The 72,089-nt window shown below is 45.9% G+C and overlaps 1 long non-coding RNA gene across 1 annotated transcript; it reads left to right on the top strand.

Annotated features, from left to right (window-relative positions):
- Positions 1-42,364: 42,364 nt before the first annotated feature.
- LOC123051907 (uncharacterized) lies at positions 42,365-45,480 on the top strand. Its single transcript, XR_006424359.1, has 4 exons — positions 42,365-42,954; positions 44,128-44,204; positions 44,910-44,994; positions 45,131-45,480. It is a non-coding gene; the product is annotated as an uncharacterized lncRNA (long non-coding RNA).
- Positions 45,481-72,089: the final 26,609 nt, after the last annotated feature.

Raw genomic sequence — 72,089 nt, 5'->3', positions numbered from 1 at the left:
TAGGCGTAGGGGGCGGGGCACCATACATAATGTGATAAACACATTATACATATGAGACATGGTTTAGATTATGAAGATCTAGCTAGAGCTAGAAATGTAATGTGATTTGAAATCAAAATAAAGTGGATTCAAAAAATCTAGTTCGAGTTCATATAGTACACATAGTTCATATGTAACTCGAGACTAATCATGTGGTGTGCTGTGAAGATAATACACAAACGATGGTTTAACTTGACAATAATGATGATTGTAGATCTTATTAAAACAGAGAAACGAATTCAAATGCTTTGACTTCACAACAATCATTACTGTAGATCTTATTCAAATAGAGAAACGAATTCAAATTTAGTTCATGTTGAAGCGGTAGTATATATGTTTGGAATGCACTAAAACGTTCATTTGAGTAGTAGGTTGCATGCATTATACACGTAGCGAAATATTTTAATTAAACATAACATGAATTCAAAGTTTTGAATGAAATTTGTAGTGCGCATTGATTTGGTACAGTACACGTTAGGCTTGTCCGGAAATTTCAACCCGCGCCTTGTTAGCCCGAAATATTTAAGATATATCTTTATCTCGTTGTGCTCCGACAACTCCCTCCATCTCAACCCACGCCTTGCTATTCCGAAATTACAAAGCACGCAAAAACTCCCACCTCCTGTGAAATTCCGACATTACAACCCCACATTTCGGACAAGCGCGTCTCTAAGCCATGGTTCCCCACTACCATCTCATCCACCCACCCATTCGTACACTGAGGCCGCGAAAACCCGCGACGAAACCCCACACCCTGCTCCGTCCGCCAACCAGCCGGAGCCTCTTCCCCGACGACGTCGTCCACAGCAACACCTCGACGTCCCTCATCCACCGTACCGGATGAGGATCCGTCGTCGATCTCATCTTCCCGCCGGTTCAGCCACCCCGTCCTCCACCTCCAAGGAGCTGCCCCGACGTTCCCCTCGTCTTTCCCGCCACCTCCATTCCCACACCGCCATCTTCACCTGCACCACCGGAAGAGCATCATCGTCACCGTTTCCTTGGATGAAGCTGCGGCCTAATCGGCGCCACCAAAGAGGTTGTACACTAATCGCCGCATTTTCTTCTTGATTCGATCTCATGGTGCTGCCGGCGCTCGGTCCCGAGCCGACACGGCGCGGCTCCATCCACGGCGGCATCGCCGGCCACTTCCTCCATGGCGTCGCTCCCTCGGCGGCGACGTCCACATCAGTAGGAGCTGCTGCTGCTTTACTGCTCTGCTCTTGCTCTCGGTCCCCTGCCTGGTCTGCTCTTGCTATTGCTCTTGCTCGCGCTGCTGCTCTCGCTCTTGCTCTTGCTTGCGATGCTGCTCCGATTTAGCTACACTTCAGTCGACTGAATCGACTTTTGGGTCAGTCGATTTTCAGGGGGTGGGGGGGCTCGCCGGGGTGAAGGAAGAACCAGCCGCAGCGGGGAGGGGGCCTCGCCGGAGAGGTACCCCACTATCTATCTTAGGGTTTAGGATGGGGGCGGCGGTCGCCGGCCATGGCGGGGCGTTGGCGGGGCGATGGCGTGGGGATCGCCGGAGAAAAAGCTCGGTACGGGGGGGCCTAGAGGGATGGCCGGGGCGGCGGCGGACCGGCGGTGGGGACTGTTTTCGGGGCGGCCGGGGCGGCGCACAGCCGGCCGCGGGCGGTGGGGGCTGCTGTTTGGCCGGTGGTGGCTGGCGGCTCAGGGGGGTGGAGGTTGAAGATGAACCGCGGGCCCTTGATTTCGTATCCAACGGCTGCAAAATCGACTGACCAGAGATGAAAAAGTCAGTCGACCGACGTGTAGCCTCACCTTGCTAGTGCGTTCAGTTTCGACAGCAAAATTCAGTTTCGACAGCAAAATTTAGTTTCGACAGTTAAGTTCAGTTTCGACAGTTAAGTTCAGAGATGAGCGGCTGATGTATTCTACATCTAGCACTTTGTGGTTATGTATTTTACGTCATGTATTGGAGATGCTATTAGAATTCCACTCAGGTTAACGTTGTTCGTTGTCTCTCTTATCCTGCTTCAGCCTGGGCGTTGTACAACTCACCGGAGCTGCTCCAACGATGAAACCCTCCAGCACAGCGGAGCAGTACCTCGGGCTCCATCTCCAGACGCCTAAGATCTTCTTCCCCTCCTCCGACAGCAAAGTCAGCCGGAGCATCCTCACCGGCCAACCCAATCACGCTGAGATCGACATGGCTTTGCCAAAGAGGTTGTACACTTGTTGCATCTCTTTTTTACTCTACATGTTATATATATTGTCCACTGAGCACACGGATTTGTTCCTTTAGTGTCTCCTTGAAAGAAAAAATGTAGGAATTTTAATTTTCACTTGTCCTCCTTTTCAAATTCCTATTCATGAAGCACAAGACTAAGAGATAGTAGCATAATAGCATTATAACCGTACATTTTCTTGTGGTTTGACTTAATCTCACCATGCTTCTTTGCATCCTGTGATCTTCCAATTGTTGTGAATCAAACACCCGATTGGCAGAAATCCTGTGTTTTTAAATTCTCGGTCTTGCACGTGCATTCCTATCCTATTCCTGTCTATTTCCTATCCCTGCATTGTTGGAATCCTCCAATTCAAATGAGCCCTTACAGAATTACTTCTCTTACAGATAGTTGTCAAAGAAAACCTTGCGTGGTTTGTCCCGCTCCTGCTGCGCCGTCGTCCACCCCAGCTCAGCTGCTCCGATGACAGAAGGGTCCAGCACAGCAGGGATCCGGCCTCCAGACTGTCTTTCGCCGCCTCAGATCTTCTTCCCCGCCGCTGGCAGCCATGAAAACTGCATTACCATCATCAACCGAGCAGATGACCTCGAGGACTACATGGGTCCGCAAGTGAGGTCGCACTCTTTCGTGTCTGCTTACATTATGCATCGCTTAATATTACATGCTACTTTATCATCCTGTTCACCGATTAGACTCTGAGTCAGCTCCAAACTAATGGTCAAACTTGAGTTTTTAAATGGTTGTGGGGTACATATTGGGGCCGCTATCAATAGTATCTATCTACTATCTGGTTAATCTCCGGTGTCTACTATGATTTTCATGTTGGGTGGGAAACAAACAGTAAAGAAGCCATTATCTGTATTTTTTAACTGAAGCCATTATCTGCATGCTATTATTGGTTTTGGGTCTATCCACAGGTTGCTACCATCACTCTGGATTTTTGCATGCACTCCTTACATAATCTCACTATGTTTTATTCCTATGCATGACAGTTATTGTAAACAATGGAACTGAACATGTAGAGCAAAAGAAACGAGCCTTGCGTGGCAATAAAATTTCATGCAGACGTCGCTCCATGGTAGGCGCAAAGGCAGCCCCCCCCCTCCACGCATATCGGATTGTAATCGAGAGGAAGATATCTGTTCTGAGGGGGATTCAGAAGGAGAAGACAACTCCTATTTACCCCTTGAGGTCTTTGCTCTAACTTGGCATGCTGATGTTGGTTATATCATGCATATGGTGTCTTGCATTGCTTACCTTATACATCAAATATGTCATCTGCTTAGTTTAGACATCCTTTGTGCGAATGCCATCTGTTTAGTTTATTCATTGTTTATGTGAATTATGCAACGCCATCTTGTTTAGCCAGGCATCATATATGTGAATTTTGCAATGCCATCCTTCTTAGCCAGTTATCTTATATGTAAATTATATCAGGCCATCCTTTTTTTCGTTACATATTACATTTGTCAACAATGTTAGTACATTCAACTGCTCTTCGTGTGCATCAGCCATCTGACACGGTGATGGCAAATTCTGGAGTGAAAACAAGGTCTTCAGAGCAGACTATGCTATTTGACGAAGCGCATATCTCGCTGGTTACGGATAGCTCCTCAGAGGAGGATTCAAAGACAGATGACCAATCCTATTCCCCCCCCCCCGAGGTGTATGCTCTAACTTGGCAGGGTTATGTTGCTCATATCGTGCGTATGGTGTCTCGCGTTGCTATGTCATTTGATTAGTTTAGACATGCTTTGTGTAAATGCCACATGTTCAGTGTCTAATTACCATATATGTGAATTATGCATTGCCATCTTGTTGCAAGACATTATATATGTGAATTATACAATGCTATCTTGTTGCAAAGGCATTATATATGTGAATTATGCAATGCCATGCTGTTTAGCCAATCATCGTGTATGTGAATTATATCATGCTATCATTTTTTGTATTACGTGTTCGATTTGTCGACAATGTTTGTATATTCAACTACTCTTCCTGTGCATCAGTCATTTGAAGCGATGATGGAAGTATCTGGAGTGAAAACAAGGTATTCAGAGCAGACAATGCTACCTGCTGAAGCAGACATCTTGCTGGTTACAGAGAGCTCCTCAGAGGAGGATTCAGAGACTGATGACCAGTCCTATTTCCCCCCTGAGGTCTATGCTCAAACTTGGCAGGGTTATATTACCCATGTCATGCATGTTGTCTTGCATTGCTTAGTTTTTACATCATATATGGATTGACATCTGCTTACTTGCTTACTATATAAACCATATATTTGAATTATATCATGCCATCATGTTTACATAGTACATACACATCATCTATCTGAATTATGGCATGGCAACCCATTTAATAAAGACATCATATAGTTATATCATCTCATCCTGTTTAGTGTTTACAGTCATCATATTTTGAATTATGGCATTCTATCCGTGAATGTATGTGAATTATGGCATGCCAACCTATTTAATAAACACATTATATAGTTATGTCATGTCATCCTGTTTACATAGTCTCATATTTTGAACTATGTCTTTCCATCTTTTTTAGTTAGCCATCATAATGTGAAATTGTGTCATGCTATCCTGTTTAGTTAGCCATCATATATGTGAAATTGTGTCATGCTATCCTGTTTGGTTAGACAACATAAATATGAATTATTTCATGCCCTCTTTTATTCCCCACTATCCATTGCACCTGTCTATCATACAATGTCTATACTTTCAATTACTTTTCTTGTTTATCAGCCATTTCATATGGAGAGCGTGATGGCAGTATCTAAGGGAGTAACAACACGGTCTTCAGAAAAGATAGTGCTACCAATCGATGCAGATAGAACCACGGTTGTACTTGCCCAAGGACCAGATCCACCACACATAACCCAAACTCTCGCAGATTGTACTCCTACCCAGTTGGACAGAGAACCAGCTACACCCCTTCTAACCCCAATCCTGACAGATAGTAACCCAGTTCCAGTTGACACAGCACTGTCTCCACCACAGAGCACCCAAACATGAGCAGTTAGTAAGGGAACTGCAGTGCCCAAAGCACGAGGACCACCACTCCGAATCCCAACTCAACGCTTAAAGGAGAAGAAGATTTGTTCTCAGGTCAGGTTCTGTAGCTATGGTTCATACTCCTTTGCTCTTGCATTACTGTATTTACTCATACCAACTATTTTCAAATTTGAAGGATGGAATTGAAACTCCAATGGCGCAACGGGTATGTTTTAAACCTGTTTCTTTAACTGGTTTGCTGTTGTAACCTGCTCTATGTTGATTTCAGTTTCAATTGAATAAACAGTTATGTTCTCATGTCATGCACATTACAAGTGTTGTTATTGCTCTATAGTTACCCACACTTATATTCTGTCTATTCTGCTTTGTCTTGAACAAATATTATTTGAACTGTGTCTCTATCTTGATTTGGCAACAAAAACTCGAATGATATAGACCATAAAGTGACCATGGTACATAGATATATGTTTGTTTCATGCTGTTATCCTGTCCACTTTACTACTGAACTCATTTACCAAAATGAGTTTCATATACAACATGGTAAACATATGATGTGTCTGCTTGTTTCTCTTTTAGAATGCGGACAAAATATTGGAGAACAGTACCGCGTTATCCAATGGTAAAGGAAGTAATGCAGATAAGGTTCAAGATAGTGAGACATCCCTGTTGGTCTCCAAGAAAGCTGATAAAAACTATCTTGACGACAGTGAGGGAACCCAAATGTCCTGTCTTGATGTAGTGTTCGAGTTACTGGCCACTACTGCTGGCACAAGCTCTTCGAACTCGCTGCCTGAATCAGTTCGTCTTCTTGAGTCTCAACTTCAAGTTGAAAGACATCGATCAGATGTGCTGCGACAGGAAGCTGAAGGACTGAGGAAGTCCCTGCAGAATTCAGATGCATATTTTCTGGTGCAACAGCAAGCGCTGGAGGATTTAAGCGCCAAACAAGAGAAAGTTAATAAGCTTGCTAAGCATCTTGCCAGCATTATGGGTACCCAGGATATTGTTTCTTGAGATCTTCTGAAGTGGTTTTAGTTCTGGATTTGTTTTGCTGCGGCGTTTATTTGCGCTGGTCGCCAACTTTGACAACCAGTGTATATGATATGCTACTTTGTTCCCTATATTTGCACTGGTGGCGAACTTTGATGCCCAGTGGATGTAATATGTGTAATAGCCGTGATAGCCTAGCGTTAGTTGCTTGCTTATTTATTTCCTTGTTGTCTTGTTTATTTGTTTGCTTGTAGTAATTGCAGTTCTTATTCCGCGGTTAGCTAGTGGCTCCATTAACTTATTTTTTAAAACTAGGCCACAATAACCATGGGCTAATATTTACTGTAGTGACACTGGGCCTCCTACTGGCCGTAGAAACAGTGGGCCTTCTACGGGCCGTAGAAACAATGGGCCTTCTACGGGCCGTAGAAACAATGGGCCTTCTGCGGGCCGTATCATCAATGGGCCTTATACGGGCCGTATGATCGATTGGCCAAACATGGGCCAAACAAACCGCATTATGGCCGTAAACGGGCTAGAGTTGGAATCGTTCATTCATGGGCCGACTATAACGGGCCATCAATAATAGGCCATATTTGATGACGCTATGAAAACGGCCCAACGTATTAACGGACCACAAACGGGTCGACTGTAACCACGGGCTGAATTTGGCCCACAAGCAGAAAATGACATTAACGGGCCGTAAGTAAACGAATGCTGAAAATGAGCCCAAGAATAAATGGGCTCTGAGAGGGCCGAAAGATAACATGGGCTGGAAACGGCCCAACGGAATAACGGGCCATTAATGGGTATAAAGTGATACACTGTTCATTACGGGCCAGTTTCACCACGGGCCGTTAATGGGTGTAAAGTGGTACTGTTCATTACGGGCCAGTTTCACCACGGGCCATTAATAGGCCAAGAGTTACATAGGGCCTCATATGGGCCGAAAGACGTCATGGGCCATACATGGGCTAGAAGTGAAAACGGGTTGGAATCATATTGGATGGCCCAGTAGTTCGGATAGGGCTTAACGGGCCTTGGGTTAGCGGGCTGTAAATGGGCTATATGCGAACATGCCGTTAACAGGCTTTCCATGGGCCGGCCCGCCACCTTTTGACCAAGTCAAACGGGCCGGCCTTTTCACAAGAATGGGCCTCTGTTGGGCCGTGCCACGTGTCGACGTATCATAGGCGCCTTCTGTCCAATGAGTGGATGACATCTGTCCCAACGATGAGCCGACACGTGTTTCCTCCAGCCAATGATGATTTTACGCGTGGAAAATCCCCATTGGTCGGGGCTGTTAACGGGTTATCGGATCCAAAACCCGACCCGATAGCTTAATGGCGTTCCGTTACGGTGGATGCCACGTGTCGGTCACCCTTGACGAAAGCACTTCTCTGACGCGCGATTTATCGTCATGGAAGTGGACACTTCCGTGATGATAATTTTGCTAATGTCATGGAACACTTCTACGACAGCACAGGTATGACTATCTTGATTCTGTCATAAATTTGTCATGGATGTACATGCATGACAAAAAACGCGACCTACTGTGACAAACACGTATCATCACGGAAGTGTATTTTTTTGTAGTGGCTACTGGCGCCCGAACTGGACATCGGCCGGGATTAAAGGGATGGCTTGGGGGCGCTGCCAAGCACGGTGGTGGTGTGAGGTCGAGGGGAGGACGGGGCGGCGGAGGCAGGCGTCTAGGCCGGTGGTCGCTGGCGGTTCGAGAAAGATCGTCAACAGTGACTGGCGGGAGGTAGACGAAGGCTATGTGCCCATTCCTTATAGATCAGACGGTTCATTAAAAAAATCGACTGACCTATTTATTTTCAGTCGACTGTTATCTTGATATGACCACATGTGGTGGTGTGCTAAGGAGTACCTGCATTTCCTGTGCTCATACGGAGTAGAATCTAATTTTGTTTGCCATGCAATGTTGTAGAGCTATCATATGTCTCCTGTCATTTATTTTTCAGCCACCTGCTATCTGCTACTTTTACACTGCACTAGTTCTGCACACACTTCACCCATACTCTCACTATTGTGTTTTTATGCAAGGGTATTTCAGAGTCTGCCTCGAGAGAATCAGAAAAGAAAAGAGAGAAGTTGCTCCAGCTTTCTACGCGGGTAAGCACGACACGTTACAGCGCTATATAGGGTGCAGTGTCAGCAGATGGAGACGGTAAATGTAGCTCTGGAGTTGATGACCTCGCTCGCAATGAACCACCATCCCAGGTGATTGCTTTAACTTCGCGGTGTCATATGTTGTTGCATGTTCCATATGGTGTCTAGCTTGTATTCGAAAGGCCGAAGTCGATCTTTATTAAGATAAGGAAAGATATTTTTTTACATGAACCACCATCCCGTGAGCACCAGAAGACAAATAGCTAGTCAGGGCACCGGCCGAGCCAGTGACAAGCCCAGCAAAGACAGGCATTACCTGGAAGCCAACTAAAAAGCCGTGATGGTGGCGAAGCAGCCCGCCTCCCACCAGGCTCTCAGGTCCTAGATGATCATGCCCACCACTCCAGCCGGATGTCTAGCTTGTATTGCTTCCAATTTGGTTAAATTGCATCTGCTTAGCTTACACATTATACCTTTGAATATGACATGCCTTTCTATTTTTGATACATACTAGTACATCTGTGTATTAACCATGTTCTTACATCAAACTAATGTTCTTGTGTATCCCTCATCAATCACTTATGATGAGGCAGTCAGGCAAGTGGACTACTCCTCATTTAAAGAATGCAGCGTCAGCCTCCCGACATGATTCTAAAGAAACAGCAAGGCTAGATGAAGATAGTGAACGTAGCTCTGTAGTTTATTACCGCATTTCCCCTACACTAGCATCGTAGGTGCTTGCTCTAACTTGGCAGCGTGATATGTGGTTGCATGTTGCATATGGTGTCTAGATTGTAATTCTTCCTATCTGGTTAAACTGCATGTGTTATTCTGCTTAGCTTATACATTATACCTGTTAATGTGACATGCCTTCCTGTATTTAGTACATAGTACATCTATCTATTAAGCATGTCCTTACATAAAACTATTATTTTTTTGTATCCCGCATCAACCAATATGACGAGACACCTTTAGTATATGCAGTGCGATATTAGTTGCATCTTTCATATGATTTATAGCATGCGCTGCTTCTAATTTGTTGAAATTCCATTTATGATGGGATGCTTTTAACTTGGCAGAGTCATTTTGGTTGCATCTTTCATGTGGTGTCTAGCTTGCATTGCTTCTTATTTGTTGGAATGGTTTCTGCTTAGTTTACACAAACAGTTGTGAACATGCCATGTCGTCCTGTTTTTCGTACATATTCCATCCTGGTATCATGTGTTTGCCTTACATCAAAGTAGTGATTGTCAGTATCATGCATGAATGAGTTCTGAAGAGAGAATTTTATTACTTTATCTTGTCGGTTTTACTTGACAATTCAAAATCAATAAAGCGGAAGGAAGTTAGCAAGGCAGCGGATAAAGGTGCTCCTTCCAAGCGGAGGGCCTCTATAGTTTCTACTCCTCCATCCCCCCAAGATGATTTCCAAGACAACACATGCATAGACACTGAACGTAGCTGTGTTTATGATGAGCACGTCTCCCCTAGTGCACCATCACCGGTGCTCCCTCTAACTTGGCACTGTTATATGTGGTTGCATGTTATGTGTGATGTCTAGCTTGTATTGCTTCTAATTTTGTTGAATTCCATCTGCTTACTTTACACATTATACTTGAATAAGACACGTTTTCCTGTTTCTAGAACATACAATATCTGTCTATCACACCATGTTCTTACATCAAATTACTACTGTTGTCTAACCTGCAACAATCACTTATCATAAGACACGTTTGACTTCGGAGTGTGATATAGGTTACATCTCGCATTCTTTTCTAGCTTGTACTACTAATTTGTTGAAATGGCACTTATGACAAGACACTTTTAACTTGGTAGAGTGATATTCGTTGCATCTTTCATATGGTGTCTAGCTTTCATTGCTTCTAATTTGTTGAAATGCCTTCTCCTTAGTTTACACATCATAAGCTGTGAATATGCGATGGCACTAATGACGAGAGACCTCTAACTTGGTAGTGTGATGTTGTTTGCATCTTGCATATGATTTATTTCTTGTACTGCTTCACATTTGTTTAAACGCCATTTATGATGAGACACTGTTAACTTGGCAGAGCGATATTTGTAGCATCTTTCATATGGTGTCTACCTTCCATTGCATTGCTTCTAATTTAGTGAAATGTCTTCTGCTTAGTTTACACATCATAGTTCTGGTTATCTCTTTCGTCCTGTTTTTTGTACATATTACATCCTCCTATCATGTGGTTGTCTAACATCAAAGTTCAGTTCGTCTGTATCATGCATCAATTTGTTCTGAAGAACTAAATTGTTATTCATTTTCTTGTCGGCTTGACTTAACATGGCACAGAGAAAGAGGAAGAAACACAGAATGGCAGGGAATGGGAACCGGAAGAATCCTGCAGATTCTGCTGGTACTGATGGTGCAATAGAAAGTCAAAGTCCAGCAGAAAATTCTACAAACAGGGTATCCCATGCTACACGAGCTGCAGAAAAAGCCAAACAGAAACAAATAGCTGCCACCAAACAAGCAGAGACAACCCTAGTTCTTTCAACACCTTCCACAGTACTACCAGCTACACGAGTTACTCGTGCGTCAACTGAGCTAGCAGCACGTTCCCAAGCTCCCTTGCCACCTGACACTACTTCCCAAGCACTCTTGACACAAGACGAGTTGGCAAGATCAGATGAACCTTGTGAGCTTCAACAGCAAGAAGGTAGTTGTTGGAGTCAAGTTACAGTTGCATGCTTCTTTATATGTAGTCTCACAGTGTGATGTACACTAACACTTCCTATGTTCGTTGTTGGACTAGCACCTAGGCGCAAGAGGAAACAAACATCAGGGATAATGCTCGATAGGTTAACTAAATCTAGAGGAGGAAGAATGGAGATCCGTTTTGAGGCAGGTTTAAAAAGGCCGCGTGATGCTACAGAGTCAGCCAAGTTAGTATCAGAGGCAGTGGTTGCCGTTAGGTGTCATGTACGTATCCTCCCAACATGGATTCAGTACAGGAATAACAAAGACGAAACCTAGTTCAACACCTTCCTCGACCATTTATCTGTAAGTATGGTTATGTATGGAAACTAGTAATATCGTCTTGCTCTGTCCCATACTTTCTAGGTTGCTGATAATGAGACTCCCATAATTTTCAACAAATGAGGTTCAAGTTGGATAGCCAAGATGATGCAACCAGACAAGCTTGCACCCATGTTTTCAAGTCTGCTCTGCGACAGTATCGGTATAACTTGAGGAAAACTCACTTTGAAGGCAAGGCTAACAATGAACTAACCCAAACATCTCCAGTGGAAAATATATCAGATGAAGACTGGAGGGGCCTCGTTAAACACTGGTCTGATCCGAAGTATCAGGTACATTATATATATATGTGATCAGATCACATGTTGAAGTCCTATTTATGCATGTGCCACACAAATCTATCTTCTTGTAGGTGAACTGTTCAAAGAACAAGGCCAACCGTACGAAAGTGAAATTCCAACAGACGACAGGATCTCGTAACTATATTGCACACTGCTAGGCTCTTGTAATTAGCTGTTGTTTCACTCTTTTCGTTGTACCATATTATGAAATCTATATTGACTTGTTCCAAATGCAGAGGAAAGCCCGCAAGGACCAAAAAGTACCTGAACCAAATGCTGTGGAAATCTTCAAGGACTGTCACACTAGCAAGAAGAAGGGCATGACTACACCAGTCAAAGCCACTGTTGTATGTCCTTAATCCTCATGCCTTTTAACTACTACTTAATCTGACTTGAGCCTTGAACTGCATGGTTTGCAGCCAATGTCTATTACTCTTTTCAATTTTATACACAATTGTCTTAGCGTATGATTGCACCTTACAAGGTTTAAAAGAGAGGAGTGATGTTCCTTTGATCTTGACCTATAATCTAGTTCCGTGCTGGACTTGCCCACACAACGTTACAATTGCCTGTTTGTCTGTTCTCAGTTGTTTTATGATATGAATGATGTCATACTATGCTTAACGTATTATAAACTTCGTCTCTTTATCCTTAGCCCTCAATACAATGTGAAGAAATAGACAATACATTAGTGATGGTACATGGTCATATGTTTGGAACCTGGTTTTATTATGTACTTTGCAATAAAATACAACTAATATTTTACATGGGTTCACCAGAATAAGTTCTGTATATAGACCAAAGCTATTTTATTTGGTTTTGCTGCCTCCTTAATATCTTCTGTTCTGGTACTACTAATGTAAAACCTCAACTTTTCAGCGAGCTATGGAAAAAATGGTGGAACCGCCACCTTATGAAGGTGGCGAGGCAACTATAACCGCAATGTCAGCTCTTGCTGCAGTGGGTTAGTACTTGTCCACTAACAGTGCCAAAAGCACGTTCCTGCGTAATACTTGGTTCGTTGTAAGGCAATCTCGTCCAAACTGCCTCATGATCAAAGATATGCAAGCTCAAAACAATGTTGTATCTGCGCTCCAGACATAAGTCCATTCCCTAACAGAGACCCTTTGTGAAACAAGGAGAGACATTGTTCGATGTTGTCAAGAAATGCATGGTTTTGAAACCAGACTATCAGACATTTGCTATGTTGTTCAGGAGCCTAGGAGAACTGAAGGCGAAGGTTATGGTGCTCCATCAGACAATACAACATGAAAACGTAACAGTCGGGTCAAATGAACTAAGCTTCTGAACTTCCGGTGGTGCATTTATCTGCTAGACTATTAACTTTTATGCCAACCTTCGTTTTGTTTTATAGTTGTAATTTGTTTTGGTGCGATACAAAATTTGTTCTTAACGTGCAGCCACCGGCTAAAGAAAACAGCAAGCCATTTTCGTATAGTGTAGGGTGTTCCCTATATTTGCACCGGTGGCGAACTTTCATGCCCAGTGGATGTAATATGTGTAATAGCCGTGATAGCCTAGCGTAAGTTGCTTTCTTATTTATTTCCTTATTGTCTTGTTTATTTATTTTCTTGTAGTCAGTGCAATTCTTTTTCAGCGGTTTGCTAGTGGCCGCAACAACATATTTTTTAAAACTAGGCCACAATAACCATGGGCTACATATTTACTATAGTTAACATGGCCCTCCTACGGGCCGTGGAAACAATGGGCCTTCCAAGGGCCGTAGAAACAATGGGCCTTCTACGGGGCGTAGAAACAATGGGCCTTATACAGGCCGTAGACACAATCGGCCTTCTATGGGCCGTATCATCAATGGGCCTTCTACGGGCCGTATGATCGGTTGGCCAAACATGGGCCAATAACAGACCACATTATGTCCGTAAATGGGCTAGAGTTGAAATCGTCCGTTCATGGGCCGACCATAACGGACCGTCGTTAATCAGCCGTATTTGATGACGCTATGAAAACGACCCAACGTATTAACGGGCCACAAACGGGCCGACTGTAACCATGAGCTGAATTTGGCCCACAAGCAGAAAATGACAGTAACGGGCCATAAGTAAACGAATGTTGGAAATGAGCCCAAGAATAAATGAGCCCTGAGAAGGCCGAAAGATAACATGGGCTAGAAACGGCCCAACGGAATAATGGGCCGTTAATGGGTATAAAGTGATACACTGTTCATTACGGGCCAGTTTCACCACATGCCGTTAATGGGTATAAAGTGATACACTATTCATTACGGGCCAATTTTACCACGTGCCGTTAATGGGCCGAGAGTTACTAAGGGCCTCATATGGGCCGAAAGACGTCATGGGCCATACATGGGCCGGAAGTTAAAACGGGCTGGAATTATATTGGACGGCCCAGATGACGCTACTGGGCCTAATTCGGATAGGCCGTAAACGGGCCCTAGGTTAGCGGGCTGTAAATGGGCTATATGCGAACATGCCGTTAACATGCTTGCCATGGACCGGCCCGCCAGCGTTTGACCAAGTCAAATGGGCCGGCCTTTTCAGAGGAATGGGCCTCTGTTGGGTCGTGCCACGTGTCGACGTATCATAGGCGCTTTGGGTTCAATGAGTGGATGACATCTGTCCCAACGGTGAGCCGACACGTGATTCCTCCAGCCAATGATGATTTTACATGTGGAAAATCCCCATTGGTCGGGGCTGTTAACGGGTTATCGGATCCAAAACCGGACCCGATAGCTTAACGACGTTCCATTACGGTGGATGTCACGTGTCGGTCACCCTTGACGAAAGCATTTCTGTGACACGCGATTTATCATCATGGGAGTGGACACTTCCATGATGATAATTTTGGTAATGTCATGGAACACTTCTACGACAGCACAGGTATGACTATCTTGATTCTGTCATAAAATTGTCATGGATGTACATGCATGACAAAAAACGCGACCTACTGTGACAAACACGTATCATCACGGAAGTGTATTTTTTTGTAGTGAGAGGCAATAATAAAGTTGTTATTTATTTCCTTATATCATGATAAATGTTTAGTATTCATGCTATAATTGTATTAACCAAAAACTTAGTACATGTGTGAATACATAGACAAACAGAGTGTCCCTAGTATGCCTCTACTAGACTAGCTCGTCAATCAAAGATGGTTAAGTTTCCTAGCCATAGACATGTGGTGTCACTTGATGAACGGGATCACATCATTAGAGAATGATTTGATGGACAAGACCCATCCGTTAGCTTAGCACTATGATCGTTTAGTTTATTGCTATTGCTTTCCTCATGACTTATACATGTTCCTATGACTATGAGATTATGCAACTCCCGAATACCGGAGGAACACTTAGTGTGCTATCAAGCGTCACAACGTAACTGGGTGATTATAAAGATACTCTACAGGTGTCTCTGAAGGTGTTTGTTGGGTTGGCATAGATCGAGATTAGGATTTGTCACTCCGTGTATCGGAGAGGTATCTACGAGCCCTCTCGGTAATGATCATCAATATAAGCCTTGCAAGCAATGTGACTAATGAGTTAGTTACGGGATGATGCATTACGGAACAAGTAAAGAGACTTGCCGGTAACGAGATTGAACTAGGTATGTTGATACCGACGATCGAATCTCGGGCAAGTAACATACCGATGACAAAGGGAACAACGTATGTTGTTATGCGGTTTGACCGATAAAGATCTTCGTAGAATATGTAGGAGCCAATATGAGCATCCCGGTTCCGCTATTGGTTATTGACCGGAGATGTGTCTCGATCATGTCTACATAGTTCTCGAACCCGTAGAGTCCGCACGCTTAATGTTCGATGACGATTTGTATTATGAGTTTATGTGATTTGATGACCGAAGTTTGTTCGGAGTCCCGGATGAGATCACAGACATGACGAAGAGTCTCAAAATGATCGAGGCGTCATGATCGATATATTGGAAGGCTATATTTGGACATCGGAAAGGTTCGAGTGATTCGGGTATTTTTCGGAGTACCGGAGAGTTATGGGAATTCGCCGGGGGAAGTAGTGGGCCTTGATGGGCCATACGAGAAAGGAGAGAAGGGCCTCAAGGGGTTGCCGCCCCCCCCCATGGGCTGCTCAAAATTGGACTAGGAAGGGGCGGCGCCCCCCTCCTTCCTTCTCCCCTCTTCCTCCTTCCGTCCTTCTCCTACTAGGAATAGGAAAGAGGAGGGGAATCCTACTTGGACTGGGGAGTCCTAGTAGGATTCCCCACACCTAGCGCGCCCCCCTTGGGCCGGCCACCTCTTCCCTCCCCTCCTTTATATACGTGGCTAGGGGGTGTCGGTTCAATATCCGGCGTATCTCGTAGTAGGGGTCCTAAGCTAGGCGTCTGGGAGCGATGGTAACATGGACACGGGGTTTTACCCAGCTTCAGGCTCTCTTGATGAGATAATACCCTACATGCTGCTTTTGATTGTATTCATATGGGTATAGTACAGAGTATATGTATCTACCACGAGATTGTAGTAATGAATATGAGATTGTCTATTGACTAGCCTGGCCTCGGTTTATATATGCACCGTAGGCCTAGGGTTTAGAGGGGTCCTTGTCTTGGGCGCCAAGTCTTGTAGAATCCTCCTTGTATGCGGCATGGGCTGTCCGAACTGGCCCAATAGTGAACCGCCATGGGGTCCTTGCCCCGATCCAGCTGGTCGGGAGACGACGTGGGGAGTACCCCCTAGTCCAGGACACCGTCAGTAGCCCCCTGAACCGGTCTTCAAGTTGGGGACGCTCCTCGATTCTTCCGAACTGTTCTTCATCTTCGGTCGTTGGTCTTGAAAACTGGTTCAACAAATCTTCCCATCTTCGATCTTGAAGATCGCCGAAGTGCATCCGAAGAGTTTACACGTCAGGTATCCGAGGAGTCCCTTTAAGTTTCCGGCCTTTATCAATGCCCTGCTATTTTTACGCCACACCATGGGTTTGAAGTTGTTCCCGGGCGGCAGTGTCCTCTTGCATCCGAGCTCCAACGCCGGACTGCATTCGAGGTATCTTTTGCAGCCGAGCACCAACGCCGGACCGCTTCCGAGCTCCAACGCTGGAATGTATCCGAGCTCCAACGCCGGACTATGTCCAAGCTTGTGGCACCCCGGCTCAGAGAAACCGGAACGCCCCGTATTCCAGCCCAGAGATCAAGGAGAAGTCTCTGGAATATGGCACTGCTTGACATAGAACAAATCAGCTCTTATTACAAGAATAATAATTACACGGGCCTGATGTTACAATGATCACATCAGCATGGCGACACTACGCCTGCGATACTACACTTGCTCTATGCTAGCAGCGGAAAACTTCTAGCAGCGGAACAACGACGAAGGTGGTGAACTCCACTCCGCAGGGACTCTGGCTGGGACACGATCTAGCTCGCACGCACAGCAACCTTGACAAGCGATAAAGCAATCATGGCATCACCTACAATCTGGCATGACACGCCAGGTCAGTACATTGAATGTACTTGCAAGCTCACAACAACCATAAACATCAAGGCAAGATAATAACATAGCATTAGCAGGTTAATTAATTAACAACTACCCTGATGAAGCAACTACTAACCATGGTATGAAACTAATACAATACTGATAAACCAACATCTCATATCTCCATAACCATATCTCTCTTGGCTAACCGGCTAAACCATATACCATCTCGATCACCTCGTGATCAAAACCAAACGGTGATCATTCCGGCGATCACAACCATGACCAACACTTGGTCTCCAACCTCATCATCAACACCCTGCCAATCTGTACTGCTCAACATATCAACATATAAATCATCTATAAGTCATTCCGTCATGTGAGTGTTGATCGAACGGTGGGACCTAGTACGAACCCATGCCCATGACCGAGGACGCGGCTATCGATAGATTAAACACACACACTCTGCAGAGGTAGCGCACTTTACCCACACCACGGAACCTATGGCCTCGCACTCCCATTCGGGTGGACCAACGGCGTTCCGACAAAACCGATCTAGTGCCATGACACTCTCCCGGCCACTCCGACCCACTCCCAACTGGGCTAGTCCTGGGTGGCCCCATGTCTACCAAAGACACAACGACCACCGTCGTGGCCAAAACGTCCCTCACGGGGACCGGATCCATAACAACAACAACAACAACAACAACAACAACGGGCACACAAGGTTATGTCTGCTTACCGGGCTAGGGTAAGCATGCCCATAACCTTCCCTAGTTGGAGGCACCGATGAGAGGCACGACAATAGACAGCATTAGGGCCTTCCCATAAAAGGCAAATGTGGTTGCACTCGAATAAGCCCGGTTCGGTGGCACCTGACCAACTTAATGACGGAATTTAACCCCAAAATATAGTAGTAATGACTGATACTCCGATATCCTCTATCAACCTATAATCCAAGTCATAACAATATCCAACAAATAATCCAAACATAATCTCATCATCTCAAAATACTCCAAGGGTAGCACAACACTACTGTCATGATGAATCCGAAAACAATAATCCTACTACTCCAATAACAAGAATAAAACTATTCGGCTAAGATCCACATGTAAACATCATCTCCGAAAATAATACTCCAAGCAACAGAACATCAACTAGCATCATGAAAATAATCATACTAACCACTAATAGTCCAAAGGCAGCATGATATCCAAAGTAATACTCCAAAATATAATAACAGATACCATCATGGAAATAATCATAATACCAACCACTAATACTCCAAAATATAATAACAGATACCATCATGAAAAATAAACATAATAGCCACTAAGAATCCAAAGGCACATGTCATCCACATAATCACCAAAATATTAATCCTAGAACTCCAAGCAATATCATGGCAATATCAAGATCAAACAATACTCTGAGAAGTGCCATGAACAAAGCATACATAGCTAACACAATATTTTAAACAAGTTTTAATAAAGAAACCATGTCACTGCATTGCAATCATGCAAATGGAGGGTGTGGCTTGCCTGGGGTGGAAGAAATCACCGGGAGAAAATGCGAGAAGCTCGCGGAACGAATCACCGAAAAACGTTCATTCTCGGAGGAGGCTGATTAAGTGCAAGGGAAAAATGGTCATTTTCAGAATTTCAAAACATGGTGAAAATGATTCCATCAGAACGGGCTCGACGAAACGAAGAAGTGGGATTTGGAATCACCTCATTTGGAGTTGTGGGCAAAACGATATGAAGGTTTTTCTGCCAGGGGCCTATATGTAATGAAAATATTTTCAAACAAGGCCTGGACAGAAAAACAGAAAGCACAATTAGAGAAATACGCTTTCTCTAAACTGAAAACATAATCTGGGCTGAAGAAGAAACAGAATGCGCTTTCGGTGGAGGAAAACGTATTCGACAGAATACGCCTTCACTTATCCACCTCAGCAGTTCGGGTCAACGCGGGGACTTACAGGCGGGGCCCGCCACTTATCCACGTGGATAGGGCGGGGTCAGCGCCGGAGTGGCTGCCAGGTGGGGTCGGGGAAAGGAGGGGGCTGCCTGGCCTCCCGCTCGCCCGCGAAGGCAGAGGACGACCGCGGCTGCCGGCGCCCGTTCCGGCGACCTGGGACGTCTCCGGCGAGGCCCAGCACACCGGCGAGATCGGGAAGACGAGCTGCTCTCGCCTGGAGCAGAATCAGGCGCCGGGGAGGGGTGTGGCCATGGCACCGCGTGGTGGCAGAGAACCCATGGCGGGGGCCTGACTAGGGAACTCGCGGCTACGAGCACTCCGGCGCCGAACTGAGGGGTGGGGGAGGGGCGCCGGACTACGGGTAATCCTCTGGTGGTGGTAGAGTGGAGGGAGAAGGTCGGGCTTGAGCTAATTTAGGCTGAACCCGAGGCAGACATGGCGGCCATGGAGGAGGAATGAGGGACTCTGGAGCTCGGTTGACTGGTCGGGGAGGTAGCTAGGAGGGAGTAGAGGAGGCTGGTGAGCTCGGGGGGTCTCGGGGTGGCCTTATATAGCCGTGGGGCGAGGAGGCCGAGCTGGCGTCGCCGCGGACGCGTGTGCACGCGCATGAGCTCGTGGTTAGGCGACGAGGAGGAGCAGTGGAGGCTCTCACGGGGCAGAGGAGGCCAAGGGGGCGCAGGGAGGACGAAGACGGCGACGAACCGAGCCAAAACGCCACTGTGCTCTCGTGGGCGGTCGGCGGCGAGCGTCGGTGAGGGGTCTTAATGAGATGGAGAGAGGTCCAGGAGGACGGCGACGACGCGGTAAATCTATTAGACATGCTCGCGCTCACTGAGACGTCGAGCAGAGGAGGGGCCCGAGCAAGAAGCCATTCAGCTCGCGTCCATGGTATGCCAGAGAGGTGGTGACCGCGTGAGATGGAGAGGAGAAGGTGCCAATGACTGGAAGATGTTGTCTAGGCGTAGTCCATCCAGGGGAGGTTTCAACTACGGTGGTAGCTTGGTTAAAAGTGATCTGGTTAAACGGTAAGCACCCTCTGAAGTTTACTGCAGTAAACTTGGGTGAGCACTAGTGATCAACAGGAAGGGTTTTGGATCCAATGGAGTTGTCTGCGAGGTTGGGGTAAAGAAGGACTTTCATCCTGGTAACTTTGAGAAATTTTGGACCAAGATAAATCATAGTTGCTTTGCAACTGACCAAAATGGTCCAGAAACTTGATCAGGAAGGTGCACTCACAGGGAGTTTCAAATTGAGCTCAAATTGGGCAATGCAGAGTCATTTGATCCTATGAATATGCTCAAAAAGTCTCATACCAACTGGCCAAGCCAAACTGGTACTTGCTTCACAAACATCTCCTCTGGACAGAAACTTGCAAAAATTCTAGAGGAATAATGGCTTGTGAACCATGCCCAAAATGGGTGGAGGTAGGTTATATGGATAATAGAAGGCCTAGAAAAATTGGCAGCCATAATGGAGCAAGATAAAATATACTTGCTTCACAAACTGAAATTTTGGACAGAATCAAAGAATTGAAGATGAGCTCTCATGGAGGCATGAAATGAGCTCTACTTTGGTGGAGGGCTATGATATGATGATATGAGGGATCATGCAAAATGGCAACTCATTTGGATATGCCTAGCTTGCACCTCCTTCACAAAGCTTCTTTTGGATAGAAACTTTGGAAAATCATAATTAAATAATTACTAGGAAAATGAGGTTGCATTTTGGCATGTGGCAATGATATGGACAGGAAAAGGTGTCCAAGGAGTTTGAGGTCAATTGGGAAAAGGAAAATAGCACTTGCTTCACAATGTGCCATTTAAGGCGGAATAGGGAATGAATTATTTGAGCAAGATGATAAACATGACAAATGAAATATTTTGCCATATTTGAGAAATATATGACCCAAACAATTTATGACAATTATTTGGGAATTTTAGGAGTGATGGAAATAAAGGTTGCTTCACAACCTAGGGCAGACAGGGTTATTCCTTTAAATAGAAAAAGGAATATTCCCTAAAAAAGAAATTAGGGTTTGTTCAAGTAGTGGAGTGACATGATCTTGGCAAGGTTTTGAGAATGATGAGCCACTTGGGAGGGGAAATGAGGATGATTTCCCAGGTGACAAGGCCACAGAACCACTCCAAAAAGAAAAACATAGCAAAAACCAATAAATCAAAAAGTAAAAGAAAAGGGCCAAAATCCAGGCTGTTACAAAGTTCCAACACCGGACTACGTCCGGGGTGTCATAGATCACCTTGGTTCAAAAAAGTGTTAGCTGAGCTTAATGCTGGAAATGCCCTCTAAGGAGCCAGCCACTTGCATCTAAGCTATATGCCGAACTGCTTCCGAGGTGGCTCAGCACCTCGGTCATGGGCTGATTGTTTGCGGATTTTATTTCTGATGTGTATAAATTTATTTGCTGATGAGATGTATTGCCAGTAGCCCTCAAGGTGTCTGTCGGCCTAAAATCTGAGATGCACCTGAAGGAAAATATGAAACCGTTCATCCTAGTATAGCTTCTGAGACTCAGGTCGTGAAATCGGCCTGAGGATCAACTCCTAGCTCGACAACATACATAGGAATAGAAATGCAGTGTAATATATGAGAGGTAATAGTGATCGGCGGACGGGCCCCTGAGAGAGGGTCGTGAGAAGTCGCCGTGATATATCAGCTTGATGCCGGATAAGTCCCATATGGTACTTATTGTCGTCCGAAGACGCGCTTGTCCATAGTTCGGTTATGCCGAACACTGAGCACTTTGAATTTTTTGCATTGAATAGGTAATGCAGTAGCCCCTGAGACACTGGTTGGGTGGCAACACCAGATTAGGGGATCAATGTGCCCCTTTAATATTTGTAAATAATGAGCGCAAAGCCCAGTAGCCCCCGAGCCTTAATGTGGGCACGGGTGGCCGAATTAAGGATCGATATCCGTTTGACAGAAAATTTTGTTGTGTTTAACACAAACTTCTCGGAAAGAGAATGAAGATCTCTTAAAAGAGCTTAGAGCTTGTCGAAATCTGAGCTCGCCAAGGTAGGCCCCAAGGGGTTTAAAAGATGGATTGCAATAAATGGATTTTACTCGCAATTTTTATGTGTACTGACTCTATGTATCCAAGTACTTTTCATCATTAATGCTCAAATCCGCATTGTGCAAAACTTTGTTGACCGACCATTGGCTTCAACCTCCTCGGCGAGTAGCTGGGGAGTGTTTTTCCTACTTTATAAAGCTGTTATAAGGGCAAAGTTTTACGGCAAACAAGGCAATCCGGTCATACGGTTTTATAAACAAAGGTACACGGAGATATATGTTATATTATGTTTTAACGTAAGAAACATCTTCCAAAGAAAATAGTCCCGCTATCGGTTCCTTTCTTTGGGTCGTCATGCTTATCATGATCATGAAAACTCACCTCCGATCAATGTGGGAGGAAAATATTGAGGATTTAGTTCGGCGAAAGTTTCCGAACTCTATGGTATTAATGAAACAAAAAAAATTACTTCCGTCGTTGCCGACCAATGTGATCCTTTAAGATTGCTAGCTTTCGGCTTCACCCAGTCTGAGGTACTAACTCGGATGACCCGGTAGTAACAATCACAGAGGTGCTCCCTTTACCGCCTAGCCGAACAATCGGGAACGTAGGGGTAAGCATAGGAGCCAGGCAACCCAGCTTGGCCAAAATCTTAAGTCAAATTGATGCATATGTATGGCTTTATAACGATGATTACGGAAGGCAGCCTTTGTATATTAAATACAAACGCCGACGATATGTTTATTTTGACTCCGTTGCGACCGTTTATCAGTTGAAAGTGGCCCATCGTCGGCTTCCGCCCCAATGTAGATGCTACGCAGGGTGTTTTCGCAATAACAAAACAACCCTTTGCCGACGTCTCGGTGCCCGAAGGCGGCTGTGTTAGCGGAAACGAGGCAATCAGATATGCGGGCTTTATAACTTTCACTTAGTCATAGGAGCTTTAAAATGGGGAAGCTAGCTACGAACCCCGGTTAGTGTTCGGCGACAGCCGAGGTCAAGCCGTAAACACTTCGGCCAATGTTATGAATGGCCCGTCATTTAACATAGTCATCGGATCGCTGACCAGTTTACGCTTATTGTGACAGTCAGTTTTCGGCTTTCTCCACTGAGGTGCTTAACCATGCGAGCTGAAAGCACAGTCGCAGTGGTTCTCCCTTTGCACACCTAGCCGAACAATGCGGAACATAGGAGGCAAGCACAGGAGCCGGGCAACCCAACTATTGACCGAAGACACAATTCGAAACCGATGCATATATAGCAATATCCGAGAATGTTTTCGCCGAATCTCTAAAGGTGTCCGGCGTTGCACTGCGAGACTTATTGGGGAAACACACAAATAGTTTAAAAGTGCCATAGGCTTGGAAACCCAACAATTTAGTAAAAACTTGACGTCCGAATTAGATCAAGTGTTCGGTGCCAATCCAAAAATTGGTCAAAAAAGGGGTGCTTCTGTCATGCATTAATATGACACATCCGATCTCAAGACCTCAAGCGGGTCAGCCCACGGCTGTAACCTCCTATCACGGAGGCGGATTACTGCTCGTTAGGCCAGTTTAGCGAACTAAACTCGAACGGCTTTGAGAGAGAGACTAGGCTCCCCGGCTATTGACCACACACTCGCGTCGAAAAAAGGAGTGACATAAAAAGATTTTGCAATCACCAAGAAGAAAACATTTATTATAAAACGGCTCATACTAATTTAAGATCCCTCGAGTGACTTGGGCAAAAGAATTTTATGCATAATGATTGTATGTACGGAAGTACTTATATCATATCTGTGTTCACCCGAACTTTAAACGCGTCCTAACCGACCGTCGGCTTCTCCCTCTTCGGTCAAGGACCGAAAAGTGTTATGTACTCCACCTGTCGAGAATATCGACGATGTTTCCGATAACCAGGCAATCAGGCCATAAGGCTGTAACAGGCAAAGCACGCTCAGGGAACTTATGCTATATTACTGACGAAGTGTAAGAAGCATCTTCGAAGAAAATAGTACCTCCACCGATACCTTTCTTCGGTTGCTCATTGTTACTATGAGACTTGTGCAATAGATTTTTTGTACGCATGAGTTCCGTTGTGTGCCGACCATAATTGAAAACGATAAGATCGCTAGCTTTCGGCTTCACCCAGTCTGAGGTCCGAGCTCGGATTACCCGATCGTGACAATTGCAGAGGTGCTCCCTTTACTCCCTAGTCGAACAATCGGGAACGTAGGGGTAAACATAGGAGCAAGGCAACCCAGCTTGCGGAACACTTAAGTCAACATGATGCATATTGTGGCGTAATACACGAACAAGGAACGAAGCCATACAAGTATAATCATATGCAAGAGGAAAGGCTTCATAAAGGAAGCCCCCAAGCAAACGGGGTATTTGAATTTGTGTGTCACAAACAAAGTTTTGACAAGGAAGTTTTCACAAACAACTTTTTGCCCAAAAAAAAGTATAATGCTTGGTCAAACCGAACAAAATTTAAAATTGAAAATTCTGAGCATAAAAGCGACTTAGCTGGTTAATGTGCTCGGTGTCGATGCACGGCCCGAGCATACGGTAGGACAAGGTCCCAGCCCCCAAGCCGGTCCCGAGGTGGCGGAGCGAAGAGCTCGGCACTCCGAAGTGGTGACATAGCACGGCCAATGCAGGCCTGCAGTGTGACGCCAAAGTCCCCGGCGTGGGTTAATGAAGTGATGATGAAGCCCTCGGTCAAGCCGAGGTGACGTGGTCCGTCAGTATGCAGAGGTGACAGCGCTACCTTGATCCGGAACCTTTATCTGTGCACAGAAAATAGTGCAAGCCGGAGATAATACGAATAATAATAAATTTAAAAAATGTTGCATAATTAATAATTTATGCAAAGTGAGTAATAAAAGACATATGGCCTGTGTGCCGAACACTTGATGAGGTAGAGATCTCTCAACGATGCCGAAGTCCCCGAGGCAACCGAACACGTCGGTATGGCAACACGACCAACAAGGTGATCACGCGAGCCGATTTACGCCGATTGGGACGACGGCGTCGGCTTGCCGAAGAGACCACGTGATGTAGTCGAAGTCCATTACCGAACCACCATGTGACCGTCGTTAATGCGACCATCATTTGATAGACCTGCATACCGATGATGGAACAAACCAGAGTAATAATTCCTTGGGAAAAATAAACCCAAACAAGCAAAAATTACTAGGATACATAGCACCTGGTTTATTTGTTGTAGCAATCCGAAGAAAGGTGACTCCCAAAATTGGGACTCAATCCGCACACCCATTGCCTAATGGGCGATAAAGCGACGGCATGGAGATGCTGGCAAAGGTTGGCTTGCCGAGACAAAGCCTTCGGTCCAGCTAACGTGACGAAGCTGGTCGGCTGGTGACACCGAAGTCACCGGAGTATGTTGATGAAGAAATAGCCAAGTCCCCATTCCAGCCGAGGTGACGGAGCAGGTCGGTGAGGAGACGTTGCCGCTGCCATGTCAGCCGAGGTGTTGAAGCAGGTCGGCGTGATGGACATCGGCTTGAAGAAGCAACAGTGCGGCAATGCTGACGCAGGTCGTGACTTGTGACGCGGTCAATGCCGGCTTGATGACCATGCGGCGATGCCGGTGTGCCCGCTCCGTGTAATCCGTGGGGCAGCGATGTTGGTGATGATTTATCCTTCACAATGTCGTACTCTTGTTCGGCTTGCCGAGATGATGATCGAAGAAGTTGAGCTCGGCTCAACAAAGCGGCGACATGTCTAGCGCAGGTCGGCAGCCGTGGAGCAATATTGCCGGACTGGTTTGACACCAGCGTGATGGTGAAGATTACCTCGAAGGAGGCTTAAAATTTTATGGCTACGTGTTTAAAAACAACTCACAATACCCTAGAAAAAATTCCTTCAAAAGGGTTGTCCAATATTCCGTTCATGAAGAAAAATGAACTCGGTCCGGATTCGTATTCGGGCACAAAACAGATCCAAAAATTGGTCCACTCATCGGAAGGTTCCCGTAGTTTGAACCGTCGGATCGAGCTGAAATTTGGAGGGGTGGTAGATATGGGAATTCCGCAGTAGATGAACGGTTGGATCTTCCGAAGGACCTCCGAGCTGGGCTCTGGAGACCATGCCCTAAACTCGTCCAGATTCCCGTCCAGATTTGATAGGGCTCCAGTATATCATAGATTGCCAGAGATTCCTCCATCGGAACTCGATGAAATTTGGCATGGTTGTTGTACACTTAATTCCGCACAATTCCACCGCAGGAATCGTCAAAGCAATACTCGAGGAGGCGGTGGCAGCGGATACAAGTTTGTTGTTCGGAAAAAACAGCATGGTCACCCGAGGGCAATGTTGACATTGAGCCCCCGAGCTCCATGGATGATTCTTCCATGATCATTGATAGAGATCGGAGTTGATGTTGACGAAGGCCCTCGTCCGAACATGATGATTGGAGGTAGGGCACAGTCCTTGGTTAAGCCAAGGTGACCAGTCGAGCCAGCGACAAAAGATGCCGACATCGACCATAAAGCTCGGCTCCGATGCGTAGATCGCACCGGAGACGATCTGAATTCCCATCGCCCTGTGGCGACCGCCAGAAGGCTCTCAATGAAAGCACCAATGTCGGTTCAATATCTGGCGTATCTCGTATTAGGGTTCCTAAGCTAGGCGTCTGGGAGCGATGGTAACATGGACACGGGGTTTTACCCAGCTTCGGGCTCTCTTGATGAGATAATACCCTACATGCTGCTTTTGATTATATTCATATGGGTGTAGTACAGAGTATATGTATCTACCACGAGATTGTAGTAATGAATATGAGATTGTCTATTGACTAGCCTGGCCTCGGTTTATATATGCACCGTAGGCCTAGGGTTTAGAGGAGTCCTTGACTTGGGTGCCAAGTCTTGTAGAATCCTCCTTGTATGCGGCATGGGCTGCCCGAACTGGCCCAATAGTGAACCGCCATGGGGGTCCTCGGCCCGATCCAGCTGGTCGGGAGACGACATGGAGAGTACCCCCTAGTCCAGGACACCGTCAGGGGGCACCCCAATAGCACTCCAAGATTTGTCTTAGCCATGTGCGGTGCCCCCCTCCACAGTTACACACCTCGGTCATATCGTCGTAGTGCTTAGGTGAAGCCCTGCGCCAGTAACTTCATCATCACCGTCACAACGCCGTCGTGCCGACGGAACTCTCCCTCGGCCTCAACTGGATCAAGAGTTCGAGGGACGTCACCGAGCTGAACGTGTGCAGATCACGGAGGTGTCATACATTCGGTACTTGGTTCGGTTGGATCGCAAAAACGTTCAACTACATCAACCGCGTTACTAAACGCTTCCGCTTTTGGTCTACGAGGGTACGTAGACAACACTCTCCCCTCTCGTTGCTATGCATCACCTAGATAGATCTTGCGTGTGCGTAGGATTTTTTTGAAATTACTGCATTCCCCTACAGCAGGATCTAGTGGAAATTGCATGCGCACACGTTTTCTCGCCTCTAGAAAGTTCACCGGCTCCTCAACTCTGAGTAAACACAATCTGGAGTACTCGAGCATAATTGGCTTTGTGTACTTGTAGACTTTCTTGAGGGTCTTGTAGCGACAAGGCCCGGAAGAATCCGTTGTGGCTTGTGAAGGAGGCAACACAAATTGTGTCGGTGTCGATGCACTTGAGAAAGACGGCAGAGTCCCGGGTGTGTAGATGCTGGGTCGTCGGCATCCGCGTCATTGACATCCGCACCGTCGGTGTAGTCATCTTGACCGTGACCATCGTCTTGATTGTCATCGTCACAATGCGCCTCGTTGTCGATGCCATTGTCGAGATCTCCGCCCGTGTTGTGCGCGTCGTTGTCGCTATCGCCTTGCAACCCATGCGCGTTGTTGTCGGTGTCGGCACCATGGTGATCACTGCCATTGCGGTCACCTTGGTTGGGCGTCTTGCCAACCACCTGGACGTCCTCCCCTACATCATTAGTTGGAAATTCAACTATAAATATGTTACCGTTTGGAGCATCGTCGGCTGCTAAGCTCCAAATTTTCATGCTTGGTTTTCTTCAAACACGACGTCGCGTGAAATTCGTAGACGCTTGGTTTGTGGATCGTGCAAGCGGTATGCATTGGTGCCGGAAATCCTCTTGTATCTGATGAACACCATCTTGTTGCTACGATTGGCAAGCTTTGAGAGATGCGGCTCCGCCATCTTCACATGCGCCATGCACCCGAACATGCTTAAATGAGACACATTTGGTTTACGTCCGTAAATTGCTTCATACGGAGTCTTGCTGATCACCGCCTTCGTTGGAGCCCGATTGAGAAGATAGACCGCCGTCGAGACAGCTTCTCCCCAAAACGTTCCCGGCAAGTTCTTGCTCTTGAGTAAACTCCTCGCCATGTCAACGACAGTTTGATTGCGCCTTTCAACAACCCCATTCTATTGCGGCGTATAAGGTGCTGTGAGGAACCATTTTATGCCAATTTTCTTACAGTAGTCATTGATCATTCGACGTAAACTCTCCGTCGTGAACTGTCAGTAGAGCACGAACCTTCAACTTGTGTTTAATCTCCATTGCAGCCTTGAGCTTCTTGAATGCTTCAAACGCCTCATCTTCAGATTGTATGAGAACGACCCACATGTATCTCGAGTAATCATCTACCACAAGGAAGAAGTACTTCTTTCCTACGTGAGTTGTCGGGCTAATAGGGCCACATAGATCACCATGGAGCAGCTCGAGTGCATCACTTGCACGATAGGTAGACTGAGCAGGGAACGACCTGCGGTGATGTTTTTGAACCAAGCACCCGTGACATACTCGATCAACATGGTCAATAAATGGCATCCCAGAAACCATCTCCATCTTTGCCATCTTCTTCAAGGCGTAGAAGTTAACGTGTCTAAATCTAGCATGCCATAACCACGAATCATCATCACTCTTGGGGAGCCAACACTCCGGTTGATATTGATCAAGGTTGATGATATGGAGCTTGTTCTGCATGCGATTCACACGCGCTTGCACGTTTCGGAGGTTGTCGAAGATTTTCATCACTCGGTTCTCAATATCCACCTTGCATCCATTCTCGTCAAGTTTCCCAACAGATATGATGTTGTTGCGAAGCCTTGGGATGTAGTATACTCCGGTGAGTATGCGCTGCTCTCCTATGAGACCCTCGAAGAGGACAGACCCTTGCCCGCAAATCTCCACATTTGTATCATCACCGAACTTGATCGAGCCTTTAACATCATATTCTAGCTCGAGGAATTTCTCCTTGCATCTCGTCATGTGGTAACTGGCACCCGTGTCTAGATACAATGACACGTTCTGGTTCCCGGATAACCTCGATATTAGTTTCTTCTCATGAAGTAGCACCTTCCGATTTGGTTTCACAACCACCATTTGGACGAGATCACAATCTTCGGCCATCAAAAGTCCTCGACGTTCGTCTTCCTGCCTCGCCAATTTGCCTTGATCTCCCGCTTGTTAGGCTCCGGAGAATCCTTTGCAAAGTGACCCATCTTGTTGTAGTTATAGCACTTGACCTCAGGCATATCCAAGTTCCATGGCTTCCGTTCTTTAGATCGGTCCACCTTACCACGACCTTGTGGTTTGCCTCTTCCTTACTTTTCCAGTTTGTCCGCCGCGCTTCGTGTTGCTTGAGCCTTCGCCATCGCCGCGCCTTCCTTCACTACTTGGGGACTCCCAACCTGCGCATGAGTACATGAGTTGGTCATGAACTTCTCCTTTGCCTTCCCGACAACCATGACCATTCTCTTCCCATGTCCGCAGGCGTCTGATCGCCTCCGTTGTGGTCATGGCGTTGATATCGTAAAGATGCTCAAGCGTACCAATGATGTACGTGAATTTATCAGTCACCGAACCCAAAAAATTCCGCATGATCTCGGTGTCCTCGATCTTTGCACCAAGTGCACGGATCTCTCCCACCAAATTAGTCAGACGCATGGCGTAGTCGCTCACTAATTCAGTTTTCTCCATCTGCAACTTGTGGAATTGGCGCTTCAACACTTGTGCCCGAGCCTTCGTGACACGGTCTTCTCCAATCCTCATATCTTTGTGCTCGTTCCACGCCTCTCTTGCCTTCTCGAACTCCGACAATGTCATCAGCATGAAATCCGGCACAGACTGGGCTATGGCGGCCATCACACCTTCCTTGCACTCCTCGTCGACATAGACGTCGTCGTCCGTGATTGCCTACCACACTGGGAGGTTCGGAGAACAATCTTCTTCTTCACCGCATACACGTCGTAGTTAGCATCGGTGAACATCGGGTACTGGATGGGGATGTTGCGGTGTGTCAATACGTTTGCACCTCCCGTTCCACCACTATTAGTCGTTGACTTGTCGCGCTTGTTCACCTTGCCGCCGTTCTTGTTCGCCTTGGAATCGACGCTGCCGGACTTGTTTGCCTTGGAACCGACGTTGTCGGACTTGGAGTTGACCAAATCCTGATCGCTGTCCCTCATCGTAGATCGTTAAGACTGATACCAAATGTTAGTTTTTATCGCTAGATCAATCCACCCAGGAGCTGAAACACGTACGTGCAAAGCTAACAAGCAAGAAAATTTCTCGTGAACAAAATAGGGTAGCAAATCGTTTGGCTAGCTATAGTCGGTATGAATGTACTATTGTTGTATGGCTACACCGTGGTCCTCCGTGTATTGAGGCACTACTGCCACTGAGCTGTAACCCTGTCATTATGGAATAAAACTTCTATTTGCCCCGAAAAAAAAGAAGAAAAAAAGCTAACAAGCAAGCACATAGGTAGGTTGATTGATTCTTGGCTAGCTCGCAGTATGTGTACGTCTTAGCTTTAGACGTACATACGTGAACAGCTCTAATCGGATCGATGTCGACGGAAACACTTGTGTCAACTTGGCGAACTAAGAAACAGATCGGGAAGACTTTCGTGATAGCTACAGGGGCGTGTCGCTCGTGGGCTTTTCTATTTCTTTTGATCTCTTTTGTTGTGTGGTACAAGGGGCAGGGTACAAGCATATAGAGTATGCTAGTACTACTCGGACACATACACATGTGTATACTCAGACGTCGGGTTTAATCCCAAATCCAGTGGGGGTGTGGGTGGAGAGGTACTCCGTGTCCATTCCTGATATGTTTGGCGTCACAACTACCGATGTTATGTGGATCAGAGTTGCTAAAGCAGAAGGGATCGACTTCCCAATATGGGACACCATATTTTCCTGTATTAAGCTGGTGTCTGTCGACGAGTGTGCTCGTCATCTCTTCATGAGTTTCAGCTTCGACACCTGGGTGTACTGCATCGACGAACGTACGTAGTCCCTGTGACAGTCGCCTGGCTGCCCCGTTTCCCCATCCACCTTTGAAGATTTCCATCCTAGTTGTGTTTGAAGGCATGACTTGTATCCCGCGCTGTGCTCGCGCCATTTTATCTCGATTTACTGTTGTAGCTATCGTTTATTTTCCAGTATTAGGACGCCTATGTCCGGATCAGAATCTAATCCATGTATCCTTCTAATGTATTAGTTTTTATTATCCTTTGTACTTTGTCAAGAATTAGATATTATTTCAATGTAATGGACGAGTTAACGGATTCCTTTTCCAGCATTGCATCTCCATGATTTCTCTGTCCCTATTCGACGAGTTTTATATGAACACGCGATCACATGTCGTGCTATATGTGTTTCCCGCGCTTTTTTTTAAGGAAAGGCATGCGCCCGACTTTATAGATAAAGCCACCAGGCAGAGTTCCAACACCAACAACCAACCCAACAAACCAACGAAAGAATGCCCCAGACGTGGGCTCACCCGAAGTTTAAACATACATGGCTCCCAGGCCAGCACACGGCACGCAGGCCGGATAGACTAAAGACGACATAGCCAACAACTAGTCGAAGCAGCGCAAAAAACAGCTAAGCAACATGCTCCTATCTGGATGGGGAAGACGCCGAGGTCCGCACTTTAGAAATCGGGAGATCAAGAGCATCACGGTCCTCCGTCTTAGTCAATGATCTCCACTGCTGCAAGAACATACAAGATTTAAATAAGCAGTCTGCAGGCTTAGCAGGGAAAACATGCTCGATGGTAAACTTGTTCCTAGTTGTCCACAGGACCCAACAAATCGCTCCAAGTCCTACCCAAAAGACCCTTTTAGTAACGCTAGTCAATAAATGAGCAAGGACCCGGAGCTCAGAGAAGGACGAGGTATCCCATGTGACCTGGAGCCTTGTTGTAACACAACTCCATACCAGCTTGGGCAAAACACAATGAAAAAAATATGATTCGTGTTTTCCAGAGCACCACAAAGGGCGCAAAACTCTGAACCAGAGACGTTCCTCTTACGAATTTGGTCTGCTGCGGGCAAACGCCCTCTAAATACTTGCCAGAGGAATATCTTGATTTTCGGGAGGATGCGGGCCCACCAAACCTGAGAAAATCGGCTGGTGGGAGTTCCACCAACGAGCTTTGAATATAAAGACTTAACTGAAAAGCGGCCAGAAGAGGTATGGGGCCAGACCACCGAGTCCATGTTCTCCGAGAGCATAGGGAAGAGAGCAGACAGCCTTTGCCAATCTTCAAACTCTACAGGAGATAGGGAGCGCCGGAAGGCCAAGTTGCAGTTATTAGCCGAAAGCTCAGCAATAGAGATACTCGGATTAGGGCAATAAGAAAAAAGTGTGGGGAAACTCACAAAGAGAGGTGAGTCTCCACACCACCAATCAAGCCAGAAGCGAACAGAGGAACCGTCCCCGACCACAAACTTAACATGAGCCAGAAACAAAGGTCTAACTTTAACTAAATCCTTCCAGAATTGAGAGCCTCCACGAGCAGAGGCAAACAAAGGACTAGAAAGAAAGAAGTACTTAGCTTTAAGGATGGAGAACCATAAGGATCCCACTCCCGTTGTCATAATTTTCCACCACCACTTAATCGAGAGACATTTATTCATGATAGCAGTACTAATAATGCCCAACCCCCAAGGTTTTTGGGTCTACACATAAGTTTCCACCTAACAAATCTGTATTTCCGCTTATTATCTGCCGCATTCCAGTAAAAAGCCCCTCTACGTTTGTCAAAGCCTGCGTGCGTACCAGCAAAGAGCAAATAGAAACCCATGAGAAACATTGGTAAGGAAGATAAGCAGGCGGTTATCAGCGCCACTTTCCCGGCACTAGTATTATATATGCCTCGCCAAGGAAGGACCCTATTGCCCACTTTAGCCACACTAGGCACGAATTCTTTCGCATAAAGCATATCAGGGGAAATAGGGAGGCCCGGATATTTGAAGGGGAAAGATCCCAGCTTGCAGTTGAGGAGGTGGGCCACCCTTAAGGCCTCAGTGTCATCCACACTAGTAACAATGACCTCGCTTTTAGAGAAATTAATTTTGAGTCCCGACAAGGCTTCGAAGCAAAGAAGAATGAACTTGAGATGAGCGATGCAAGAATCCTCTAGGTCTACCATAATGATAGTATGATCCGCGTGTTGAAGGTGGGTGACCCCTTCCGGGACGAGATGTGAGATGATAGGAGAGATATGACCATGAAAAGCCGATCTAGAAAGAATACGAGATAGAGCATCCGCAACAAAGTTGAACAGAATAGGAGAAGCTGGGTCACCTTGCCGAAGGCCCCTACCATTGGCAAAGTAATTACTAACCTGGCCATTAACTAAAACCGCAGTGTGGCCCCCCGAGATCAGCTGCATGATCCTATGAACATAAGCCCCATCAAAACCTTTTGCCAAAAGCACCTTTCTCAAAAAGGCCAATTGACCGAGTCATAAGCTTTCTCAAAGTCTAACTTGAGAATCACTGCTTTAGATTTACGAATCTTAAGATCATGCAAAATCTCATGGAGACAAAGGATCCCATCAAGGATAAATCGACCTTTGATGAAGGCAGATTGGAAAGAACTAATAGTTCTGTGAGCTATAGGAGTGAGACGAGTAGCAAAGCCCTTAGCCGGAAATTTAGCAAAATTGTTAATAAGGGCAATAGGTCTGAACTGGGAGATTAGCTCAGCTCCTTTCACTTTAGGGATAAGAGTTATGACAACGTAATTCAGGTGAGACATGTCCACTGTACCCAGACAAAAACCTTGAATAATTTGACACACCCGCCGACGTAGCTGTGGCCAGAACTTCTTAAAGAAGGGGATAGAGTACCCATCAGGACAAAGCAATCATTAACGCTTCATTCTCATCATTCGAGATCATATTGTCATTATCCCACAGAGAGGGGGAGATAAAAAGACCACTCTCCTGTTTAGCCCCCAGGAGAGAAGAGAAAATTCCACAACGTGGGCAATAATTTGGGATTGATCTAAGGTTCTAGCACTGTTAATGATGAGGCTATCAATAAAACATCTTCTTCTTCTACCATTTGCAATGGCAAAGAAGTAGGCCGTAGGAGAGTCACCTTTAAGGGTCCAATTAAGGGTACCACGCTGACGCCAATAAATTTCTATCTGCTGATGCAACTGCATTAGGGCAGCTTCTAGGGTATATCTGATAGATCAATCGTGGTCAGAGAGGCCAATCGTATATGCTGTTAGGTCCAGGCCCGAGATTTGATTTTCTAACGAGTTTTTCTCCCTATGGATCTCCGCAGCTCTATTGCGAGACTAGCCCCTAAGAAACTTCTGAAGCTCGTAAGAACATTTGTGCCAATCGTCCATGGGGCCAAAGGACCGGGGGAAGGGGGAGAGGAGGTGTGAAATCTTGGAAGCCAGCATGGGTATGAATCCCTCCACTAGAAGCCAAGAAGCATCGAATTGAAAGCGCGAAGAAGTCATGGGTTGGTTGATGCCACCATCTAATATGAGGGGCGCATGATCAGAGCCCACCGCAAGTTTAGCTTTCAGATAAGCACGAGGAAATAAGGAATCCCAGCTAGGATAGATAAAAGCCCGGTCCAGTACCGACCGGACCGGATCAATTTGGTGATTAGACTAGGTGAAACGAGCCCCCACCCGAGGAAGCTCGCAAATGGCACAGGCGCTGATGAAATCATTAAACGCATTAGCAAGAGGCCAGAAAAAATTATAATTATTCTTGTCAGAAGGAGTACGCAAGAGGTTAAAATCACCTCCTATCACAATAGGAATCGTGTAGGACTCAATTTTAGTACATAATTTGTCGAGGAACATAGAAGTAAGCGAGTGATCTGCAGGGCCATAGACCACCATAAATTCCCACAAGGTGTTGAGTTGCCGATGATGTACCACAATACTTGCCCAAAAAATGCCATGGTCAAAAGTAACAAAGTCAAATAAATCCCGTTTGCAGCTAATAAGGATGCCCCCCGAATGACCAGAAGAAGGAAGAAAATGCCAGTCGAATCTGTCCATGCCCGCAATCGTAGAGAGTTCATTAGGGGGGAAATATTCTTTAAAAGCTTCCACTAGCCCTAATATGTCAATGTTTTCACCTCGAACAACATCCCTAATTTGATCTCGATGCCCCCTAGTGCCAAAACCTCTAATATTCCAGAAGAGAGCTTTCATTTGAAAGAAAGGTTTTTGATATGAAGGCTGGACCTGCACGGGGCCACGCGGGATTTAGAATGCTTGCTCGGACCCCTTTTGGCTGGTGGGGGATGAGACTGGCCACAACCATCGTCCACACCCCCCTCATGCCTGCCCAGGAACAACCCTAGTGGTCGCAGACGCCGCGACCTCTTTGGCCTTGGCAATGGCCGCCTGAGCCATCTCATTAGCCCTGATGGTGGAAAGAATAAGCGAGGGAGACCCAACACCAGGATCAAGAGAAACACCCACATCCAATAAAATATGCAAAAGATGATCATCCGAAAGAGAAGGCAAAACAAGACGAATCAGGGAAGAAGGGGGCAGATGAGGCACCGTACCTGGGGGAGGAAGATCCTTGGCAGCCGCACAGCGCTCCGCCCGCAGAGCCACCGGCTCACCAGAGTCCCAAACGCGCCGCCCCTTGCGGGCCGTGGACGCAGGCAATCGGAGCAGGGGAGAACGCGCCACAGGAGAGACCGAGACGGGGCCGGAACCAGACGCAGCCCCCAGATCCTTATCCAGACGGCGACAGATGCCCGTCATCGATTGCTTGGAGCCCGAATAGGCCCTGCTCTTGGCCGAGAACTTTCTGACAGAGGTCTTCTTTTTATTCTTGTACGAGTTGGGCTCGGCAGGACGCGGAGGGGACGGAGGCAAGTCTTCAATACCACAAAAAGTAGGAGACAGAGGACGGACTGGCAGATTGGAGCAGACCCCCAAGATAGGGGTGCTCGTGGTTGCATTCTTTCCCTGGCCATCAGTGTCCTGGGTCACACCACCCTTGGCAGGAGGATCCATCGCATCCCTCTGAGCCGTACCCACCAGAGCATTGGATTTGAATAGCTCGCGCTCATCCGGATCTAGACCATCCCATTCGGACTGGGTGAAGTGAGGATCAGTGCCACCACTATGGTTTTGCCCACCAGCCGAACCATCACCATGCTTGTCATTATCTGGTTTAGCAGAACTGGGAGGAGGAGGAGCCTGGAATGTCTCAGCTCCCTCGGACCGAACACGCAGCCTAACACCATCAGAAGAGGGGAATACATCAAGCGCACCACGAACACAAATTGGATCCACACAGCAGACCTTGATATGCACCGGGCCAATCTTCTCTAGGGACTCCGGATCTACCTCGACAGGCTTGCCAATCAAGACACCAAAAGCCATCATGAACGGGATCGAACGCAGCCCAGCTGGCACATCATCCACCAACACCCAAATTTGAGAAAGCGGTCCCACCGCTTTGGCGCCACACGTCGCCGCCTTGACTGACACCACCAACTGGTTGTATGGGAGGGTGAAACTAGTGCATGAAGAGATCATTCTCAAACAATCCTTGGAGGGAAACATGACTGCAAACTCATAATCAAAAAGTTGGCGAATTTGCCAATCCCAGCCCCCCTCATCCCAGATCCATAAGCCTTCCAACAGAATTTGCGAGGAAATCTTCTGGTCCTGGACCGTGACAATAGCAGCATTCGAGAGCGACGGGGCCGCAACAACCAGAGGAAGATCACTATCCAACGCAAAGAAGGAGCAGCCAGGGAGGCCCGTCCCAAAATGAACAAAGGAAGGAGGTTTGGTGCGGTTTTGGCAATCCACGGTCAAATGGCCATCAGATCTACAAATCAGACTAAACAGGGGGTTGAGGCATCTAGACTGGAAGTGGCCTAGTTGATAGCAGGCAAAGCAAGTGAGAGAGGAAGGTGGATTTTGGGGATTAGCATTCTGCCGAGGAGGAGGCGGAGGAGGGGGAGGAAGGATGCCGTCCCCCAGCCCCGACGAGGCCGATCCAGGGCCAGAGGCCGGAGAACGGCGTGGCTTGAACTGCATGGAGGAAGAACCCGAGAAAAAGCATGGGGGGACGGGAGGACCCAGCCCCAGCACCAGAAGGACGAGGAGGCTGAGGCTGCCACGACGGAGCCACCGGACCCCGAGCAGGAGCTGGGCGCGGCCCCGGGGAGGAGGAACCACCAGTCCCACCCGAAGCCGCCACCTCCCAGGGATCCACCGCCGCCGAACCCACAACACCAGATCCAGACGCCAGCGCGCCAGATCCGGTCGCCGCCCGCGCCAGCTCGTCGCGCTGGAGCCACTCCGGCCCCGCCGCCCAAGCCTCGCGGTCGCGGGCCACCTGCTCACGCGTCGACCGCTCAGCCTCCAACTTGGAGCGGAGAGCAGCCTCATAGGCCAGATCCGCCCCCGAGCCAGGCAAATCCTCGCGCCGACGCTTGCTGCCCGACAGGGCTACACTCGAGGAGGCCCTGGACTTGTCCATGGCGAGGACCTCCGCGAAGGAGAGGAGAAGAGGAGGAGGAGGAGTAGATCTGAGAAAACGACAGATGGGGCGCGGTGCTTGTGAATATCCGCGGCGGAAGCCAGAAACCCTAGAAAGGGGGATCCTCTCCTCACCCATAAATAGTCCGCGCGAGCCGAGCCCACATGGGCCGGCCATACGAATGGGTCTAGGAGAGGGGGTGGGGGCAGTGGCCACTACCAACTGCCCTAGGCCCATGGATGGGAGGGGAGGAAGAGGACAGCGAGGAGAGAGAGGGAGCAATGGGCTGCCCATCAGAGACCGGCCCAGGAAGCGTCAAGCCCACCGAGCCCCGGGGCCCACTAGCCACCGCTGCCCGGACCTGATCTAGGGTTTGCCTGCCCGCCGCAGCCGCAGCCCCCGACGAGCCAAGCATCGCCGGTGCCGGCACCACACCCAGAGCAGGCAGAGGAGCCACAAATCCGCCAGATCCAAGGGAGCACACATCGTCGGCGACCGCCTCGACCCCGGACGGTGAAGCACCAAGGATACCACTGGCAGGAGAAGGAGCAGGAAACTTACCATATTTGCGCCGGCGGCGACCAACGCACTGCCAACCAGAGGCGAGATGCGGCGACGACACCGGTCTGCCCCTGCCCCCAGAAACAAATTTCCGGAGACGAGCCGACGCCCTGGGAGCCAGCAGCGGCAACGAAGAACCTCGAGAAGGAGAGACCTCAACATCAGAGGAGGATTCCTCATCGTCGGCAAACGCCCAGAAATGGGATCCAATCGGCGACAGCGAGGCGGCCAGCCGCCGAGCCGAGGCCGCCGCACCATCAGGGAGGGGAGAAGAGGGGGAGGGAGGCGACGCGAGGAGGGGATCCACCGGAGGGGAGCCAAGAGGGGCTGGAGACGCCCGGGGCGGGGAGGAGGAGAGAGGGGAGGAGCGCCATGCTACTCACTATCCCCGCGCTTTTTCTTTCGAATGTGTTCTTCTCATTTCCCCCAATGGCTTCAGAAACTGACTCTACAGATGTTCATTCTGTATCATGAAGTAACAACATGCTCTTCGCATTTTCCCTATGACTTCTACCGCTTCTCCCTCTCTTTTTCTCGCCAATCAAACGTTCTTGATGGCAAACAATGCGTTGGGTAACAACTGTATTCCAGCCGAAACGTCTAGAGCAGACAACACACAGGTATACGTATCATCTAAAAAAAATTCCTACTTTATTTTCTCCAGACTATTATATAGTCACAGCCGGAAGTGGGAGACACAATTTTAAACTTGGTAGCGGAGCTAAATACAATTGTCTGACACAGGCCACAGAGCCAAAATTGTATTCTGTCAATCCCATAAAATGTTTTCTCATGCCTTTTTTATTGCAGCAAATTGACGGACCCTCATTATTTTTACGTATTATATGCGATCAATGTATAGTGAAACGAAAAAAAGAGAATAAGATACAGTTCAGTTATTCCCAATAAAACAAGTAAAAAGGAAATAAAAGAACGTCATTATTGAAGTTATCATGAAAAATTATGAGAGTTTGATAGAAAAGTTAGTTCATCAGATAACACAATCTGTGTTAATTGTTTCATTTTAATATAATTTCATGCTAAGTGCTATCATGCAGAAACTTATAAAATAACATCATCCCCATAATATAAACATGTTCTTAACATTAGCATAATTAAAAAATGCTCTTATATTATTGGACGGAGGGAGTTTTATTTTAAAGTTTCTTACATTTAGGTCACTCTAGTACATTTGAAGTCACGTGATGATTTTGTGCATGCTATATGGCGTGGTCAGGTCGTCGTTGGATATCTATATCTATACCTACTATTAAAGGGAGGTGATATTTTTGGTTTCGTCCCACTTCGTTTCGTTTGGTCCCACTTCAATTAATTTTATGTACGCTATTTGGTTTCGTTATTTGCCACCCGTTTTGGCCCAACGGAGAAAGCCCACCTGGCGGCGCACTGAGGCCCAGGTCCGGAGAGCTAGCAAAAAGTAAAATTGCCGATGGGAGGGTTCGATCTCATAACCTGCGAACCGGCCACACACAGTTTGTCGAACTGGCCCAGCTAGAGATATGAGATGATTTTTTTTCTTCCATTACAACGCACGGGCCTTTTTGCTAGTCTATATCTATACCTATGAATAAAGCAATGTGTGTTTCTCTGATTTTTTTTTTCATCCGTTCACCGTCGAAAAGTTTTTTCCCTATCCGAGGTGGTACTAAATTTTTGTGCGTCCGTTTGCCAGAAAAGAAAAAACAATTTTCATACATGGGCCGTGCACGTTGTGGCCCGTCGAAGCCAGTCCACTTATTTCCCTGCGCACACAGTTGGGAAACCCTATTTACCGCACATGGCGACAAATAGTCTAACGTTTGCACAGGGCGCAAGGCTGTGCCGGCCCTTTTTTGTGTGTGTTTTATTTCTATTTATTTTTTGTTTCTTTCTCCACATCTTTTTCTATTTTTTCCCTACAAACTTTAGAGTTTTTTTACTTTTTTTCTTAAATAAAAAATTAAAAAAATCAGAATTTCAATTAGAGTTTTCAATTTCTAGAAAATAATTCCGAATTCCAAAATTTTGTACCTGTTTTAAAAAATATTCAAAACTTGAAACTTTTGTTCTCATTCCAAATTTGTTCAAAATTACAAAAAAAATCCAAATTCTTTTTAAAATATTTTTTTTCCAAAAAAATCAAGATATTCAAAATAAAATTGCATTTTATAAAATATTGCATTTTCCTAAAAAAAGTGTGTTCTCCAAAAGAAATTGGGATTTTCAAAATAAAATGGGATTTTAAAATATGTTCCAGATTCTATAAATATGCTTGTTTAGTGAAATGTTCACAAATTCATAATAAAGGTCGTGGTTAAAATAAACACATTTTCAAAAATTATTATAAATATTCAAAACATGTTCCTGTTTAAAACATTCTTCCCAAATTAAAAAAAGTGGGTGCTTTTTCAAAGGTTCACGTTTTCAATAAATGTTTGTGAATTTTAAAAAAAATCTCCCTATTTCAAATGTTGTTCATCCTTTTCCCAAATGAACAAAATTTTCAAAAAACTTTTAGGGGTTTAAAAATTGTCATGTTTTAATAATATTTTTCAATTCATAAATATTAATTTATTTTCGGAAAAATTCGAAGAAAAAACAAAAAGAAATTGAATATGGTGATGCAGTACGTTCTTAAACGTTCGCGCTGATCGTTGGTAAGCAGGACCCGTTTATTCGATTGGCCAGCACCCAATGGTCGAGTTTTTAGGTCATGAGTTCGATACTTCAACTTGTCGTTTTTTTGAATTATACTTGTGCCCACAAACACATGTCCTTTTGGTGCCTGCCAGTGGGCTGGCCTAGACGCGAACTATTGTGCATCTCATGTGCTATATGATGACAAAAGAATTTTGTTTTTGCTATAATTGAAAGAAATTATGGGCACAAGCCAATAAAAGAGAATATGCTGAATTGGCGGCTCTAATGAAAAGAACGGTAGGCACGCGACCGCTAAAATAATCAAAGAGAATAAACCCTGATAAAGAAGGGACTGACTGGTTATGTGTGGATTATGCTAATGAAACTTGATTTATGCACTACAATTAGTAATACATCCAGTTACATCGTAGTAGGAGAGAGTGGCAAAGCAACCGTGCCCTGAAGGTTGCCGCGCAACCACCAAATGAGGAGGGAGCCACAAGCCCGACATGAGGGCGAACCCAAAAAAAAAAGGCACGAGTTGGTTGGTCGTCGCCACACCGACTAACCCCACCACTATTAAGATCTTTGCAGGCCAAACATGATCCGAGAGAAGACCATAGCTACTCGCTCTGTCGCCCCACTGTTGTGCATACCATTTTTGGTGCACACATCAATTATCTCTCTCATTGCTTCTCAAAAAAATATCTCTACAGTTGCAACGTACGAGCATATATGCTAGTTGTCACCGATGCAACTCGAACGCGTGTCACGTAAAGGATGGCGCCCAATGACTACGATGACTCGGATACTTTTTTTATATAAAGGCGATTTCACAAATAACCCAAAAATTAAAATAATCCAGTCTTCCGGATATTTTTCAAGTAAGAAACTGTATGGAATTTTGTAAACCAAATTCAATTTGTTCAAAAAGGACCGCGCACGGCGTGTGGCTTCTATTGAATAGTTCGTCTACGTATTTATTGCTGGCGGTGTGGGGGTGAGTGCGTTCCTGCGGGAAAATGGGGGTTAATGGAAGCATGGACTAGATTTTTTTAAGGAATGCCTCATGGCTCTTTATTGCAAGGGAAACATTATGTGCGGTGCGCCGGCTGAGTTTTCGGCCGGTCGCACCATTCGCTCCACGTCTGCACGTAGGCCCAATCGAACATCCACCGCATATTACCTTATCTCTTCACGGACGGCGCCATCCGCTCATTCTCCTCTACACTGCAAGCTCTGCTCTTCTCTTCTTCCTTTTCAGTAGATGCTCACGCCTCCCCCGCTAGTGACTGGTTGTGCCGACCGGCCATGGCTGCCCCCACCCCCGCACCCCTCACACCCCACCAGCGACAAGTGCTGCCCCCACCCCCGCCCCCTCACATCTCACCAGCGACAAGTGTTGCAAACCAACACCCACAGGTGCCGTCGATGGCGGCGGCAAGTGATGGAGACGCGCGGCGGCCGGCATTGGGGCGTTGCAACCACGGCGACAAGTGATGGAGATCCGGCCTTTTGTTTTTGGAAGCAGGCCCAATTTTTGCTGCTAACACCTTCGTTTTTTTGCTGGAACAGTCTTTTTTTTTGCTACCATGTGTTTTGCTTTTTGCCGGAACCAACTTCAAGCCGGCATGGGGAAAAAGCTTCCACCCTAGGGAGAAAAAGCTTCAACCGGCTGGAAGAAAAGCTTCAAGTGCCATGAGGAAAAAGCTTCCATCGTAGGAAAAAAGCTTCATTGGTGGAAAAAGCTTCAACCCGTAATTTAATTTGCTGGAAGAGGTAATAGCACTGCAGGTCCCTGAACTTGTCATGGAGGTGATGGTTTGGTCCTCAAACTTGAAAAAGCTGATTATTTGATCCTTGAACTTGTTATGGAAGTGCAAATTTGGTCCTGGGCGAATCACAGCTCGCCAAGTGGAGCCAGCTGGGCTGGGCCGGTCAACGCCGCGCATTTTGCAGTTTGCCCCTGCCTTTAGCCCTAATCAACCCGTACTACCCACCTGAATTAACTCTTATTATTCTTGACCCCCTCTTATTATTCTTGATGCTTATTCTTCTCCCCACCATAAAGTCTAGTCTAGATACCCTTCATGTGTATTTTTATATTGAGATATGTTCTTCATGGTCCCTCACGCCTGATTTCACCTGCAGTTCAAATTGTTGCTGTCTTTCTTGTCCCCTTTTATTTTCTTGTTCGTTGCGATATGATGAGAGTATTTCCACATCATTTCCTCCCTTCTCGTAAAAATCCTACTATTTTCAGCTTGTTTTGGTCGGTGCCGCGGCGCCCATGATCACGCCAGAATTTTTGGCAAAGTAGTAACCATGCCAGGCCTGCGTTCTCTGCATCTGGCCTGGCAAACTGCCATTAAATCTTGCTCCCTTTTCTTAGCAGGTGCATCATGTGCAATCTTCTATCAAAGGAAACGAGTTCATGATCTGGTCCAAGTTCATGTGGGTAGTAGGAATGTAGGTTCGCTTGTGCCATTGGTATTTGACTGCTAGATCCCTAAAGTTGGCTTTCACGGCTGTGCGCTTGTCCTTGCCTCTGTGATAACTTTTTTTTTCAGGTTGCCTCTGTGATAACCTGCTTACATTTATTCAAAAAAAACCAGCTTACATTATTTTTTTGAGAACTAAATAACCTGCTTACATGCTACCGTATCAGTCAATGATTGACCCTGGGCTTTGTAGGATAGGCTGATGCCAGTCAGATCTTTTGTATCTGTGCATGCAACACCCTAATCTCCTGTCTGGCACTTAATTGGTGATAGATGCTTGTCTTTTCATATGCTGTGCTCTACTGACTGATATGGGAAAACATCCAGAACATGGAGGTGTTGGCACACAGCTGTGATGCAGTACTAGTTGTATTCAGTAGTATTCAAGATATGCCTTCACTGAAATGTGTTACTAACATAAAAAAGTTTCTTGGGCGTTGGAACTGTGCAGTACCTGGATGAGAACAAGCAGCTGATCCTGGCCATCCTCGACAACCAGAACAACGGCAAGGTGGAAGAGTGCGCACGGTGAGTCCGATCCCTGATATGATCTGATCTGATCTGGTCTGATATCCTTGTGAACTACTCCAGCAACTGTGCTGTTGGAGCACTGCACTCGTGATGGAATGCTGCAGTGTTTTATGTAGTTTTTGCTATCTTAGCTCTTTTTGATTACATTATATCAGTTGGGAGTAGTGTTATGAACAATTAGAATATGCTAAGGTCGTCTAATAAAGAGAGATTCAAGGGCCTTCCCAGTTTGGACAATCAAATGTGTTCACAAATGACATCCACGTTGGTCGTACTAGGTCCTAATGGTGATGCTACTGATTTTAGTAGGAGTACGTTGGTTAAGACCCAAGTTGATTTGTCCTAGTTGTAGGCTAATGAAATAATTATGTTTATTTATGAAAAAGTTTCTGTCTGATATTGACGTGATTACTGTGTAGAAAAGTACCACTGTTTCTTGTTCAGTGCACTGTTTCTCTGCTTCCCTACTGTCAGTGCCGCCCAACATTTTCATCTTTATTTTTCAGTCATACTCATGCGTCTTCTCTTCATGTGCATATGCTTACTTTGTGGTGAATGACAGGGAGCGCATCTTTGCTTATCAATCACTGCACAATCCTTCCATATTTTATTTATTTTTGCTTAATGTTCATTGCCCAACAGGCTATAGCGCCCGCACGCTGAGCCTTGTTTTGCCTAGCACTTAATGCTGCGGTGCTGCAGGAACCAAGCTAAGCTTCAACAGAACCTTATGTAACTCGTCGCCATCGCCAACAGCCAGCCGCCGCAGACGGCGTTGCTGTCTCAGGTGAGTTCCCGTTGAGGCTGGCCTTGTTGCGATTCTTGTTTTCTCGAGTTGTTGGAGGCCTCAATGAATCTCTTGATCGCTTTGGCGTGGTTGCGCGCAGTACCCGTCCAACCTGATGATGCGACATGGCCTGCAGGTGGGTTGTGCGGGTTGATTAGGGCTAAAGGCAGGGGGCAAACTGCAAAATACGCGGCGCTGACCGGCCCAGCCCAGCTGGCTCAACTTGGCGAGCTGTGATTCGCCCAGGACCAAATTTGCACTTCCATGACAAGTTCAAGGACCAAATAATCACCTTTTTCAAGTTTGAGGACCAAACCATCACCTTTATGACAAGTTCAGGGACCTGCAGTGTTATTACCTCTTGCTGGAACTCATTGATGTTTTTGCTAGAACCAATTTTCTTCATGAGGCGCGGCGGCGAGCCACTTTTTTATTTTTGCTGCATTTGTGTTTTTTTGCTGGAACCATCAACCGGTTTTGCTACAACGAGCTTTGATTTTTGCTGGAACCGCCTGAAGCGGAGCGGGGACCAGATTTGTTAGCAACTGATTTTTGTTGCAACCATCCAATCGATGAGCAGCGACGGCGAGCCGGTGAGCGGCGGCCACAGAGCTTGAAGCGGGAGGCCATGGAAGGGCGACGAGGAAGAAGGAGGGTTGGGGAAAACTGTCGAAAGGAAGGAGACAGGCGCGTGGGAGGAGAGGGGGTGAAATCGTGTGGTCTGGAACACACGCATCATGTGCGGCTGGGGGCCGACCAGCCCAAAGTTTGGGCCGGCGCACCGGCGCCTATCGCCCCCCTTGCAATAGGTTGATGGTTACATCGTTATTACAAGTGGCAAAATAAACATGGGTCGGTCACCATCCCAGAAAACATTAGAAATTGAATCATAAGCATGCCTAGCTAGACTATGGGCCACCTTATTTGCATCCCTTGAACAATGTTGGAAAGTGATATTACTCTGAGCAATCGCAAAACATTCAGCCATGACTGCTGCATATGGGGTCAAAACCTCTATCTCACCATTACAGAGTTGGAACAGTTCCATTGAATCTGATTCAACAATTATCGGCGAGCATACAAGATTTTCAATAAGAGCAAGGCCTTATTCAAGAGCTCTTGATCCCGTTGTGGCTGGACTCAGAAGGTTATAGATGTTCTCCGCACATCCCGCTACTGCCTCCCCACGATCATTACGAACGACAACTCCAGTTGCTCCGGTCCCATCATCAAAGAAAGCTGCATCTATATTCATTTTATAAGTACTCCGAGGCGGTTTTGTCCATGAAATTTCATGCGTCTTGACCGTCAAATTAGAGGCATGGTTCGCCGAGAAGGCCTTTATTTGGTGCCAGCGTTAAGCATGAACATTATATCTGGATCTTGTTTGATGCGAGACGGTTATTCATTTAAATCAGAGAATAATTGTTGTTCTATTTATATGAGTAATATCTTTTATGGTCATGCACCCTTGAAGAGTGGTCTATTTTTATTAAATCTCGATAGTAGTGATACACATATTCATAATATTGAAGCCAAAAGATGCAGAGTTGATAATGATAGTGCAACTTATTTGTGGCACTGCCGTTTAGGTCATATTGGTGTAAAGCGCATGAAGAAACTCCATACTGATGAACTTTTGGAATCACTTGATTATGAATCACTTGGTACTTGCGAACCATGCCTCATGGGCAAGATGACTAAAACGCCGTTCTTCGGAAGAATGGAGCGAGCAACAAATTTGTTGGAGATCATACATACTGATGTATGTGGTCCGATGAATATTGAGGCTCGCGGCGGGTATCGTTATTTTCTCACCTTCACAGATGATTTGAGCAGATATGGGTATATCTATTTAATGAAACATAAGTCTGAGACATTTGAAAGTTCAAAGAATTTCAGAGTGAAGTGGAAAATCATCGTAACAAAAAAATAAAGTTTCTACGATCTGAGCATGGAGGAGAATATTTGAGTTGCGAGTTTGGTCTACATTTGAGACAATGCGGAATAGTTTCGCAACTCACGCCACCCGGAACACCACAGTGAAATGGTGTGTCCGAACGTCGTAATCGTACTTTACTAGATATGGTGCGATCTATGATGTCTCTTACTGATTTACCGCTATCGTTTTGGGGTTATGCTTTAGAGACGACTGCATTCACGTTACATAGGGCACCATCGAAATCCGTTGAGACGACGGCTTATGAACTGTGGTTTGGCAAGAAACCAAAGTTGTCGTTTCTTAAAGTTTGGGGCTGCGATGCTTATGTGAAAAAGCTTCAACCTGGTAAGCTCGAACCCAAATAGGAGAAATGTGTCTTCATAGGATACCCAAAGGAAACTGTTGGGTACACCTTCTATCACAGATCCAAAGGCAAGACATTTGTTGCTAAGAATGGATCCTTTCTAGAGAAGGAGTTTCTCTCGAAAGAAGTGAGTGGGAGGAAAGTAGAACTTGAGGAGGTAACTGTACCTGCTCCCTTATTGGAAAGTAGTTCATCACAGAAACCGGTTCGTGTGACACCTACACCAATTAGTGAAGAAGCTAATGATATTGATCATGAAACTTCAGATCAAGTTACTACCGAACCTCGTAGGTCAACCAGAGTAAGATCCGCACCAGAGTGGTACGGTAATCCTATTTTGGAGGTCATGTTACTTGACCAAGGCGAACCTACAAACTATGAAGAAGCGGTGGTGAGCCCAGATTCCACAAAATGGCTTGAGGCCATGAAATCTGAGATGGGATCCATGTATGAGAACAAAGTGTGGACTTTGGTTGACTTGCCCGATGATCGGCAAGACATAGAGAATAAATGGATCTTCAAGAAGAAGACTGCCGCTGATGGTAATGTTACTGTCTACAAAGCTCGACTTGTTGCGAAAGGTTTTCGACAAGTTCAAGGAGTTGACTACGATGAGACTTTCTCACCCGTAGCGATGCTTAAGTCTGTCCGAATCATGTTAGCAATTGCCGCATTTTATGATTATGAAATTTGGCAAATGGATGTCAAAACTGCATTCCTGAATGGATTTCTGGAAGAAGAGTTGTATATGATGCAACCGGAAGGTTTTGTCGATCCAAAGGGAGCTAACAAAGTGTGCAAGCTCCAGTGATCCATTTATGGACTGGTGCAAGCTTCTCGGAGTTGGAATAAATGTTTTGATAGTGTGATCAAAGCATATGGTTTTATACAGACTTTTGGAGAAGCCTGTATTTACAAGAAAGTGAGTGGGAGCTCTGTAGCATTTCGAATATTATATGTGGATGACATATTGCTAATTGGAAATGATATAGAATTTCTGGATAGCATAAAAGGATACTTGAATAATATTTTTTCAATGAAAGACCTCGGTGAAACTGCTTATATATTGGGCATCAAGATCTATAGAGATAGATCAAGACGCTTAATTGGACTTTCACAAAGCACATACCTTGACAAAGTTTTGAAAAAGTTCAAAATGGATCAAGCAAAGAAAGGGTTCTTGCCTGTGTTACAAGGTGTGAAGTTGAGTCAGACTCAATACCCGGCCACTGCAGAAGATAGAGAGAAAATGAAAAGTGTTCCCTATGCTTCAGCCATAGGCTCTATCATGTATGCAATGCTGTGTACCAGACCTGATGTGTGCCTTGCTATTAGCTTAGCAGGGAGGTACCAAAGTAATCCAGGAGTGGATCACTGGACAACGGTCAAGAACATCCTGAAATACCTGAAAAGGACTAAGGATATGTTTCTCGTTTATGGAGGTGACAAAGAGCTTGTCGTAAATGGTTACGTCGATGCAAGCTTTGACACTGATCCGGACGATTTTAAATCGCAAACTGGATACGTGTTTACATTGAACGGTGGAGCTCTCAGTTGGTGCAGTTCTAAACAAAGCGTCATGGGGGGATCTACGTGTGAAGCGGAGTACATAGCTGCTTCGGAAGCAGCAAATGAAGGAGGCTGGATGAAGGAGTTCATACCCGATCTAGGTGTCATACCTAGTGCATCGGGTCCAATGAAAATCTTTTGTGACAATACTGGTGCAATTGCCTTGGCAAAGGAATCCAGATTTCACAACAGAACAAAGCACATCAAGAGACGTTTCAATTCCATCCGGGATCAAGTCCAGGTGGGAGACATAGAGATTTGAAAAATACATACGGATCTGAATGTTGCAGACCCGTTGACTAAGCCTCTTCCACGAGCAAAACATGATCAGCACCAAGACTCCATGGGTGTTAGAATCATTACTGTATAATCTAGATTATTGACTCTAGTGCAAGTGGGAGACGGAAGGAAGTATGCCCTAGAGAAAATAATAAAGTTATTATTTATTTCCGCATATCATGATAAATATTTTATTATTTATGCTAGAATTGTATTAACCGGAAACACAATACATGTGTGAATACATAGACAAACATAGTGTCACTAGTATGCCTCTACTTGACTAGCTCGTTGACCAAAGATGGTTGAGTTTCCTAGCCATAGACATGAGTTGTCATTTGATTAACGGGACCACATCATTAGGAGAATGATGTGATTGACTAGACCCACTCTGTTAGCTTAGCACTTGATCGTTTAGTTTACTGCTATTGCTTTCTTCATGACTTATACATGTTCCTATGACTATGAGATTATGCAACTCCCGATTACCGGAGGAACACTTTGTGTGCTACTAAACGTCACAACGTAACTGGGTGATTATAAAGGTGCTCTACAGGTGTCTCCAATGGTGTTTGTTGAGTTGGCATAGATCGAGATTAGGATTTGTCACTCCGATTGTCGGAGAGGTATCTCTGGGCCCTCTCGGTAATGCACATCACTATAAGCCTTGTAAGCAATGTGAATAATGAGTTAGTTGCGGGATGATGCATTACGGAACGAGTAAAGAGACTTGCTGGTAACGAGATTGAGCTAGGTATTGAGATACCGACGATTGAATCTCGGGCAAGTAACATACCGATGACAAAGGGAACAACGTATGTTGTTATGCGGTTTGACCGATAAAGATCTTCGTAGAATATGTAGGAACCAATATGAGCATCCAGGTTCCGCTATTGGTTATTGACCGGAGACGTGTCTCGGTCATGTCTACATAGTTCTCGAACCCGTAGGATCCGCACGCTTAAAGTTTTGTGACGATCAGTATTATGAGTTTATATGTTTTGATGTACCGAAGGTAATTCGAAGTCGCGGATATGATCATGGACATGACGAGGAGTGTCGAAATGGTCGAGACATAAAGATTGATATATTGGAAGCCTATATTTGGACGTCGGAAGAGTTCCGGGTGAAATCGGGAGTTTACCGGAGTGCGGGAGGGGTTACCGGAACCCCCCAGGGGTTAATGGGCCTAGTTGGGCCCTAGTGGAGAGAGATAGGGGCCGGCCAGGGCAGGCCGCGCGCCCCTCCCCCTCTGGGCCGAATTGGACTAGGAAGGGGGGGGGCGCCCCCCTTTCCTTCTCCTTCTCCCCCTTCCTTTCCCCCTCCTAGTATGAGTAGGAAAGAGGGGAGTCCTACTACTAGGAGGAGGACTCCTCCTCCTGGCGCGCCCTACAGGGCCGCCCGGCCTCCCCCCTTGCTCATTTATATACGGGGGCAGGGGGCACGCTAGAACACACAAGTTGATCATTGATCTCTCCCAGCCGTGTGTGGTGCCCCCCCCACCATAATCCACCTCGGTCATATCGTAGCGGTGCTTAGGTGAAGCCCTGCGACGGTAGCTTCATCAACATCGTCACCACGCTGTCATGCTGACGAAACTCTCCCTTGAGCTCTACTGGATCGTGAGTTCGCGGGACGTCACCGAGCTGAACGTGTGCTGAACGCGGAGGTGCCGTACGTTCGGTACTGAGGATCGGTCGATCATGAAGACATACGACTAGATCAACCGCGTTGTCATAACGCTTCCGCTTAACGGTCTACAAGGGTATGTGGACGACACTCTCCCCTCTCGTTGATATGCAACACCATGATCTTGCGTGTGCGTAGGAATTTTTTTGAAATTACTACGTTCCCCAACAGTGGCATCCGAGCCAGGTTTATGCGTAGATGTTATATGCACGAGTAGAACACAAGTGAGTTGTGGGCGATACAAGTCATACTGCTTACCAGCATGTCATACTTTGGTTCGGTGGTATTGTTGGATGAAGTGGCCCGGACCGACTTTACGCGTACGCTTACGCAAGACTGGTTTCTACCGACGTGCTTTGCACACAGGTGGCTGGCGGGTGTCAGTTTCTCCACTTTAGTTGAACCGAGTGTGGCTACACCCGGTCCTTGAGAAGGTTAAAACAACACTAACTTGACGAACTATCGTTGTGGTTTTGATGCGTAGGTAAGAACGGTTCTTGCTCAGCCCGTAGCAGCCACGTAAAAGTTGCAACAACAAAGTAGAGGACGTCTAACTTGTTTTTGCAGGACATGTTGTGATGTGATGCAGGGCATGTTGTGATGTGATATGGTCAAGACATGATGCTATATTTTATTGTATGAGATGATCATGTTTTGTAACGGAGTTATCGGCAACTAGCAGGAGCCATATGGTTGTCGCTTTATTGTATGCAATACAATCGCCCTGTAATTGCTTTACTTTATCACTAAGCGGTAGCGATAGTCATAGAAGCAATAGTTGGCGAGACGACAACGATGCTATGATGGAGATCAAGGTGTCGCGTCGATGACGATGGTGATCATGACGGTGCTTTGGAGATGGAGATCAAAGGCACAAGATGATGATGGCCATATCATATCACTTATATTGATTGCATGTGATGTTTATCCTTTATGCATCTTATTCTGCTTTGATTGACGGTAGCATTATAAGATAATCTCTCACTAAATTTCAAGGTATAAGTGTTCTCCCTGAGTATGCACCGTTGCGAAAGTTCGTCGTGCCGAGACACCACGTGATGATCGGGTGTGATAAGCTTACGTTCAAATACAACGGGTGTAAGCCAGTTTTGCACACGCAGAATACTCGGGTTAAACTTGACGAGCCTAGCATATGCAGATATGGCCTCGGAAAACACTGAGACCGAAAGGTCGAGCGTGAATCATATAGTAGATATGATCAACATAGTGATGTTCACCATTGAAAACTACCCCATCTCACGTGATGATCGGACCTGGTTTAATTGAGATGGATCACGTGATCACTTAGATGATTCGAGGGATGTCTATCTAAGTGGGAGTTCTTAAGTAATATGATTAGTTGACCTTTAATTTATCATGGACTTAGTACCTGATAGTATTTTTCTTGTCTATGTTGTTGTAGATAGATGGCCCGTGCTGTTGTTCCGTTGAATTTTAATGCGTTCCTTGAGAAAGCAAAGTTGAAAGATGATGGTAGCAATTACACGGACTGGGTCCATAACTTGAGGATTATCCTCATTGCTGCACAGAAGAATTACGTCCTGGAAGCACCGCTGGGTGCCAGGCCTACTGTAGATGCAACTGACGACGTTAAGAACGTCGGACAGAGCAAAGCAGATGACTACTCGATAGTTAAGTGTGCCATGTTTTACGGCTTAGAACCGGGACTTCAACAACGTTTTGAACGTCATGGAGCATATGAGATGTTCCAGGAGTTAAAGTTAATATTTCAAGCAAATGTCCGGATTGAGAGATATGAAGTCTCCAATAAGTTCTACAGCTGCAAGATGGAGGAGAATAGTTCTGTCAGTGAACATATACTCAAAATGTCTGGGTATAATAATCACTTGATTCAACTAGGAGTTAATCTTCCGGATGATAGTGTCATTGACAGAATTCTTCAATCACTGCCACCAAGCTACAAGAGCTTTGTGATGAACTATAATATGCAAGGGATGGATAAGACAATTCCCGAGCTCTTCTCAATGCTAAAGGCTGCGGAGGTAGAAATCAAGAAGGAGCATCAAGTGTTGATGGTCAACAAGACCACCAGTTTCATGAAAAAGGGTAAAGGGAAGAAGAAGGGCAACTTCAAGAAGAACAGCAAACAAGTTACTGCTCAGGAGAAGAAACCCAAGTCTGGACCTAAGCCTGAGACTGAGTGCTTCTACTGCAAACAGATTGGTCACTGGAAGCGGAACTGCCCCAAGTATTTGGCGGATAAGAAGGATGGCAAGGTGAACAAAGGTATATGTGATATACATGTTGTTGATGTGTACCTTACTAATGCTCGTAGTAGTACCTGGGTATTTGATACTGGTTCTGTTGCTAATATTTGCAACTCGAAACAGGGACTACGGATTAAGCGAAGATTGGCTAAGGACGAGGTGACGATGCGCGTGGGAAATGGTTCCAAAGTCGATGTGATCACGGTCGGCACGCTACCTCTACATCTACCTTCGGGATTAGTTTTAGACCTGAATAATTATTGTTATTTGGTGCCAGCATTAAGCATGTACATTATATCTGGATCTTGTTTGATGCGAGACGGTTATTCATTTAAATCAGAGAATAATGGTTGTTCTATTTATATGAGTAATATCCTTTATGGTCATGCACCCTTGAAGAGTGGTCTATTTTTATTAAATCTTGATAGTAGTGATACACATATTCATAATATTGAACCCAAAAGACGCAGAGTTGATAATGATAGTGCAACTTATTTGTGGCACTGCCGTTTAGGTCATATTGGTGTACAGCGCATGAAGAAACTCCATACTGATGGACTTCTGGAATCACTTGATTATGAATCACTTGGTACTTGCGAACCATGCCTCATGGGCTAGATGACTAAAACGTCATTCTCTGGAACAATGGAGCGAGCAACAAATTTGTTGGAGATCATACATACTGATGTATGTGGTCCGATGAATATTGAGGCTCGCGGCGGGTATCGTTATTTTCTCACCTTCATAGATGATTTGAGCAGATATGGGTATATCTATTTAATGAAACATAAGTCTGAGACATTTGAAAAGTTCAAAGAATTTCAGAGTGAAGTGGAAAATCATCGTAACAAGAAAATAAAGTTTCTACGATCTGATCGTGGAGGAGAATATTTGAGTTACGTGTTTGGTCTACATTTGAAACAATGTGGAATAGTTTCGCAACTCACGCCACCCGGAACACCACAGCGAAATGGTGTGTCTGAACATCGTAATCGTACTTTACTAGATATGGTGCGATCTATGATGTCTCTTACTGATTTACCGCTATCGTTTTGGGGTTATGCTTTAGAGACGGCTGCATTCACGTTAAATAGGCACCATCGAAATCCGTTGAGACGACGCCTTATGAACTGTGGTTTGGTAAGAAACCAAAGTTGTCGTTTCTTAAAGTTTGGGGATGCGATGCTTATGTGAAAAGCTTCAACCTGATAAACTCGAACCCAAATTGGAGAAATGTGTCTTCGTAGGATACCCAAAGGAAATTGTTGGGTACACCTTCTATCACAGATCCGAAGGCAAGACATTTGTTGCTAAGAATGGATCCTTTCTAGAGAAGGAGTTTCTCTCGAAAGAAGTGAGTGGGTGGAAAGTAGAACTTGATGAGGTAACTGTACCTGCTCCCTTATTGGAAAGTAGTTCATCACAGAAACCGGTTCCTATGACACCTACACCAATCAGTGAAGAAGCTAATGATATTGATCATGAAACTTCAGATCAAGTTACTACCGAACCTCGTAGGTCAACCAGAGTAAGATCCGCACCAGAGTGGTACGGTAATCCTATTCTGGAGGTCATGTTACTTGACCAAGGCGAACCTACAAACTATGAAGAAGCGATGGTGAGCCCAGATTCCGCAAAATGGCTTGAGGCCATGAAATCCGAGATGGGATCCATGTATGAGAACAAAGTGTGGACTTTGGTTGACTTGCCCGATGATCGGCAAGCCATAGAGAATAAATGGATCTTCACGAAGAAGACTGACGCTGACGGTAATGTTACTGTCTACAAAGCTCGACTTGTTGCAAAAGGTTTTCGACAAGTTCAAGGAGTTGACTACGATGAGACTTTCTCACCCGTAGCGACGCTTAAGTCTGTCCGAATCATGTTAGCAATTGCCACATTTTATGATTATGAAATTTGGCAAATGGATGCCAAAACTGCATTTCTGAATGGATTTCTGGAAGAAGAGTTGTATACACTACAAAAAAAAGACTCATCCGTGACATTTTGGGCCGAACAAAAAAAATTCTGTCATACTTATGACACTTCTATGACAATAACTGTGACAAAACACGGCATCATCATATATGTGGTGGGGTCCTACTTCTATGACAAAAAATCATGACAAAAAATGGGCTTTTCATCCTGGGCGGGCCGGAGACGCAGCTGCATGACATTCTTTGGGCCGTCCATGATGGAAAAAACCGTGGTTGAAGCGAGGGCAAGGAAAATATCGGGGTGTTCCCGGTTACGGTGGGTGGTCGGGGCCGAGCGATGCATGTTTCTCTCGTACACGCACGCGCGTGGGTGCGAGGCGTTGGGCTCTAACTGAACCCACGCGAGGCGTTGGGCTCTAACTGAACCCGAGCGATTGCACTGCAGGCTACGCGTTACTGAACCCGAGTGATCGATCGATGGCTGTTAACTGAACCCGATCAAGCGATTCCTTCGCTACTGCTGCTAACTGAAGCGGATCGATGCTGCCTCTGGATGAACAGTGAGTGTTGCTGGGGGTTTGGATGAACAGTTCCCGGTGGGGGTGGATGAACAGGCCCCCGTGGTGTTGCCTCTGGATGAACAGGACCCCGATCGATCGAGCGGGTTGGGGCTGGATGAACAGGATCCCGTGGAGGGCAGGATGAACAGGACCACCCCGTGGAGGGCAGGATGAACAATAGACGATGGAGGGCTGGATGAACATTAGCCCGTGGAGGGGTGGTTGAACATGAGCCCGTGGAAAGGGCTGGTTGAACAGTAGCCGGTGGAGTAGCGCGGGGTGGAGGCTGGATGAACAGGAGCCCGTGGATGAACAGTCACAGGTGGAGGGTGGAGGAGGTCGACGGTGGATGAACAGTAGCCCGTGGAGGCTGGAGGGGGTCGACGGTGGAGATGAACAGTATCCTGTGGAGTCCCGTTTTGCGGTACGCCACACCCCTCCCGATGAACAGGACCCCCGTTTCGACCGTGGCGCTCCAACACAAGTCCGTTTCCTCTGTTTTGCGGTACGCCACACCCCTCCCGATCAACAGGACCCCCGTTTCGACCGTAGGACGTCCATTTCCTCCGTTTTGCGATACGCCAGACCCCTCCCGATGAACATGATCCCGTTTCGAAAGTGGCCGGTCAAACACAAGGCCGTTTCCTCCGTTCTGCGGTACGCCAGGCCTCGTTTCCATCGGATGTTCCGTCCAAGCCCTCCCGATGAACACGATGACGCATTACGTTCCGAACCAGCCGGTTGGCTCCCCATGAACACGACGACGACGCTGTTTCTCCGTTCTGACCCAGCCATGTACACGAGCCCTGGCCGTACGTATGCGCGAGTAGGCGTTCGAGACCCTGCCCGTATGTACGTACGTGGCCGTATTTTCTTTCTTGCACACTGGCCGTTGTACGTACGTGTACATGCTACGTGCGCGCCTCTACTACGACATGTGCGCGCCTCTACATCGACCAGTTTGTACGTACACATTCGCGACCAGAATGACAACGCTACGTATGCTTCGACCAGGTGGGTCCCGACTGTCAGGCACTTCCTTGCCTGCGAAGATGTAGCTGGTGGGTCCCAGCAGTCAGGGGGGCGAATCATTTTTTTTGCCCGGACGCACTTCCTTGCGTGCGAAGATGTAGCTGGTAGGTCCCAGCAGGCAGGGGGAAATGTTTTTTTTGCGAAATACAGTTTCCCGTCTGATGGGTCCCTGCTGTCAGGTGGAGGAATAATTATTTTGCGCGTAATAAGGTGGCACTTCCTTGCGGCCGCCGTGGACCCAGCTGTCAGCCTCTCCATGTACAGTACTCTTTCGATGGAAGTCGTTCCTTGACCACGTTGACCACGCCGTGCCGAGAGCACCAGGGCGGTGGACGACGAAGAGGCCTAGGAAGGGGACGACGCGGAGCCGGGGAAGACGCGGCAGTGGAAGCCCGCGCGGAGAGGAGTACGAGGGTTCACTAGTTCGGCTGCGATGTGAGGCTGCTGATACGTCTCCAATGTATCTATAATTTATGAAGTATTCATGCTATTATATTATCCATCTTGGATGTTTTATGGGCTTTACTATGCACTTTTATATTATTTTTGGGACTAACCTATTGACCCAGAGCCCAGTGCCAGTTCCTGTTTTTCCCTTGTTTCAGTGTTTCGAAGAAAAGGAATATCAAACGGTGTCGAAACGGAATGAAACCTTCTGGAGAAGTTATTTTTGGAAGGAAAGAAACCCCGGAGACTTGGAGTGCACGTCAGGAAAGCAACGAGGGAGGCACGAGGCAGGGGGCGCGCCCTCCACCCTCATGGGCCCCTCGTGGCTCCCCTGACGTACTTCTTTCACCTATATATATATATCCATATACCCTAAAACGATCGGGGAACAGAATAGATCTGGAGTTCTGCCGCCGCAAGCCTCTGTAGCCACCAAAAACCAATCGGGACCCTGTTCTGGCACCCTGCCGGAGGGGGGAACCCTCATCGGTGGCCATCTTCCTCGTCCCGGCGCTCTCCATGACGAGGAGGGAGTAGTTCACCCTCGGGGCTGAGGGTATGTACCAGTAGCTATGTGTTTCATCTCTCTCTCTCTCTCTCTCTCTCTCGTGTTCTTGATTTGGCACGATCTTGATGTATCGCGAGCTTTGCTATTATAGTTGGATCTTATGATGTTTCTCCCCCTCTACACTACAGGAATCAGCTATTTTGCCGTCTGCCACGGCGGACGGCAAAGGCATGAACGGCGGACGGCAAAGGCCTTTGCCGTCAGCCGCGGACGGCAAAAGGCTCCGGCAAAGTAGGCTACGGTAAACAGCTACTTTGCCGTCTGCTTCCTGGCGGCTGACGGCAAAGGCCCTTTGCCGTCTGCCGCGGATGGCAAAGAGAGCGGACGGCAATAATTGTGCTCTCAGTCCGTTAAGTGGCTAACGACAGGCCTTTGCCGTCCGCCGCGGACGGCAAACTTTCTAGTGCCTTTGCCGTCTGCCAGCGGACGGCAAACTTTCTAGTGTCTTTGTCGTCCGCCGTATGATGTCATCTACACGTCACTACATGGCAGGCCTTTGCCGTCCGCCGCTGACGGAAAACTCGTTTACTCTTTGCCGTCTGCCACTGTAGGCAAACTGACCAAATGGGTCAGCTCCCAGGAAGCACAGCTGGATGCCACATGTCTTCTTTGCCGTCCGCGGCAGACGGCAAAGAGCCCGTTGCCGTCGGTGGCAGACGGCAAAGAGCCTGCATATTGGCTCTTTTTTCTGTTTTTTATTAAATCCAACAATTTTCACAGCAAATATATATGACATATATAGATATATTTCACAGGCATTCATATCACAAAATTCCATCCATAAACAAAGTTCCTTCATACATAAACAAAGTTCCATCCATAAACAAAGTTCCTTCATACATAAACAAAGTTCCTTCATACATAAACAAAGTTCCATTCATATCACAAAGAGCCTTCATACATAAACAAATTTTCATCCATACATAAACAGGAAGACTAGAACAAGAAGAGTAGCTTCCATGCAGTGAATGAAATCTGCAAAATGGCAAAATAAGAAAGTTAGAAATAGGTGACTAGAACAAGAAGAAGACTAGAACAGGAAGAGTAGAACAAGAAGAAGACTAGAACAAGAAGAGTATGTCATTTATGAGCTAACTTACGTGAAATGGATCATATATGAGCTAACTAAGTTGAAATGGGTCGTTTATGAGCTAGCTAAGGTCAAATGGATCGTTTTTGAGGTAACTAAGGTGAAATGGATCGTTTATGAGCTAACTTAGTTGAAATGGGTCGTTTATGAGCTAACTAAGGTCAAATGGATCGTTTTTGAGGTAACTAAGGTGAAATGGATCGTTTTTAGCTAACTTAGGTGAAATGGATCATTTATGAGCTAACTTAGTTGAAATGGATCGTTTTTTAGCTAACTTAGGTGAAATGGATAATTTATGAGCTAATTTAGTTGAAATGGATCTTTTTGAGCTAACTTAGGTGAAATGGATCGTTTTTTAGCTAACTTGGTGAAATGGATCGTTTATGAGCTAAATTAGTTGAAATGGATCGTTTATGAGATAACCTAGGTAAGATGGGTCATTTTGGAGTTAACCTAGGTGAAATGGGCCATTTTAAAGCTAACGTAGGTAAAATGGATCATTTAGGAGCTAATCTAGGTAAAATGGGTCATTTTTGAGCTAACTTGGATGAACTGGATCATTTATAAGCTAACCTAGGTAAAATGGGTCATTTTAGAGCTAACTTAGGTAAAATGGATCGTCTATGAGCTAACTAAGCTAATTATGCAATTTTTGACATAAGTAAGCTAAGTACAGATCGTTTTAGAGCTAACTTAGGTAAAATGGATGGTTTTGGAGGTCAGTAAGCTTATTAAGTCATTTTGGAGGAGAAGAAGCTAAGTCTAGGTCATTATGGTAAGCATTGGAGGAAATAAAGCTAAGTCTAGGTCTTTATGCATGTGGTAAGCAAAACACTAGATAAACTTACCAAGATCCAGGAGGTGTAGGAGCGGGCTGGCTCGTGTCGGTAGCTGGAGAAGGATCGTGCGATGCTTGTCTGGAGTTACGCTGCACCAAAGATCATTTCCAATGTCTTGTTAGCATGATGACACTCAAATGTTAAGACTAGCAAGTAATGTCCATTCAAATAAAACTCACCGTGGTCCCAGGAGCAATCACTGGCATCAGCGGAGCGGTCTGACCTGTCTTCTCGCACACAGACTGCACATTTGGTTTTGACGACTTAGTCATACTAGTTAGTAATGAGACAAACACTACATGAATGTTTTGGCTAATCTGCAGAAGAAACTTACCACAAGGAGCTCGTACATGGCCCTTGCCTGCATGTCATTCCGTGCCCTCTCCTCCTCCATCATCTTTGTCGTCCTCTCCTCCAACTCCCGCTGCCTCTCCGCCGCCTCCGCTAGAAGTTTCTCCGTTCTATCTCTCTCACTCTGTATAGCAGCCTGCAACACCACTCACATGACCATTTGTAATCATTGATGGAAGCGCACACAATGTAATGGAGAAAGATAACTGAGTACGTATCACTAACCTTGATGGCGAGTTGCACTGGCCGTTCACGAGGCCTTATCTCAGGAGCGGAGCTCGACTGGCACGCCTTGATCTCCGGGAGAGTGCTAGGACAACGGATAAGTCCATCTCCAATGGCTATGGAGCCATGGGACCTCCCGCCACCAGATATCATCACCAGGTCTGGATCAATGGGACCCTGGCTCGGGTTAAAGTCCTCCCCTTTCCTCGCCTTCCCCTCATCTCTATATCTCACGAGCTTGTTGTGGGAGGAGATGTTGGTGAAGTTGTTTGCATCATCGAGGTCAGACTGAGAGAAAGCCTTGACTTTCTTGAAAGAGGCAGTGTGGGCCATGGCATATAGGTCGTACACCTCTGGCACCTTATCCACCTTATTGTGGCGTGCCTGAAAGAGAGAAACAATGTAAATTAGTAATTAAAGGGCTCAAGCTAGCATGATGAATGAATTGCATGAATCATGAAGCAAACCACATACCCAGTTGCGCCCGAACTGATATAAGTTGGAGCTGCCTTGATGGTGTGGCACACCTTCCATTTGGGCACGTTTGTCCTTGGCCTCGTTGTGGAGGGCTAGCCATTCTTTTGAGCACCACTCATCGACCAACACCTCCCAACAATCCATCCGATCCGCACACCATCTCGGAGGCGCCTAAGTTAGCAAATAGAAACTTGAGCGCTACGACTAAGAATTACTAAATGAAGGAACTTAAGTTGAAGGCCTTAAGAATTACCTTCATGTACTGCTCCTTACTCAGGAACTTATCGCGGCACGCCGGCTTGGTCTTCTTGATACCACGCAAGGCGTAGTAGTCTCGAACATGCTGCACCCGAGCCTCGTGCCGTAAGTTCTAGAGTAGGCGCTTGCAGACGTTCTCGATAACATGTGCCGCGTCCTCCTCGTATCCCTCCTCACACCTGTAGAATGTCTGCAATCAAATGAGACAATATTGATTAGTACAATTAATAACTAGCTAGTTGAATATTTTTAAATGTGTAAAGGAGAAATTACCCAGAACTTTCTGATCACCATGTCTGCCCTCGTGTCGCACACGACACCGTCGATAATCTCATCCGGCGAGGCCGGGGCAGCCACGTAGTGCTCCCAGCTCAATCCAAGCTCTGGAAGCCGACCCTCACCTGGCAACGTGACAAACCCCGGGAAGTTTTGCCGGCAAAGAACTCCAAGGACGGAGTTGGGCCGGCGGATACTATGATGGTGGTCCCAACCCCTGCAGCATGACAAGGCCAACGCATTTGTTATTTGAAGAAACGTGAATGCAGAAGGTACAAAAATATTAAATGCACTTACGTACCTCTCCCCATCAGGGAAAATCAACCACCTCTGCTCGCGGGTCGCCGGCACGGACGGGAGCCGTGTAGACCACGCTGGTAGACGGTGCCCCCCTCCTCCTCAAGATCAGTCAGCTCCCCGCCATCATCAGCATGGCCACTCGGCTCCTCGGGCTGATCCGGCCAGGTACCCCATCCGGACGTGTGCTCCTCCGGGGTCTCGTGGGCCGAACTCTCGTGGGCTGAAGGCCAGTCGACCCGAGGCTCGCGGGCCCAAGACCCGTGGACCGGAGACTCGTGGACCGGAGTCCGTGTAGCCTCCTCCTCGGACGAGTCGACCCTAGCAGTCACGTGCTCGGGTGAAACAGCTGGGGGTGGCGGCGAGGAAGGCGCCGTAGCAGTCACCCTACCTCCTCTCCCGCGACCACGTGCCCCACCTCCTCTCTTCCTACCTCGTCCCCTGCTGGGCACCGCGGTCGACGAAGAAGGGCCCGGCGGTGTGGCCATACTATCCAGCAACGCTCGGCGGAGAGGTGCGTCTGGAATGGAAGACCTCAGACCACGCGCCGACGAAGAAGGGGCCTTGGCGCGCTCCCGACCAGCGCCCACCATCTTTCAACACCTGCCATGACAAATAGTAAACGAAATTAGTACAACATAAAAAAAGACCGACATGAATAATAATACGTGTATCACTTAAGTGTATCATCATCAAGTACAACATAAAAAAATTTAATACCTGACACTACTAATAATCTCGATCAGTATCATCAATAAATGCATAATCATCATCATCACTATAATCAATGACGGGCTCATAGGGTTCAGTGGCATCAACATGTGGAAGGCCACCTTGACGTAATCGGTCAAGCAATGATAGGTCATCCGCAGCAGTAACCTCTTCTTGTTCCGGCTCTTCTTGTTCCTCCTCTGGGGTGATGTCGGATTCACTGTCGCTGTCTACTTCAATGTTTTGGGGTGAAGTATAGCAGTTCTTGAAACGCTTTTTGGGAAGATGTGTCTCTTGGAAGAATTCTCCTTCATATGTGTCTGGGTTAATGTGAGGTTCATAATCCTCTTCCTTTGGGGGAGATAGTCTAGCACGTGGCGGCACTTCATAAATGACATCCCAACCTTTTTGATTTGGATTAGTTTGGCAGGCCCACGGTAGATAGAATACTTGGGTCGCCTGTTGAGCCGTAATATAGACATCAGGAACATCTAAATGGGTGCTTTGGTTGATTTCAACTAGCCCTATATGTTCATGAGTCCTTCTAGTCTCCTTCGGCTGAAACCAATAACATTTGAAGACTACGACATTCGGTGGGTTTTCACCATAGAATAGAAGTTCATAAATTGCTTCAACTCTCCCATAATACTCGGTACCTCCTTCGCCGATAGCAGATACACAACAATTTGTAGACTTTCGGTCGGCCATAGATAGCTCTTTGCCATAGGTACGAAAGCGATACCCGTTGATGTCGTATTTGTCAAATGAACGGACCTTATAGTCAAAACCATTAGCGACTTGTCTCAATTCGGCGTCCATAGACTCTGAATTAGCCTACAAGTTTAATATGAAAGGATTGTTGCATTACACACAAATTAGCGAATGAAATGAAATTGTCTAATAGAAATTACCGTTTGTTTGAACCAAGAGATGAAACCGGGATAGCCGCCTCCTTGCTTTGCGAGAAGCTCATACTCTTCGACAGAATCCTTTTGGATCACCGCTCCATACGAGAATAAGGCGACGTATCGACTGTATGAAATATCCAGGAATAAGAGCAGTTCAAAGGAAATAGAAGTTGCGAAACTATGTACCGAGAACTTACTCGATGTACGGCCGCACTTCTATCAGGTTGTTGAAGATATACAACGAAATGGTCCGCCATTGTTCGTTATCCAAAGATACTGGATTTGAAACACTGGCTGGTGCGAGATTCCCTTTGAATAGGCTGAGGTTGGATCCACCCTTTTTAGGGTCGTTAGCATTGTACCGAGGCTTCGGATTATGCAAATGACGATTTTTGGCTTCGTAGTGTGCTGTCACGAAGTTTGCCGCCTCCTCAGTGATGAATGCCTCAGCCATCGATGCTTCAATTCTACGTTTATTTTTACATTTTTGTCGAAGCGTCTTCTGCATCCTCTCAGTTGGGTAGCACCAACGATTTTGCACGGGCCCCCCCAATCTTGCCTCGGCCGGGAGATGCAAAATCAAATGTTGCATTGGATTAAAGAAGCCCGGTGGAAAGATCTTCTCTAACTTGCAGATCAACTCCGGCGCCAACTCTTCCATTTCTTCTAGCACGCCAGGCGATAGTTCTTTCGCACAAAGAACACGGAAGAAATAGCTGAGTTCTGCCAGTACTAGCCATTCATCCTCAGGGATGAAGCCACGCAACATCACCGGCATTACCCGCTCAATCCATATGTGCCAATCATGACTCTTGAGACCAAATATCTTCAATTTATCAAGACTGGCTCCCCTCTGTAGATTCGCTGCATACCCATCGGGGAACATCAACTGCATTTTCACCCACAAGATAATTTCCCTCATAGCTGGCCTTCCAAGGTTGAACCATGCCTTTGGCTTCGTCCAGTTCTGCTTTCCTTTTGGTTCTTTCATGTTTTGTAACGGCCTGTCACATAGCGCCTCCAGATCGACTCTAGCCTTAGTATTATCCTTTGACTTCCCATCTATGCCGAACAATGTACCAAAAAGTGCCTCGGCGATATTCTTCTCAGTGTGCATCACGTCGATGTTGTGTGGGCAAAGGAGGTCTTTGAAGTAAGGCAGATCCCATAAGCATGTTTTGTGAGTCCAGGCGTGCTTAGAATTATACCCCTTGAAGTACCCTGGACGCTCTGGATCTGGCTCGAGAGCGTTTAACTGATCGAGGGTCTGTTGGCCTGTCAATGCAGGTGGTGCAGAGTTTTTGACAACTCTACCTCTGATGAAGTTCTTCTTGTCTTTCCTGAACTTATGGCGAGGATTCAGGAACTGTCTATGCATGTCGAAGCAAGAAAACTTGCGACCGGCCTGAAGCCAACGAAACTCAAGAGCTCCCTTGCATGTGGGGCACGGGAACCTTCCATGCACACACCAGCCAACGAATAGCGCATACGCCGGCAAGTCATGCGTCGAGTACATGTACCAGACACGCATTATGAAGTTCCGTTTGCTATAGGCGTCGTATGTCTTGAACCCATTATCCCAGGCTTCTTGCAATTCGTCCTTAAGCGGTTGCATGTACACATTCATATTTTTCCCCGGATAGTTGGGCCCTGGAATTATCAATGTCAGGAAAATGTTCTTTCTTTGCATAATCTGTCCGGGGGGGAGATTGAGTGGAAAGACAAATACGGGCCAACAACTGTATTGGGCTGCCATCATACCAAACACACTGAACCCATCCGTGCTGATGCCGACTTGAGGATGCCTCGGATCTGCCGCTTTGTCACCATGTAATTCATCAAACTTTTTCCACGCAACACCATCCGATGTGTGTACAATCATCAGATTCCCATCTGCATCTAGTTCGGTTCTTTTGCCCGTTTTTGAAGGAAATATGCCCTAGAGGCAATAATAAAGTTATTATTTATTTCCTTATATCATGATAAATGTTTATTATTCATGCTAGAATTGTATTAACCGGAAACATAATACATGTGTGAATATATAGACAAACAGAGTGTCACTAGTATGCCTCTACTTGACTAGCTCGTTAATCAAAGATGGTTATGTTTCCTAGCCATAGACATAAGTTGTCATTTGATTAACGAGATCACCTCATTAGGAGAATGACGTGATTGACTTGACCCATTCCGTTAGCTTAGCACTCGATCGTTTAGTATGTTGCTATTGCTTTCTTCATGACTTATACATGTTCCTATGACTATGAGATTATGCAACTCCCGTTTACCTTAGGAACACTTTGTGTGCTACCAAACGTCACAACGTAAATGGGTGATTATAAAGGTGCTCTATAGGTGCCTCCAAAGGTACTTGTTGGGTTGGCGTATTTCGAGATTAGGATTTGTTACTCCAATTGTCGGAGAGGTATCTCTGGGCCCACTCGGTAATGCACATCACTATAAGCCTTGCAAGCATTGTGACTAATGAGTTAGTTGCGGGATGATGTGTTACGGAACGAGTAAAGAGACTTGCCGGTAACGAGATTGAACTAGGTATCGAGATACCGACGATCAAATCTAGGGCAAGTAACATACCGGTGACAAAGGGAACAACGTATGTTGTTATGCGGTCTGACCGATAAAGATCTTCGTAGAATATGTGGGAGCCAATATGGGCATCCAGGTCCCGCTATTGGTTATTGACCGGAGACGTGTCTCGGTCATGTCTACATAGTTCTCGAACCCGTAGGGTCCGCACGCATAACGTTACGATGACAGGTTTATTGAGTTTTGATGTACCGAAGGAGTTCAGAGTCTCGGATGAGATCGGGGACATGACGAGGAGTCTCGAAATGGCCGAGACGTAAAGATCGATATATTGGACGACTATATTCGGACTTCGGAAAGGTTCCGAGTGATTCGGGTATTTTTCGGAGTACCGGAGAGTTACGGGAATACGTATTGGGCCTTATTGGGCCATACGGGAAAGAAGGAAAAGGGCCTCAAGGGTGGCCGCACCCCTCCCCTTGGTCTGGTCCGAATTGGACTAGGGAAGGGGGGCGCCCCCTTTCTTCCTTCTCTTTTTCCCTTCCTCTTTTCCTATTCCATATGGGAGGTGGAATCCTACTAGGACTAGGGAGTCCTAGTAGGAGTCCACACTTGGTGCGCCCCCTCCTAGGGCCGGCCTCCTCCTCCCTTGCTCCTTTATATACGGGGGCAGGGGGGCACCCCAGAGACACAACAATTGTTCTATTGATCTCTTAGCCATGTGCGGTGCCCCCCTCCACCAAATTACACCTCGATAATACCGTTGCGGAGCTTAGGCGAAGCCCTGCGTCGGTGGAACATCATCATCGTCACCACGCCGTCGTGCTGACGAAACTCTCCCTCAACACTCGGCTGGATCGGAGTTCAAGGGACGTCATCGAGCTGAACGTGTGTAGAAGTCGGAGGTGCCGTGCGTTCGGTACTTGATCGGTCGGATCGTGAAGACGTACGACTACATCAACCGCGTTGTGATAACGCTTCCGCTGTCGGTCTACGAGGGTACGTGGACAACACTCTCCCCTCTCGTTGCTATGCATCACCATGATCTTGCGTGTGCGTAGGATTTTTTTTTGAAATTACTACATTCCCCAACAGTGGCATCCGAGCCTGGTTTTATGCGTTGATGCTATGCACGAGTAGAACACAAGTGAGTTGTGGGCGATATAAGTCATACTGCTTACCAGCATGTCATACTTTGGTTCAGCGGTATTGTAAGATGAAGCGGCCCGGACCGACATTACGCGTACGCTTACGTGAGACTGGTTTCACCGTTGCGAGCACTCGTTGCTTAAAGGTGACTGGAGGGTGTCTGTCTCTCTCACTTTAGTTGAACCGAGTGTGGCTACGCCCGGTCCTTGCGAAGGTTAAAACAGCACCAACTTGACAAACTATCGTTGTGGTTTTGATGCGTAGGTAAGAACGGTTCTTGCTAAACCCGTAGCAGCCACGTAAAACTTGCAACAACAAAGTAGAGGACGTCTAACTTGTTTTTGCAGGGCATGTTGTGATGTGATATGGTCAAGACATGATGTGATATAATTTGTTGTATGAGATGATCATGTTTTGTAACCGAGTTATCGGCAACTGGCAGGAGCCATATGGTTGTCGCTTTATTGTATGAAATGCAATCGCCATGTAATAGTTTTACTTTATCACTAAGCGGTAGCGGTAGTCGTAAAAGCAACAAGTTGGCGAGACGACAACGATACTACGATGGAGATCAAGGTGTCGTGCCAGTGACGATGGTGATCATGACGATGCTTCGGAGATGGAGATCACAAGCACGGTGCTTCGGAGATGGAGATCACAAGCACAAGATGATGATGGCCATATCATATCACTTATATTGATTGCATGTGATGTTAATCCTTTATGCATCTTATCTTGCTTTGTTTGACGGTAGCATTATAAGATGATCCTTCACTAAATTATCAAAGTATAAGTGTTCTCCCTGAGTATGCACCGTTGCGAAAGTCCTTCGTGCTGAGACACCACGTGATGATCGGGTGTGATAGGCTCTACGTTCAAATACAACGGGTGCAAAACGGTTGCACACGCGGAATACTCAGGTTAAACTTGACGAGCCTAGCATATAACAGATATGGCCTCGGAACACGGAGACCGAAAGGTCGAGCGTGAATCATATAGTAGATATGATCAACATAGTGATGTTCACCGTTGAAACTACTCCATCTCACGTGATGATCGGACATGGTTTAGTTGATATGGATCACGTGATCACTTAGAGGATTAGAGGGATGTCTATCTAAGTGGGAGTTCTTAAGTAATATGATTAATTGAACTTAAATTTATCATGAACTTAGTCCTGATAGTATTTTGCAAATTATGTTATAGATCAATAGCTCGCGCTGTTGCTTCCCTGTGTTTATTTTTGATATGTTCCTAGAGAAAAATTATGTTGAAAGATGTTAGTAGCAAAGATGCGGATTGGATCCGTGATCTGAGGATTATCCTCATTGCTGCACAGAAAAATTATGTCCTTGATGCACCGCTAGGTGACAGACCTATTGCAGGAGCAGATGCAGACGTTATGAACGTTTGGCTAGCTCAATATGATGACTACTTGATAGTTTAGTGCACCATGCTTAACGGCTTAGAATCGGGACTTCAAAGACGTTTTGAACGTCATGGACCATATGAGATGTTCCAGGAGTTGAAGTTAATATTTCAAGCAAATACCCGAGTTGAGAGATATGAAGTCTCCAACAAGTTCTATAGCTAAAAGATGGAGGAGAATCGCTCAACTAGTGAGCATGTGCTCAGATTGTCTGGGTACTACAATCGCTTGAATCAAGTGGGAGTTTATCTTCCAGATAAAATAGTGATTGACAGAATTCTCTAGTCACCATCACCAAGTTAGTAGAACTTCGTGATGAACTATAGTATGCAATTGATGACGAAAGTAATTCCCGAGCTCTTCGTGATGCTGAAATCGACGAAGGTAGAAATCAAGAAAAACAATAAGTGTTGATGGTTGACGAGACCACTAGTTTCAAGAAAAGGGCAAAGGAAGAAGGGGAACTTCAAAAAGAACGACAAGCAAGTTGCTACTCAAGTGAAGAAGCCCAAGTCTGTACCTAAGCCTGAGACTAAGTGCTTCTACTGCAAAGGGACTGGTCACTGGAAGCGGAACTACCCCAACTATTTGGTGGATAAGAAGGATGGCAAAGTGAACAAAGGTATATTGGATATACATGTTATTGATGTGTACTTTACTAGTGTTTATAGCAACCCCTCGGTATTTGATACTGGTTTAGTTGCTAAGGTAGTAACTCAAAACGGGAGTTGCAGAATAAACAGAGACTAGTAAAAGGCGAGGTGACGATGTGTGTTGGAAGTAGTTCCAAGATTGATATGATCATCATCGCACACTCCCTACTTTCGGGATTAGTGTTGAAACTAAATAAGTGTTATTTGGTGTTTGCGTTGAGCATGAATATGATTTGATCATGTTTATTGCAATACGGTTATTCATTTAATTTAGAGAACAATTGTTGTTCTGTTTACATGAATAAAAAACCTTCTATGGTCATACACACCAACGAAAATGGTTTGTTGGATCTCGATCGTAGTGATACACATATTCATAATAATGAAGCCAAAAGATGCAAAGTTAATAATGATAGTGCAACTTATTTGTGGCACTGCCGTTTAGGTCATATTGGTGTAAAGCGCATGAAGAAACTCCATACTGATGGGATTTTGGAATCACTTGATTATGAATCACTTGATGCTTGCGAACCGTGCCTCATGGGCAAGATGACTAAAACGCTGTTCTCCGGAACTATGGAGAGAGCAACAGATTTGTTGGAAATCATACATACAGATGTGTGTGGTCCGATGAATATTGAGGCTCGTGGCGGATATCCTTATTTTCTCACCTTCACAGATGATTTGAGCAGATATGGGTATATCTACTTAATGAAACATAAGTCTGAAACATTTGAAAAGTTCAAAGAATTTCAGAGTGAAGTTGAAAATCATCGTAACAAGAAAATAAAATTCCTACGATCTGATCGTGGAGGAGAATATTTGAGTTACGAGTTTGGACTACATTTGAAACAATGTGGAATAGTTTCGCAACTCACGCCACCCGGAACACCACAGCATAATGGTGTGTCCGAACGTCATAACCGTACTATATTGGATATAGTGCAATATATGATCTCTTTTACCAATTTACCACTATCGTTTTGGGGTTATGCATTAGAGACAGCTACATTCACGTTAAATAGGGCACCATCAAAATCCGTTGAGACGACGCCTTATGAACTGTGGTTTGGCAAGAAACCAAAATTGTCGTTTCTTAAAGTTTGGGGTTGTGATGCTTATGTGAAATAGTTTCATCCTGATAAGCTCAAACCCAAATCGGAGAAATGTGTCTTCATAGGATACCCAAAGGAGACAGTTGGGTACACCTTCTATCACAGATCCGAAGGCAAGACATTCCTTGCTTAGTATGGATCCTTTCTAGAGAAGGAGTTTCTCTCGAAAGATGTGAGTGGGAGGAAAGTAGAACTTGATGAGGTAACTGTACCTGCTCCCTTATTGGATCACAGAAATCTGTTCCTGTGACTTCTACACCAATTAGTGAGGAAGTTAATGATGATGATCATGTAACTTCAGATCAAGTTACTACCAAACCTCGTAGGTAAACCAGAGTAAGATCTGCACCAGAGTGGTACGGTAATCCTGTTCTGGAGGTTATGTTGCTAGACCATGACGAACCTACGAACTATGAAGAAGTGATGGTGAGCCCAGATTCCGCAAAATGGCTTGAGGCCATGAAATCTGAGATGAGATCCATGTATGAGAGCAAAGTGTGGACTTTGGTTGACTTGCCCGATGATCGGCAAGCAATTGAGAATAAATGGATCGTCAAGAGGAAGACGGATGCTGATAGTAGTGTCACTATCTACAAAGCTAGACTTGTCGGAAAAAGGTTTTTGACAAAGTTCAAGGTGTTGACTACGATGAGAGTTTCTCACTCGTATTTATGCTTAAGTCTGTCCGAACCATGTTAGCAATTGCCGCATTTTATGAAATCTGGCAAATGGATAAACAAAACTGCATTCCTTAATGGATTTATTAAAGAAGAGTTGTATATGATGCAACCAGAAGGTTTTGTCAATCCTAAAGGTACTAACAAAATATGCAAGCTCCATCGATCCATCTATGGACTGGTGCAAGCATCTCGGAGTTGGAATATACACTTTGATAAGTTGATCAAAGGATATAGTGTTATACAGACTTGCGGTGAAGCCTGTATTTACAAGAAAGTGAGTGGGAGCACTACAACATTTCTGATAAGTATATGTAAGTGACATATTGTTGATCGGAAATAATGTAGAATTATTCTGCAAAGCATAAAGGAGTTTTTCAAAGAAAGACCTCGGTGAAGCTGCTTACATATTGAGCATCAAGATCTATAGAGATAGATCAAGATGCTTGATAAGTTTTTTTTCAATGAGTACCTACCTTAACAAGATTTTGAAGTGGTTCAAAATAGAATAGTCAAAGAAAGAGTTTCTTGCCTGTGTTACAAGGTGTGAAATTGAGTAAGACTCAAAACCCGACCACGGCAGAAGATAGAAAAAGAATGAAAGTCATTCCCTATGCTTCGGCCATAGGTTCTATAAAGTATGCCATGCTGTGTATCAGATCTATTGTATACCCTACACTGATTTTGGCAAGGGAGTACAATAGTGATCTAGGAGTAGATCACTGGACAGCGGTCAAAATTATCCTTACTGGAATAAGGATATATTTCTCGATTATGGAAGTGACAAAAGGCTCGTCGTAAAAGGTTACGTCGATGCATGTTTTGACACTAATCTAGACGACTCTAAGTCTCGGTCTAGATACATATTGAAAGTGGGAGCAATTAGCTAGAGTAGCTCCGTGCAGAGCATTGTAGACATAGAAATTTGCAAAATACTTACGGATCTGAATGTGACAGACCCGTTGACTAAAATTATCTCACAATCAAAACATGATCACATCTTAGTACTCTTTGGGTGTTAATCACATAGCGATGTGAACTAGATTATTGACTCTAGTAAACCCTTTGAGTGTTGGTCACATAGAGATGTGAACTATGGGTGTTAATCACATGGTAATGTGAATTTTTGATGTTAAATCACATGGCGATGTGAACTAGATTATTGACTCTAGTGCAAGTGGGAGACTGAAGGAAATATGCCCTAGAGGCAATAATAAAGTTATTATTTATTTCCTTATATCATGATAAATGTTTATTATTCATGCTAGAATTGTATTAACCGGAAACATAATACATGTGTGAATATATAGACAAACAGAGTGTCACTAGTATGCCTCTACTTGACTAGCTCGTTAATCAAAGATGGTTATGTTTCCTAGCCATAGACATAAGTTGTCATTTGATTAACGAGATCACCTCATTAGGAGAATGACGTGATTGACTTGACCCATTCCGTT

The sequence above is a fragment of the Triticum aestivum genome, chromosome 2D (genome assembly GCF_018294505.1).
Source record: "Triticum aestivum cultivar Chinese Spring chromosome 2D, IWGSC CS RefSeq v2.1, whole genome shotgun sequence".
NCBI classification, from domain to species: Eukaryota; Viridiplantae; Streptophyta; class Magnoliopsida; order Poales; family Poaceae; genus Triticum; species Triticum aestivum.
The sequence above is the reverse complement of the archived record's forward strand: the minus strand, read 5'-3'. Positions and strand labels throughout refer to the sequence as shown.